This window comes from Bufo bufo, chromosome 3 (assembly GCF_905171765.1).
Source record: "Bufo bufo chromosome 3, aBufBuf1.1, whole genome shotgun sequence".
Lineage (NCBI taxonomy): Eukaryota > Metazoa > Chordata > Amphibia > Anura > Bufonidae > Bufo > Bufo bufo.
The window spans coordinates 382,341,362-382,413,450 of record NC_053391.1 but is presented as its reverse complement, the minus strand read 5'-3'; the positions used below and the strand labels follow the sequence as shown (position 1 = coordinate 382,413,450).

The window sequence follows — 72,089 nt, the reverse complement described above, 5'->3', positions numbered from 1 at the left end:
AGCTCAAAATCCTTCAAATAGCTTTTATTTCCATATACACAAATGCATTGGGAACACTACACATGAAGAAAAATATATCAAATTTGTGTTGTTCCTCTGAAAAAAATTAAGAAAAGTGAATATTAGACTGTCCAAAAAATAGCAGTGTTTGTATTCTTCTTTACAAACTCAAACATTCACCATATAAACTGAAAGATGTTTGAAGATTTTGCTTTCCTTTGAATCACTTTACTAATATTTAGTTGTATAACCAGTGTTTCTGAGAACTGCTGTACATCTGTGTTGCATGGAGTCAGCCAACTTCTGGCACCTGTGAAAGGGTATTCCAGCCCAGGATGATTGGACTACATTCCACAGTTCTTCTCTATTTCTTGGTTTTGCCTCAGAAACTGCATTTTTGATGTCACCCCACAAGTTTTCTATTGGATTAAGATCCGGGGATTGGACTGACCACTCCATAACGTCAAAATGTCTCTTTAGGCCAGTCAATGTGCTCTTTGGCAAATTGTAACATCTTCAGAACATGTCTTTTGTTCAACAGTGGGACTTTGCGGGGGCTTCACATATGCGTCTTCTAATTGTAACAGTACTCGCAGGTAACTTTAGACTTTCTTTGATCTTCCTGGAGCTGATTGTTGGCTGAGTCCTTGCCATTTTGGCTATTCTTCTATCCATTCGAATGGTAGTTTTTCGCTTTCTTCCACGTCTTTTGGTTTTGGTTGACATTTTAAAGCATTTGCGATCATTTTAGCTGAGCAGCCTATCATTTTCTGCACTTCTTTATATGTTTTCCCCTCTCTAGTCAACTTTTTAATCAAGGTACGCTGTTCTTCTGAACAATGTCTGGAATGACCCAATTTCCGAGTGAAATGCACTGTAACTAGCATGTACATTTGTTGCCTTCCTTCCTTAAATAAGGGCAATAATTGCCACCTGTTTTTCAAAGAATATATGACCTCACTCATTGAACTCCACACTGCTATTATTTTGAACATGCCCCTTTCAATAAGTGATTGAATTACACAGAATCAGCAGCATGCATGTCATGACTGTTGGGTCTGTTGGATTTCTATTACTCTACTACACCTGCTAGTAAACTATTTGGCATGTAGAAATATCATTTCTACCAAAAACAGTGATTGATAAGGTTAGTGATGTTTGACTGCTATTATTTTGAACACAACTGTATATAACGGCTGATTTAATTTGCCATTTGGTGGATTCCGTAGGTTTTTCCTAACATATAATGCAAACAAACGCACTGGTCTACAAATGTGACATTATGTTATCATGGTATAGGCAAACAAACAAAAAGGTACCCTTAAGGGGGTATTAGACCCCCCAATGCCACAGACAATTGTCGAGAGAGAAGCATTCCCTCCCGGCAATCGTCAGATAGCTAGCGGAGGAGACCACTGCTATTACATGCAGCGATTTCCTCCGTGGCATGGGGAGGAACGATCGCTATGTCATCGCACCTCCCCATGCAGGGCAGCGGTGTGACGGTCGCAGATTACTATTACACAGCGCGATCTGCTGCCGGCACCATTGTGATTTTTAAGCATGATCACAATTTCCCTGATGAACTAGTGTTTGCTTGTTCATCGGACATTTGGAGGCAGTATTAGACTGCCAGATGATCGTTAACAAGGGTCCATTCACACATCCGTAGTTCAGGGACCACAATCTTGTGGAACAGGTGCCACCCATTCATTTCAATGGAGCCGCAAAAGATGCGGACAGCACACTGTGCGCTGCCTACATCTGTAGTTCCGTTCCGGCCCGTCAAAAAAGATAGATCATGTCCTATTCTTGTCTGCAATCGCGGACAAGAATAGGCATTTCTATCATAGGGCTGGACATGTGCGGTCCGCAAAATGTAGAACGCACACAACTGGTGTACGTGTTTTGCGAATCCACAATTTGCAGACCGCAAAACACTTACTGACGTGTGAATGTACCCTAAGGCGTGCATAGGGAAGTGAAAGAAAACAACAGCTCTAGATCACTGTGCATTAAGTGGGAAGGATTTCACTGCTGTGTGTTTCACTTAAAGTGTCTCTGTACTTTGAAAAAAACTTTTCATAAAGCGACACATCAAAGGTTTTGATCCGGAGGGAATGAGCGCTGAGACCCTCACTGATCGCTAGAATGAGGAGAGAGAAGAGCTCACACAGAGAACTCTCTTTCCTTCATGGAGGAGACAGAATTAAAATGGGCTCATAGACTTTCTATTGAGCCTGCCTCCTGCAGTGAGGAGAAACAACGCTGTATGTGAGCGCTTCCCTCTCCTTGTTCTAGCGACTGGGGGTCTCAGAACTCAGACCACCACGACCAAAACTTTTGATATGTCGCTATGACATATCAGAAGTTTTTTTCAAGTAAGGGGGACACTTTAAGAACGGCAAGTATACATCTCCAGTTGTGTGTAATAATTAAAGAGGGGAAGTTATGAAAGCTAATACAGTATGTAGCTTTACTTAGATATGACCACTTGTGCTAGATCGTAGCTTTTAACAACTCTCTCTCTATGTATATGACAACATAGCTTCATATTTGTAGGCTGTTGGGCTATTGCATTACACATTAGGAGAGAGAGGTACTTCTAACGGAAAGCGTGAAACACAGAGAGGGGAATTTATCATAAGGGAAATATTTGAAGTCAGTTTTGCTTAAAGGGGTTATCCCACTTTGCGTTTTTATACTTACCTGCTGCCACCGCGCGTTCACTTCCTGGATTCTGGCTGGGGGCGGGCTTCATCTTGATTGAACTCATCTCCCGGCCGGGCCGCGCACTGGACTGAACGCGCACGCTGCCGCGCATGCGCAATGTGACTTATTTCTGGCCACATGCGCGCGCATGCGCGTTTGCAGCTCTGTACTATTCTGGCCGGGAAGAAGTCACCGTCGCGCATGCGCGGCAGCGTGCGCGTTCAGGACAGCGAGTGGCCCGGCCGGGAGAAAAGAAGGAGTCTTCTGGGCAAGCGCGACCATCGGGATTTTGCAGAAGAGCGGTGGTCGTAACCAGGGGAGACCGAGTCACAACAATAAGGTAAGTGGGGATGAATTTTATCCTAATCGGTGGGAATTTGTTAATAAAGTATATTTACAAAAATGATCACTGTCAAATCATTAACAGATTTAACAGTGATCATTATGATGGGATAACCCCTTTAAAGGGACTCTGTCACCACTTTCTAACCCCCCCTTTTCAAAGTATTGTTATCTGCATGGCGCCCCTGTGATTATAAATGTGTTGTTAGAAGTTAAATTCGCCGTCTCCTTTTGATAAAAAGAGCTTTTATCTAACCTGTCAATCTTCTTGATAAGGTGCCCAGGGCGTTTCTTTTCGTCTCAATCTGCCGCCCGCCGCCGCCACCGTTGGTGCCCAGCTCCTCCCCTCATGCTTTCAGCGCCGCCTGAATGTAATCAAATACGCCTCCGGCTCTCTCTCAGTGCCCCCTCCTCCTTTTCAAAGATCCCGCGCGTGCGCACAGGGCTGTGCCTGATGCGCCCGTGCGGACATTTACAATCAGCCTCATTGAGCGAAGTGCGCATGCGCGCACTTCGCTCAACCTCCTCATCAGACGAGCACTGCAGCCAGCCGGCTGCAGTGCTCGTCTGATGAGGAGGTTGAGCGAAGTGCGCGCATGCGCACTTCGCTCAATGAGGCTGATTGTAAATGTCCGCACGGGCGCATCAGGCACAGCCCTGTGCGCACGCGCGGGATCTTTGAAAAGGAGGAGGGTGCACTGAGAGAGAGCCGGAGGCGTATTTGATTACATTCAGGCGGCGCTGAAAGCATGAGGGGAGGAGCTGGGCACCAACGGTGGCGGCGGCGGGCGGCAGATTGAGACGAAAAGAAACGCCCTGGGCACCTTATCAAGAAGATTGACAGGTTAGATAAAAGCTCTTTTTATCAAAAGGAGACGGCGAATTTAACTTCTAACAACACATTTATAATCACAGGGGCGCCATGCAGATAACAATACTTTGAAAAGGGGGGGTTAGAAAGTGGTGACAGAGTCCCTTTAAGTCTGCGTTGTTGTACTTTATTCCAGATTTATCAAATGTCTCATGTTGTTTGATAAATTTGTCTTATCCTTAAACCTAACACTTTTGTCTAAAGAAGCTCCTCCATTTTTCCTACTCCACCCTCCTGCTGGAGTGAGATTGAGACTTAAAAATAAATAAATAAAAAAGTCTCAGTAATAAATCTGGGGTGAAACTCATTAACATAGCTAACCACACCCACTTCTCCACCCATACTTCAAAACTGGAGTGAGTGGTATAAAAATACGAAAAGCCCTATTGTGGTGACTTTTTGAAGCCAGAATTCTGGAGTGAAGGAATGATAAATCAGGGCCAGAGTAATGAAATACTGAATTGGACATGTGGTACCATTAGTTAATGTGCTTGATTATTCTCATTTCCCGACTAGGCTATTTAAATCACATGTGATCTATATATTATATGGGAATTTGAAAAAAAGGCTTGTGCTAGAGCCAAAACGCGTCATGTGTCTATATCTATGCAATTTATGGAATAAACCAAGATTAAAGAAGCACTCCCATAGTTATTTTTTTTCTTAACCTAAAGCTATGTCTACAAGTATGTCAAAACAGTTCTTGTTGTTGCTTCATTCCTGCTACAAGTTTCCTTTCTGGTTTTCCTGTGCTGGTCCGCCATTTTTAGCTGCCTTTTGTTCAACTATATTCATTAAAAATGTCTGCTGTTGTTTTAAAATTCCTTCCCATGTTGCTGCAGTCTTGCCTACAAGTCCCAGAATACTGCTGTCCAAAGGGGGAGAGTGTAAATTAGGGTGGGCGTTTGCTCCATAATGTTGTTTCCACCCACTGATCCTTCTCCTGGCAGTCTATATGCCCATCGTCCTGACAGGACCTTATCATGTCACTTAGTCATGTGACCCCTGTTTTCAGACTTGCAAACGTCAAAACACTTATTTGATTAAATTATTATGTTTTATGTCGTAATATAAAGGGGCTTATAGAACACCTAACATAGATCTATGCTTTTGCTGGTTGTTTCATTTATCTGCTAAGTGTAACCCATGTGACTTGATCTGGTCACATGACCAGGGATGTCAAAAGTTCCTAAAACTTAGTGATTCTAAGCATTCTATGCTGGTGTGGAGGAGGTGGGGCTGTAGTGGGAGGAATGAAGAGCTATGGAGGGGCGGAGATACAGCAGAGAGCAATCTGCTTGTAGTTTCCATTTGTACAGGAAGGAGAGAAACTGGCTTCCTGGGGATTGTAAGGCCAGAATGGTTAGTCCTAGCTAAGTCACATGATACAGTAACTGAAAAACTGTAAAATGAAGATGTGAATTTCTGTATAAACTAGGCATCTAAAAATGTAACTTTATTAGTAAAGCAGGTTTAAAGGGGTTGTCTGGGCTTTTAATATTGATGACTAGTGTTGGGCGCAAATATTCGAATCGCAAATATTAATAAGGAATATCGGCACTTCGAGAATTCGCGAATATTTAGAATATAGTGATATAGATTTGTAATTTCGAATATTCTAGATTTTTTTTTTCATCAGTAACCTCCCTTCTTGCTGGTGGGCCAATGAGAAGGCTGCAATGTCTTTGTCTGAGCTTAGCAACATCCCTAGCAACCAATAGAAAAGTTGCCTACCCCTTACTATATACAGTTGCAAGAAAAAGTATGTGAACCCTTTGGAATGATATGGATTTCTGCACAAATTGGTCATAAAATGTGATCTGATCTTCACCTAAGTCACAACAATAGACAATCACAGTCTGCTTAAACTAATAACACACAAATAATTAAATGTTACCATGTTTTTATTGAACACACCATGTAAGACTGTGATTGACTATTGTTGTGACTTAGATGAAGATCAGATCACATTTTATGACCAATTTGTGCAGAAATCCATATCATTCCAAAGGGTTCACATACTTTTTTTTTGCAACTGTAAGAATCTCCCCAGCAGCCATTTTCTACAGTTTTTTTAAGTTCTGAGAGAGACAGCAGTGACATTGCTGTGCTCTGTGCTTTCCACACTACATTAGATAGATAGATAGATAGATAGATAGATAGATAGATAGATAGATAGATAGATAGATAGATAGATAGATAGATAAAAGATAATAGATAGATAGATAATAGGATAGATACATATATAATAGGATAGATACATACATAGATAGATAGATAGATAATAGATAGTTAGCTTATATATATAATACAGATAGTTAGTGGGAGATAGTCAGTGTAGGTTATATCCTGATATAGTGGAGCTGTTGCAGTGCAGTGTGTTAGGTAGAGTGATAGGTTCTGCCGTCCATACATACATGCTACAGACATAGTGCTGTGATGTCACAACAATACATAGTGCACCAATTAGTAATATCTACTCAGACCTGCAAAAATGTGAAGTTTCACGTATTGAGCCAAAATATTCGCATCATAAGTGCCGATTAGCGCAATCGCAAATATATTGGAGCACTCTATCTGCATATAAAGCCATTTTTAATGTTCTGCCTTGCCAACCATTTTCTCCAGTCTCAGGAAACTTCTGGCAGCTTGGAAAATGTAGCAAAAGTGACCCACGCCTGTATTTCACGTGCATTACGTGAATATTAGATTGACAATTTTTTGCAATCAAGAAAATAATCTCGAATTCGCGAATATATGAGAAATATTCGCCCAAATATTTGTGAAATATCGCGAATTTGAATATAGCCCCTGCCGCTCATCTCTATTGATGACCTATCCTCAGGATAGGTCATTAATATCAGATTGGCGCGGCTCTGACACCCAGCACCCCCGCCGATCAGCTGTATGAAGGGAAGGCGCACAAAGTGTGCATGTGCCATCTCAGTTCCTGCTCGCTGCTGCTATGTCTGCGGCAAAGAAGCAGCAGAGTAGGAAGAGAGACGGGAGACGGCATGTGCACACTGTGCATGCCATCTTCTCATACAGCTGGACCCCCGCCAATCTAATATTGAGGATCCTGAAGATAGGTCATCAATACTAAAAGCCCGGATGGCCCCTTTAAAATTAATTTGAAATGCACGTCTGAAAAAAAGAAAACCATGGGAGTAGTCCTTTAAAGGTGTATTAACATCTGAGACACTGCAGAATACAGTGAATGCTGGTCTTTTCTAAGGCTACTTTCACATCTGCGTTTTCCCTTTCCACTATTGAGATCCGTCATAGGATCTCAATAGTGGGGGAAAACGCTTCCATTTTGTCCCCATTCATTGTCAATGGGGACAAAACTGAACTGAACTAAACGGAATGCACCAGAATGCATTCCGTTCCGTTTGGTTGCGTCCCCATCGCGGACGGAATAACTCTGCGAGCAGCGTTTTTCTGTCCGCGATGTGGTGCTGAGCAAGACGGATCTTTCGTGACACACAATGTAAGTCAATGCGGACGGATCCGTTGTTTTTCAATGGAGTTCATGACAGATCCGTCATGGCTACTGAATGCAGACAGTTATATTATCGGGATGGAAGCGTATTTGCTGATCCATGATAGATCCAGCAAAAACGCTGGTGTGAAAGTAGCCTTAGGCCTCTTTCGCACGAACGTTTTTTGTTTCCGTTTTGTGGGCCGTTTTTTGCGTTCTGTATACGGTCCGTATATGGAACCATTCCTTTCAAGGCTTATTAGTAGTCACTAAGGGATTCATGACAGCAGCCTTGACCACCGTAGTCTGTCCTGCTGTAGTGATAGTATAATTTCCATCATGCCCTGCGGTAGGCTGGTCGCTTTATTATGTCTGGACATGCTTTGAGTTGTAGTTTCTAAACATCAGTAGATCTGCATATTGTGTGTCCCTGTATGTAAACGAAACACTTTGGAAAAACATTTTCTCCCTGTCACGTTTCCGTGGTTACAACAACCCTGCTATCCAGCAGTAGTGCACATGCTTGGATAGTATTGTCGAAACGTGCCCCCCTATCATTTGGCTGGGAACACTATAGCTTGGATAAATCAGCTAATTTACCAGTACTGTGCAAGCATGGTCACTGCAGATGGATTTTATGGTTTTATTAACCATGGAGACAAGAACTGTATGACGTAATTTCAAAATGTCGGTAACCAGAATAAGAAGAAATGTATTTAAACAACATACAGTTGTGTTCAAAATATTAGCAGTGTGTTTATAAAAGTGAATAAAGCTCAACATCCTTCTAATAGCTTTTATTTCCATACACACAAATGCATTGGGAACACTACACATTCTATTCCAAATCAAAAGATGAAGAAAAATATCAAATTTGTGTTGTTCCTCTAGAAAAATTGAAGAAAAGTGAATATTAGACTGTTCAAAAAAAATAGCAGCATGTATTCTTCTTTACAAACTCAAACATTCATTATATAAACTGAAAAATGTTTGAAGATTTTGCTTTCCTTTGAATCACTTTACTAATATTTGGTTGTATAACCAGTGTTTCTGAGAACTGCTGTACATCTGTGTTGCATGGAGTCAGCCAACTTCTGGCACCTGTGAGCAGGTATTCCAGCCCAGGATGATTGGACTACATTCCACAGTTCTTCTCTATTTCTTGGTTTTGCCTCAGAAACTGCATTTTTGATGTCACCCCACAAGTTTTCTATTGGATTAAGATCCCGGGATTGGGCTGGCCACTCCATAAAGTCAATCTTGCTGGTCTGGAACCAAGATGTTGCACGTTTACTGGTGTGTTTGGGGTTGTTGTCTTGTTGGAATACCCATTTCAAGGGCATTTCCTCTTCAGCATAAGGCAGCATGACCTCTTCAAGTATTCTGATGTATTCAAACTGATCCATGATCCCTGGTATGCGATAAATAAGCCCAACACCATAGTATAAGAAACATCCCCATATCATGATGCTTGCGCCACCATGCTTTACTGTCTTCACAGTGTACTGTGGCTTGAATTCATTGTTTGGGGGTCGTCTGACAAACTGTCTCCGTCCACTAGACCCAAACAGAACTTTCATCAGTCCACAAAATGTTGCGCCATTTCTCTTTAGGCCAGTCAATGTGCTCTTTGGCAGATTGTAACCTCTTCAGCACATGTCTTTTTTTTCAACACTGGGACTTTGCGGGAGCTTCTTGCAGATAGCTTGGCTCCACATAGGCGTCTTCAAATTGTAACAATACTCACAGGTAACTTTAGACCTTCTTTGATCTTCCTGGAGCTGATTGTTGGCTGAGTCCTTGCCATTTTGGCTATTCTTCTATCTATTCGAATGGTAGCTTTTCGCTTTCTTTCAAGTCTTTCAGGTTTTGGTTGCCATTTTAAAGCATTTGCGATCATTTTAGCTGAGCATCCAATCAACTTTTTAATCAAGGTACACTGTTCTTCTGAACAATGTCTGTAACGACCCACTTTCCTCTGAATTTCAGAGAGAATTTCAGAGAGAAATGCACTGTAACCAGCATGTACAACATTTGCTGCCTTCCTTCCTTAAATAAGGGCAATAATTGCCACCTGTTTTTCAAAGAATGAATGATCTCACTAATTGAACTCCACACTGCTATTATTTTGAACATGCCCCTTTCAATTAGTGATTCAGTTGCACAGAATCAGCAGCATGCATGTCATGACTGATGGGTCTGTTGGATTTCTATTACTCTACTACACCTGCTAGTAAATTATTTGCCATGTAGAAATATAATTTCTACCAAAAACAGTGATTGATCAGGTTAGTGATGTCTGACTGCTATTATTTTGAACACAACTGTATATTATAAATAGTCTTTTATTCATGTCCTCTACATAATAAATGCTAGCTACCAACTTTTGAGCAAAGCCCTTTAAAATCAAATTAATTGATAATAGTGTAGTGTTGTTTTTTTTTTATTCCATGTACAGTTATAATTGTGTATTTATATAATCCGATTGAAAGGTTGTTATGTCATATTTCTACAGTCCAACGTGTGAAGACCCGCTGGCAGTCCTGCCGAGATCAATACCGGCGGGAACGCATGCAGGCAATAGGACATAGTGGCGAGGGTGGGCATCGGAAGAAGCCCTATGTATGCACCCGACAACTCCACTTCTTGAGACCAGTGCTGGATGTGAGGATGTTTTGTATGTTTGTAATTTATACTCTACAAGCAAAATAAAACCTTGCTTCTAGCTTTTATTTAGTAGGTGTCACAGGTTAAGGGGAAGCGAAAACACCAAATACACACCACAACGAATAGACCACAATCTAGGCCTCAAAAGCTAAGGAAGAGGGATGTTGACCTCCTAGTAATCCCTAGGGCAGTGGTGGCGAATCTATGGCACGGGTGCCAGAGGTGGCACTCAGAGCCCTCCCTGTGGGCACCCACGCCCTGGAAAAAGTCTAATATGCCTTAGACTTTTCCTGCCATTCATCAGCGCAGGGCGCACTATGAACAGCACAGGCAGCGCACTGAATGTAGCTATTATAGCTAAGTGATAAAGTACATGGAAGATATACTATATTGGACTGTAGTATTCAGGGTAAATTGCTGTGTTGGCACCTTGTGATAAATAAGTGGGTTTTGGGTTGCAGTTTGGGCACTCGGTCTCTAAAAGGTTCGCCATCACTGCCCTAGGGCTTCCCTAACTCCTGCCAGTATGAGAAGATTCTGATGGTGGAAATACTCATACACCGGATACCCAAAGCCCTGCTAAAACTGACAAGCCCTAGGATAGGTAGCAGGGGATGAGACAGCTGGTTCTTTCCAGAATTAAGGAACCTGCGTCTCCCTAAGGCCTAGAAAAAACACACTCCAGATCATAAGAAACAGCAAAAGCAACAAGAACTTAGCTTAGAGATGAATGGAGAAGCAGGAGATCCAAGACAAACCAGCACTAGCAACTCCAAGCAGAATCTATCAACCGCATGGTCAGCAGTGTGAGGTCTGATAACTGATCACTGATAACGAGCGGCACCTGAGGAGAGGTGAGATCCTGCCAAACAACAACATACATAGAGGAAAACAGAGAGACCTGTCAGATAGCCTCACGTGCAGCAAGTCTATCGGATCTTCTCACCTCTCTCACAGGAGGGACCGTGACAGTAGGATTTAGAACATCATAGAAAGTTATGTATTAAGGCTATGCTTAAAGTTTACCTGGTTTGCACATACCTGGTACACTTTGGTATCTGTAGGTAATATACTGCCCTTGTCCACACCATGCTAGAAGAAGATTTGCATCTACAATTGTTAAGGCTACTTTCACACTGGCATTTTGGCTTTCCGTTTCTGAGATCCATTCAGGGCTCTTACAAGTGGTCGAAAACGGATCAGTTTGGCCCTAATGCATTCTGAATGAAAAAGGATCCGCTCAGAACGCATCAGTTTGCCTCTGTTCCGTCTCCATTCCGCTTTGGAGGCGGACACCAAAACGCTGCTTGCAGCATTTTGGTGTCCGTCTGACGATACTGAGCCAAACGGATCCGTTCTGACACACAACGTAAGTCAATGGGGACACAATAGAAAACGGATCCGTCCTCCATTGACTTTCAATGGTGTTTAAGACAGATCCGTCTTGGCTATGTTAAAGATAATACAAAGGGATCCGTTCTGAACGGATGTAGACGTTTGTATTATCTGAACGGATCCGTCTGTGCAGATCCATGACGGGTCTGCACCAAACGCAAGTGTGAAAGTAGCCTTATACTGACATGACCTGCACAAATGGCTGACATTCGAATCAGGTGAGGAGAGCGCTAAGGAGCATTCATATGTGTAGGTCCCTTTGGCAGGTCGTCAACATTGCTATGAGTAAGTCACTGTCTACCATATTGTTGACAAGGACAGTACATCACTGGCAGTACAGAAACCGACCTTGGCCTCTGTCTTTATACTCCACTAGACATTAACGGGCGCTAGAACAGTAGTGCATAAACATTAGTAGGAACAGTCTAAAATAAATGGCAAGGGGACAGCTGGCACTGAGTGGTGGTGCAGAGACTGCTGACAGCGGCTGCTGTCTGTGGCTGAGAGTGCTGGGAAGGTGTTTTTTAGTATTATACACTTCATATATACACTTTGTTTGTATAACATTCTCTCTCATTCAACAGTATTGATGACAGCCTGGAGCCACAGAGGAAAACTGCCACCACCAGCAGTGATTCGGAACATGCAGCGTCTGGCCAGGACTCCCCTCGTCCTGGGGATCAAAAGGTGGAACCTGTCCAGCAGCTGCCCATCAAGTGAGGGAGGAGTCCTCTGCTCTGGAGGGACCTTCTATACCAAGAGAATCAAGTCCACAGCCCACAAGGAGACAGCCACGCCGGAGAAGTGTGGCACCTCAGAACCCGGATTCTGCCTCATATACTCAAGCCCACATTTAGACTCAGGTGCTTGAGTATTTGAGGCAGAGACATACAGAAGGGAATGAGCAGCGAATGCTTAGTGGCCTTGCTCATCTTATCAAAGAGCTCCCTTTGTACAAGCAAACACTTTTTGTGGATGTCATGACATCAGTGGTGACAATTTTGAAACACAATTAGATCCACATAAGGTGGTGTGTTGTGTGGATAACCTGAAAAATAGAGCATTCAGGTTAAGCACGCAACCACAACCTGGGCCCAGCATGGTCCCTCAACATGCTAGGCCCAGCTGTGCTTCGCAGACCCTTTTTTCTCAGGAGCCAGCATTCACGCCCCACCAAATTTTGCCGGTATCTCCACAGTGACCTACTCACCCCCAAGTCATGTGGCTGACCCTCATCCACAAGGGCAAGGTTCTTTTACCCGGGAACTTTTGGACCTTTAATAATTATATTTTTTTTACATTTGTCTACATATAGGCTGAATATCAAGCCATATTTGTTATTGCTAATTTTTATTCATCATATAAAAGAATACGCCAAATTCAATGTCTCAACTTTTATTAAATCTTTTACTATAATCATAAATGTTATCCTTTCGATGTATTTGATCACATGCATACAGTCCAAATATTGTACAAAGTCTTTATTTGATTATAAACATACATACAACTAGGACTGTGCATATATTTTCTGATAACTATGCTCAACCTGTTGCCCTCCAGCTTTATCAAAACTAATAATCCCGGCATGTCAAAATTTAACTGTAGGATGTGCAGCCATGCTGGACAATGAAGTTTTGCAACAACTGGAGGGCCGCAGGGTGATCATTCCTGCTGTAATACCAACATACTTATGCCTCATGGATTGATAGCCAATTCTTGTATAAAAAAAAGTGCGGCCATCAACTCAAATGGTAGGACCTTGGACAGCGATGTGAAATCATCTGCCTGCGTAAAGAAAGAAAAGATGTGTTACTATTTCACAAACTATTATGGAACGTCTGCAAACTCTACATAGCTATTAAAAAATTACTTATTTTAAGAGGTATTAAAGGGTTATTGTAGTCCCCAAAAAAAAATTGTATATCATCACTAACATTTTAACATTGAACATGATTGACAACATAGATGTTTATTTTTTATGGGGCTACATTTTAACCCCAGCCCACAAGCCCACGTCAAGGGTCCTCTTTGTTTTATGAGTCCCTACACTATCTACATATAACCCCCCCCCCCCCAAAAAAAACAAAACAAAAAAAAAATAGAAAACAACAAATACTAAGATGACCAGAGTCTAGACACTTCATAGTCTGCCATGAACTACGTCCATCTGCCACGGCAATGCACCCTCAGAACTTGAAATATATTGCTCATAGAGGGCCCGAACTGCATGCCCTGCAGTTCCAGGTCGTTCATGAAGAGTCTGGTCCAACCCTCCAGATGAAGAAGAATACCAGGTGCAAATTCATCAACTTCTTACGGAGCATAATGAATCCTGATGAAGTTATGCAGGATTACACATGCTTTAATAACCAGGGTGGCATTGTCCGGCGACATCTGTATGGTTGACAGGAATACTCTCCACTTGTGTTAGAGTATTACAAACGCACATTCAACATACCGACGGGCTCTACTCAGCCGTTAAATATACCTCTGCTGTCATCCAGGTGGCGTCTGGGAAAGGGCCGCATGACATGTGGTGTTAAAGCAAACCCTTCATCAGCCACAATAACAAATGGAGCCGGTGGTCCCGCAGAACCGGGCAGCCTTCTGAGCTCTGGGAGGGCAAGTTGGTTGGCATGAAGTCTCTCACACATTCTAGAAGAACTGAAAATATGCGCATCTGCAGTGCTCCCATAGGCCCCAATATCCACAATTATAAACTTGTAAGTACTGTCGGCCATGGCCATCAGCACGACAGAAAAATACTGTTTATAATTGTAGTACAGGGACCCTGAGTGAGGCGGCTTCTTAACACGAATGTGTTTGCCATCCAGTGCCCCAATGCAGTTTGGAAAATGTGCAATGACATGAAAACCCTCAGCAATTCGGATCCAATCCTCAGCCTTGGGCTCTGGCATCACCGCTTCCTGGAGTCGCTGCCAAATCAAATCACAGATTTGACGAACTATCATAGAAATCGTTGAGACTCCCAGCAGGAACTCATAATGCAGAGATGAAAATGAATTCCCTGTTGCCAAAAATCTGAAAGACACAATCAAAAAAAACTGTAATGCAACACACATATACTGTAACACCCCACATTTTACATTTATCGTTAGATGCACATTATCACATAAATATTTAAATAATGATAAATATACATACCTCACCGTGACGATGAGCCGTTCCTCTGGAGAAATGCAGCGCCTCAGATGTGTGTCCTGCTATGTGAGGCCAGGGCGCACGGACGCTAACAACAAGTCAAAGCTGCTCACAGACATACGACAATACCCATGAAATTTCTCAGGATGCGGTCGCAGATCCATGTACAGCGTGTGGAAATGACCCTTCCTGCGCCGCTGACAGAGAATTTGGTGAACCCAATGCCTCCTTCTTGGTTCCTTGTTCACCATAGTCAGCTGATGTTCATGTTCCTAAGAAATCAGCCAGCACAAGAGAACCATTTCCTCCTCAGCCATGATGCAACAGAAAATTGTAGCCAGAAACCAATGTCTGCCAAACACAGGATTCCAAGTACGCTCTCAATGCTGCAAGTAGCTGCATAAAATGGAGTCACAACGATCACATGACCAAGTTAAATAGGGGGAGTGAAAAAGGGGATGTGTCCAAAATGATGTCAATTTTTTTTAGCTTCCGTTTTGGATCCGTAAAAAACAGATCGTATACGGAAACCATACAGAAAGATCTATATGGGATTTTTATAGGTACTTGCAGCTGCGCCATGCCTTCCGGGCTGACCATGACGGCGGTTTGTTGAGCACGGTACTGCAAAACAAGATTATTGCGTTTATAGAGAAGAGGGATTCCTCCTCTGGAGTTATTTCTCTGCTCTATCAGACACTGCTGGACCTATTTCTGCGAGAAAATCCGATGAATAGTAGGACAAAATGGGAAGCAGAGATGGGGCCATTAGAGGAAACTCAGTGGCAGGAGATATTAGAGAGGATTCCGCAGCTCTCTCTCAGCGAGGCCCATAGGCTGTCGCACCTACAGTCGTGGCCAAAAGTTTTGAGAATGACAAAAATATTAGTTTTCACAAAGTTTGCTGCTAAACTGCTTTTAGATCTTTGTTTCAGTTGTTTCTGTGATGTAGTGAAATATAATTACACGCACTTCATACGTTTCAAAGGCTTTTATCGACAATTACATGACATTTATGCAAAGAGTCAGTATATGCAGTGTTGGCCCTTCTTTTTCGGGACCTCTGCAATTCGACTGGGCATGCTCTCAATCAACTTCTGGGCCAATTCCTGACTGATAGCAACCCATTCTTTCATAATCACTTCTTGGAGTTTGTCAGAATTAGTGGGTTTTTGTTTGTCCACCCGCCTCTTGAGGATTGACCACAAGTTCTCAATGGGATTAAGATCTGGGGAGTTTCCAGGCCATGGACCCAAAATGTCAACGTTTTGGTCCCCGAGCCACTTAGTTATCACTTTTGCCTTATGGCACGGTGCTCCACCGTGCTGGAAAATGCATTGTTCTTCACCAAACTGTTGTTGGATTGTTGGAAGAAGTTGCTGTTGGAGGGTGTTTTGGTACCATTCTTTATTCATGGCTGTGTTTTTGGGCAAAATTGTGAGTGAGCCCACTCCCTTGGATGAGAAGCAACCCCACACATGAATGGTCTCAGGATGCTTTACTGTTGGCATGACACAGGACTGATGGTAGCACTCACCTTTTCTTCTCCGGACAAGCCTTTTTCCAGATGCCCCAAACAATTGGAAAGAGGCTTCATCGGAGAATATGACTTTGCCCCAGTCCTCAGCAGTCCATTCACCATACTTTCTGCAGAAGATCAATCTGTCCCTGATGTTTTTTTTGGAGAGAAGTGGCTTCTTTGCTGCCCTTCTTGACACCAGGCCATCTTCCAAAAGTATTCGCCTCACTGTGCGTGCAGATGCGCTCACACCTGCCTGCTGCCATTCCTGAGCAAGCTCTGCACTGGTGGCACTCCAATCCCGCAGCTGAATCCTCTTTAGGAGACGATCCTGGCACTTGCTGGACTTTCTTGGACGCCCTGAAGCCTTCTTAACAAGAATTTAACCTCTTTCCTTGAAGTTCTTGATCCTATAAATTGTTGATTGAGGTGCCATCTTAGTAGCCACAATATCCTTGCCTTTGAAGCCATTTTTATGCAACGCATTGATGGCTGCACGCGTTTCTTTGCAGGTCACTATGGTTAACAATGGAAGAACAATGATTTCAAGCATCACCCTCCTTTTAACATGTCAAGTCTGCCATTTTAACCCAATCAGCCGGACATAATGATCTCCAGCCTTGTGCTCGTCAACATTCTCACCTGAGTTAACAAGACGATTACTGAAATGATCTCAGCAGGTCCTTTAATGACAGCAATGAAATGCAGTGGAAAGGTTTTTTTGGGATTAAGTTAATTTTCATGGCAAAGAAGGACTATGCAATTCATCTGATCACTCTTCATAACATTCTGGAGTATATGCAAATTGCTATTATAAAAACTTAAGCAGCAACTTTTCCAATTTCCAATATTTATGTAATTCTCAAAACTTTTGGCCATGACTGTACACTTTATCCCCCAACATCACCTCTGCTGTATTACAGAAAACCAGTGACTGTCTGCTGTCTCTAACATCATGTCCCCTATCTAAAACTGAATCATTCAAAAACTCAACTTCTTGTGTTCTCTCCATTTACTAACCTACCCAAACCTGATATCTAAATTCCAATTTCCAATATTTATGTGATTCTCAAAACTTTTGGCCATGACTGTACAGTATATCTAATTCATAGGGTTTATAGAACTCCTCAGTTTCTGTTTAATATTGGACTCCGGTTGGATTCCAAATGCCCGCATTGTGGGGAGGAAGATGCGGGTATGTTGCACATGCTGTGGTCATGCTCGGCACTGGAGGGTTTTTGGCGCACGGTGCTGCATCTCATTGATTCTCTGTATGAATTTACACTGGATGTGACCCCATTTGTCTGTATATTGGGGTATGTGGAGGACTTGCCAATTACTGAGCCCAGGAAGATAGCAGTGGCCAGAATGTTGTATATGGCTCGTAAGCTAATTGCTCAACATTGGCTCGATGAGGGTAGTCCTAGTAAAACCGAATTTATAGCCAAGATTAATTGGTTACTTAATTTGGAACGAGGGGTTTATAGGAAGAGGGGTGCTATGGCCAAATTTGAAAAGCTCTGGACTCCTTTGATTGATGCCCCCGGGCTGGCGTCCAGGGAACTTCAGAGATACCGTCTGGGATTAGTGTGAGGGTACTATTGCTTGCTGTGCATATCTGGCTCCGTGGTTGGCGATTTCTTGCAGGATACATGGAATGTTTCTACACTATGTAATGTAATGTGGGAAAGTTTTGGCTGATAACAAATGTATATTCCTTTATAAGATCGCAGTTCTGCTATCATTGTTCTGTGGGGAATGCTGTAGGGAAAGGGCATGTGCCTTTGTAATTATCATGCGGTTGTGATGGTGTAGCCGAATGATGGAAGTTATGGAAGATGGAGGGCATCATAATGATGGTTTGTGGGGGGAGGGTATGTGGGTGTTGGGGACTTATGTTTGTATTATTAAAATGCTAAAAAAAATTACTTAATATAAAAAAAAAAAACATACAGAAAGGTTTTTGCGGACATACGGAACGGAAACACAACGGAAACAAAAAACGGAACGCAAAACAATAGCCATACGGTAGTGTGAAAGAGGCATAAGGAAGATCAACCAGAGGAGTCCCTACACATTAGGCTGCCATCAGATGCCACTGAAATCTACAGAACCTGCCACTGGTTTTGCCAGTTCAAGAAAGTTGCCAAGATTTACGAGATAGGCGAGTGCAGGACAATGACTCCAGGCTGCATGGTCTGTCCCTCATTATGTACACTAGGTATAATTGTACAACTATATATGAATTAGGCTCTATTCACACTGACTGTGAGGTCCTTCTTATCATGATATATCTGTTTTGTAACAGATCCTGATGGATCCCATTGACTTACAAAAGGTCCATTAAATGCATTTGCGTTTTAGTTTTTTTACCACGAGGTGTACCAGAAACTGAGGGGAACAAAACAGTGACACCAATGGGAATAGTGTGACGATTGTGATAACTTTAGCTCCACCACCTTTAGGCCTCGTTCACATTTCCGTGTCAGTGTCACGTCTGCGAAAAAAAAGCGTACATGTTTCATCTGTAAAGATGTCCGTGAAGGATCCGTGGTTGGTTATGTGTCAGTTTTTACCATCCGTGTGTCATCAGTAATTCACTGAAGTTGCTCAGCTGAAAATAAATTGCAAGAGAATCTCCTATTAGTCTTCAGTGAAAAACTAACGCAACACGGATGCCATCCGTGTTATGTTAGTGATTTTCACCGACTTATAGACTTCAATGGGCATGCTTGGGCCGCATCACGGACCAAAGTAGTGCATGTCCCTGTGCTGTCCGCATCCGTTCCGTGGCCCCCCAAAAATATAACCTGCTCTATTCTTGTCCATTTTGCGGACAAGAAAAGGCAGCTATATTAATGGCAGTCTGCGCCGTTCCGCAAATTGTAAAACGCACACGGACGCCATCCATGTTTTGTGGATCCGCAATTTGCGGACCGCAAAACACACAACGGTCGTGTGCATGAGGCCATAGTCAGTAAATAAATACTGAAATGTGAACAGTCACATCTAAATCAATGGGTATGTGTGTTGTCCCGAGAAAATGCGGACAGCACATGTAAGTGAAAAATGGAAATGTGAACGAGGCCTTAGCCTGGTTTTACACATTCAGCGTTTTTTGCAGACAAATATTAGGAACATTTTCTACTCCAAAACCTGTTCAAAAGCCATTGTCAGTGCATGCTGTAGTTCATACAGAGTGTTTTTTTTTCCATGTGTGGATTGAAATTCCCAAACATGTTCATTCTTGGTGTGGATTTCCATTCAATGTGACGCTTAAAAAACACATTTAACGACATCAAAACTGGAAATTCATGGATTGTCGATATGGATTCTGCTCCTGAATTATTAGCCAGCGTTATAATACAACCATGTGAATACACATGTAGGCTATTTGTACACGTTGCTGATTATGCGTAGTTTTTCAGCAAATCTCATTTACATTTTGCTTTTTTCTTTCGTTCGTAAATTGACCTGCAGTGCGGATTTTGAAATTTGCAGCATGTCACTTTGTGCGGATTTCATACTTTTCAATGCAAGGATGAGATCTGCTACAAAACTGCAAATAACACATGCGGTTTCTGGTGTGGATTTGTTGCAGAAATGCAAAGAAATCCACAGGAAATTTGTGTCAAATTTCTGCAAGACAGCCCGCATCCGTGTTCAGGTAGCCATAGGGTCCGACCACATGGCTATTTAGGACTGCACTGTTTAGTCGGTCTGCATTGTTAAAGGGTTTCTGTCACCTGAAAAATGGGTATTAGGCTGGCTGATATTAGCGATGTGCTAATGTCAGCTGAACATAACTATATTAGCGCCATCTCACTGTCTGCCGCCGTTATTGAGAAAAACAAACTTTTATAATATGCTAATTAGCCTCTAGGAGCAGTTTGCCCACCTCTTTTCACGCCCTTCTTCTCTTGATTGACAGGGCCAGGGCAGCGCTGCTCTCCTCCCGCCGGCCGTGTCTGCAGTGTAAATCTCATGCTGTTCAGTATTCGGCGCAGTGAGGGAAGGGCGCTCGGTGGCTGCTGGCTTGCTCACTGTGCCTGCTCCGAATACTGAACGGTGCGAGATTTACACTGCAGACACGGCCGGAGGTAGGAGACCAACGATGCCTGCCCCTGTCAATCTAGTGTAGCAGGGCATGGCCAGAGGTGGGAGAACGGAGCATATTATAAAAGTTTGTTTTTCTCAATAACGGCGGCACGCAGTGAGATGGCACTAATATAGTTATGTTCAGCTGACATTAGCACATCGCTAATGTCTGCCAGCTTAATACCCATTTTTTAGGTGACAGAAACCCTTTAATGGTCACGCGACCACTTAGGGTACGACCACACGTCACGGCTGTGCTGCGTTTCGAGTACCACGCGGCCTCTAATTAAACTAATGAAGACCGCACTGTTCATTTGATCTGTTTTGTTAAAGAGGTTTTCCCATGACAGACAATGGGAGCATATCGCTAGGATATGCCCCCATTGTCTGATAGGTGTTGGTCCTGCACCTATGCCGAGAACGGAGTCGATAAAAGTGGTGGAGGGCGCACTGCAATGCATTGGTTCGGCTATTTCCGTTGGCCCCATAGAAATGAATAGGGAGAGCGCTTGGAGGTGTCTTTTTTAAAATAATAATAATCTTTATTTATATAGCGCCAACATATTCCGCAGCGCTTTAGCGTTCAGGGGTTCATGTACAAACAGTCATAAATAACATAGCTACAAACAAGTGAAAAATTACAAGAGGAATGAGGACCCTGCTCGCAAGAGCTTACAATCTAAGAGGAGATAGGGGTGACACAGAAGGTAAACGTGCTTGTTTTGTACGATGGTCCAGCCATCTTAGTAAAATAGTAGAGTAGATATAAAGCTGCATGAGCCGGTCACCAGCCGATATATGAAGTGCTTATGGGTGCGGTGGAGAGTTTGGTGAAGGATCAGGTTCAGGAAATGATAAATGGGCTATCTATGGAGGAGGGGTTAGATCAGGGGATGTGATAGGCCAAATGCCTGAAGAAAAACGTTTACTTCAGGCACTAAGTCATTTTGTTTTGATGGTAACGCAAACCAAAGTATCATTTCTGAGTGAATGCCCAATAGATGTGATAGGCCACCCTAAAAAGATGTGTTTTAGGGAGCGCCTAAAACGGTGTACATTGTGATTTACCTTAATTTCTTGGGGTAGTGCATTCCAGAGAACTGGTGCAGTTCGGGAGAAGTCTTGGAGCTGGGAGTGAGAAGTTCGGATTATGGCGGATGTTAGTCTCAAATGATTTATAGAGCATAGAGCACGGATAGGTTGGTAAACATAGATGAGGGAAGAGATGTAGGGGGGTGCAGCACTGTGGAAAGCGTTGTGGGTGAGAACGAGCAGTTTAAAGGGTTTCTACCACCACATTTTGACCTAATTAGCTGTCAGACACTAGCAATCTGCTAGTGTCTGCTCTACCTAACCATGCTATTGTAAGTCCTTTCTGTGCAGCGGTTACCCTAAAAAACGTAGTTTTATTGCTATGCTAATGAGCCTCTAGGTGCTATGGGGGCGTCTTTTCAGCACCTAGAGGCTCTGTCCACTCACTATTTCCACTGCCCAGCCCGCCCCTCTCCTCTAGATTGACAGACTACTTCTCTGCATCTCGGCCGAATTCTCGCGCCTGCAGTCACTACGCCTGCGCCGAATACAGAAGCACACGGCGCAGGCGCGAGTGGGCTGTCAATCTAGAGGAGATGGGCGGGCTGGAGAGCGCTGGGCGGCAGAAATGGTGAGTGGACGGAGCCTCTAGGTGCTGAAAAGACGCCCCCATAGCACCTAAAGGCTCATTAGCATACCAAAAAACTACGTTTTTTAGGGTAACCGCTGCAGAGAAAGGAATTACAATAGCATGGTTAGGTACAGCAGACACTAGCAGATCGTTAGTGTCTGACAGCTAATTAGGTCAAAATGTGGTGGTAGAAACCCTTTAAATTAGATTCTCTACTGTATGGGCAACCAGTGCAATGACTGACACAGGGCGGAGGCATCAGAGTAGCGGTTGGACAGATAGGTGACCCTGGCTGCTGCATTAAGGACAGATTGGAGAAGGGGGAGTCTGGTGAGGGGGCCAATTAATAGTGAGTTACAGTATTACAGGTATAGGGTGTGCTGCCTAAGGGTCCATTCACACGTCCGTGTGTGTTTTGCGGATCCACAAAACACGGACATTGGCGATGTGCGTTCCGCATTTTGCGGACCGCACATCGCTAGCACTTAATAGAAAATGCCTATTCTTGTCCGCAATTGCCGACAAGAATAGGACATGTTCTATTTTTTCGGGATCGGAATTGCGGACCCGGAAGTGCGGATCCGCAATTCCGGATCCGGGCAGCACATCGTGCTGCCCTATAGAAATGAATGAAAAAGAGAAGAAAATCCGTCTCTCTTCGGTGAAAAAATGAAAAACTTTATTCCAGCGAATTAAAATCCATACAGGTGTACATGAAACAGTCAATGCATTTCAGACCTCAAGGAAATGTGGGTCCTTCCTCATGACAAACATGTATATGAAATGGGAGCTCCCTCTTAAGTAACACAAACTAACCCCAGGTTGATAGGTATCACCTGGGAGGTGGAGACCCAAGGGGGTGTTCCCATGCACATGACAGAATAGAAAACCTCTTTAACCAATGGCAGAAACCAGCAGAAGGAAAAACTCACATACAAGTAAATCAAGTCACTAAAACAGCAATCATTAAGCTAAATAAAAATACAAATACAAAGAGAGCAAAAGTGGCAAAGCGTTTGTGTAGTAAGATACACCACATGTTTGGTGTTACAATTGATATAGGATTGGATGTTATATACCCTTTCGTTGTTCATGGACTTAAACGTTTTTCAGTAGTCATGTGGTGGCAACAAATACTTTAAAAATTTATATATATTTATAAATTTTTTGTGACCACACTTAAAATTACCTTTGTGCTGTAACCAGGTGGCTTGTGGTTTTTTGCCCACTGAAAAAAAGCTAGGGCTAATGATATTACCCAGGGTGGGTGCTTTCTTGGCTACACACTTAATTCCGTTGCACACAATATCAGACCACTCGCCGTCAAAATTAAGTACATTAAGATATTTTTTCATAATTTTACATATGGCAGAGAACTCTTGGCTATATTGTGTTACGAAATAAGTTGCTTGCTGGCCATAATTGGAATCCACTGATTGTCTGCGTGCCTGAGACTGTCCAGGAAAAATTAGTGACTGTCTATTAATTTGCGAAACCATTTTTTTTGCATATTGTATATCCCGCTGTAAATAGTCCCTGCGTAGCAGTCTATTAGTTATGTTAGAGGCTTCTGTCTCAAAAGCCCTCTGATCGGAGCAATTCCGACGGGCACGTATAAGTTCACCCCTGGGGATGCTGTGGATAGTATGGGAGGGGTGGCATGACTGGGCCAGAAGTATGGTATTGCCTGCTAATTGTTTTCGGTGGGTAAGTGTATTAACTGTACTGGTGGAGGGATCCCCCCTCAGGCACAGATCCAAAAACTGAATCTCAGTGTTTCACCCTCACCAAACTGAGATTCAGTTTTTGGATCTGTGCCTGAGGGGGGATCCCTCCACCAGTGCAGTTAATACACTTACCCACCGAAAACAATTAGCAGGCAATACCATACTTCTGGCCCAGTCATGCCACCCCTCCCATACTATCCACAGCATCCCCAGGGGTGAACTTATACGTGCCCGTCGGAATTGCTCCGATCAGAGGGCTTTTGAGACAGAAGCCTCTAACATAACTAATAGACTGCTACGCAGGGACTATTTACAGCGGGATATACAATATGCAAAAAAAATGGTTTCGCAAATTAATAGACAGTCACTAATTTTCCCTGGACAGTCTCAGGCACGCAGACAATCAGTGGATTCCAATTATGGCCAGCAAGCAACTTATTTCGTAACACAATATAGCCAAGAGTTCTCTGCCATATGTAAAATTATGAAAAAATATCTTAATGTACTTAATTTTGACGGCGAGTGGTCTGATATTGTGTGCAACGGAATTAAGTGTGTAGCCAAGAAAGCACCCACCCTGGGTAATATCATTAGCCCTAGCTTTTTTTCAGTGGGCAAAAAACCACAAGCCACCTGGTTACAGCACAAAGGTAATTTTAAGTGTGGTCACAAAAAATGTATTTGTTGCCACCACATGACTACTGAAAAACGTTTAAGTCCATGAACAACGAAAGGGTATATAACATCCAATCCTATATCAATTGTAACACCAAACATGTGGTGTATCTTATTACATGTACAATTTGTTCCTTGTTGTATGTGGGCTGCACCACCACTCCTTTAAAAAATCGGATTCGCAGACACATATCCGATGTGCCTCATTATAAGGACCGGAATGTCTCTGCAGTCAGCCTGCATTTTGCAGTTGCACATGCTGGTGATGTATCCCACTTACAGGTTAAGGGCATAGAAAGAGTTTTTCTACCTCCTAGGGGGGGAGATCACAGGAGGAAACTCCTTAACAGGGAGGCCTTCTGGATCTTCCAGCTAGAATCTCGCCAGCCCTGTGGGTTGAATAGACGTCATGATCTCATTCTACAATATTGATGTGTGACCACGTCGTCTTTTCTACTACACAAACGCTTTGCCACCAGTACTTTTGCTCTCTTTGTATTTGTATTTTTATTTAGCTTAATGATTGCTGTTTTAGTGACTTGATTTACTTGTATGTGAGTTTTTCCTTCTGCTGGTTTCTGCCATTGGTTAAAGAGGTTTTCTATTCTGTCATGTGCATGGGAACGCCCCCTTGGGTCTCCACCTCCCAGGTGATACCTATCAACCTGGGGTTAGTTTGTGTTACTTAAGAGGGAGCTCCCATTTCATATACATGTTTGTCATGAGGAAGGACCCACATTTCCTTGAGGTCTGAAATGCATTGACTGTTTCATGTACACCTGTATGGATTTTAATACGCTGGAATAAAGTTTTTCATTTTTTCACCGAAGAGAGACGGATTTTCTTCTCTTTTTCATTGCATATACCGCATCCAGGAGCGGCATCCGTGCACCTCTGGTGATTCTACTATTGCAGGTGAGAGCTGCCTTACGTCTTTTTCTATAGAAATGAATGGGTCCGCAATTCCGTTCCGCAAAATGCAGAACAAAATTGCGGACGTGTGACTGGACCATAATTGTGATGATGGTGTCGCACACTGAGAGGTAGATATCAGGTTTGGGTAGGTTAGTAAATGGAGAGAACACAAGAAGTTCAGTTTTTGAATGATTCAGTTTTAGATAGGGGACATGATGTTAGAGACAGCAGACAGTCACTGGTTTTCTGTAATACAGCAGGGGTGATGTTGGGGGATAAAGTGTACAGTCGTGGCCAAAAGTTTTGAGAATTACATAAATATTGGAAATTGGAAAAGTTGCTGCTTAAGTTTTTATAATAGCAATTTGCATATACTCCAGAATGTTATGAAGAGTGATCAGATGAATTGCATAGTCCTTCTTTGCCATGAAAATTTACTTAATCCCAAAAAAACCTTTCCACTGCATTTCATTGCTGTCATTAAAGGACCTGCTGAGATCATTTCAGTAATCGTTTTGTTAACTCAGGTGAGAATGTTGACGAGCACAAGGCTGGAGATCATTATGTCAGGCTGATTGGGTTAAAATGGCAGACTTGACATGTTAAAAGGAGGGTGATGCTTGAAATCATTATTCTTCCATTCTTAACCATGGTGACCTGCAAAGAAACGCGTGCAGCCATCATTGCGTTGCATAAAAATGGCTTCACAGGGAAGGATATTGTGGCTACTAAGATTGCACCTCAATCAACAATTTATAGGATCATCAAGAACTTCAAGGAAAGAGGTTCAATTCTTGTTAAGAAGGCTTCAGGGCATCCAAGAAAGTCCAGCAAGTGCCAGGATCGTCTCCTAAAGAGGATTCAGCTGCGGGATCGTAGTGCCACCAGTGCAGAGCTTGCTCAGGAATGGCAGCAGGCAGGTGTGAGCGCATCTGCACGCACAGTGAGGCGAAGACTTTTGGAAGATGGCCTGGTGTCAAGAAGGCCAGCAAAGAAGCCACTTCTCTCCAAAAAAAAACACCAGGGACAGATTGAACTTCTGCAAAAAGTATGGTGAATGGACTGCTAAGGACTGGGGCAAAGTCATATTCTCCGATTAAAGCCTCTTTCCGACTGTTTGGGGCATCTGGAAAAAGGCTTGTCCGGAGAAGAAAAGGTGAGCGCTACCATCAGTCCTGTGTCATGCCAACAGTAAAGTATCCTGAGACCATTCATGTGTGGGGTTGCTTCTCAACCAAGGGAGTGGGCTCACTCACAATTTTGCCCAAAAACACAGCCATGAATAAAGAATGGTACCAAAACACCCTCCAACAGCAACTTCTTCCAACAATCCAACAACAGTTTGGTGAAGAACAATGCATTTTCCAGCACGATGGAGCACCGTGCCATAAGGCAAAAGTGATAACTAAGTGGCTTGGGGACCAAAACGTTGACATTTTGGGTCCATGGCCTAGAAACTCCCCAGATCTTAATCCCATTGAGAACTTGTGGTCAATCCTCAAGAGGCGGGTGGACAAACAAAAACCCACTAATTCTGACAAACTCCAAGAAGTGATTATGAAAGAATGGGTTGCTATCAGTCAGGAATTGGCCCAGAAGTTGATTGAAAGCATGCCCAGTCGAATTTCAGAGGTCCTGAAAAAGAAGGGCCAACGCTGCAAATACTGACTCTTTGCATAAATGTCATGTAATTGTCGATAAAAGCCTTTGAAACGTATGAAGTGCGTGTAATTATATTTCACTACATCCCAGAAACAACTGAAACAAAGATCTAAAAGCAGTTTAGCAGCCAGCAAACTTTGTGAAAACTAATATTTGTGTCATTCTCAAAACTTTTGGTCATGACTGTATAGTTGTATGTCATCAGCATAGAGATGGTACTGGAAACCAAATCTGCTGATGGTCTGTCCAATTGGGGTTGTGTAGAGAGAGAAGGGCCTAGGACTGAACCCTGAGGAACCCCAACAGCAAGAGGGAGAGGAGAGGAAGTAGAGCCAGCGAATACATTGAAAGATAGGAAAGAAACCAGGAAAGGGCAGTGTCCTTTAGGCGGATAGATTGGAGCATGGTAAGGAGGAGATGGTGGTCTACAGTATGAAAGGCTGCAGAGATCAAGGTGAATGAGTAGAGAGTAGTCACCATTTATTGCATCTTGCTGTCAGGAGGTCATTTGTCACTTTGGTGAGGGCAGTTTCTGTCTAATGTAGGGTGTGGAAACCAGATTGTAGTGGATGAAGGAGAGAGTGAGCGGAGATAGAGGAACGGAAGAGGATTTGTTTCATAATAAAGCACTCTTGGGGTATGGCACTTTTTTCCTTGAGGCTTCTCTATAGGACTTGAGAAATGGCAGAAAACCCTCCTATACAGATTGACTTCATACTCCACTACAGAGACACCACACGTCCAACTGTGTGAGGTAACATGGGGACATAAATGACACGAGAAGACTATAGAGACCGCCGGGGTCTACTTCACTGGGGGTTGTAGTTTTCTACACAAAGGCGTTTCCCTCTACAAGTGTCACTACAGCAAATCTCTAGAAACTACATCCTCCAGGACGCACTGCGGCGGGAGCCTGCTGTCTCGGCTGGAAAGCTGAGGGCCACCGCCCAGCAGCCCGCAAGCGCCTCTCACAAGCTGTGGAGCCGACGGCTGCCCTTTTACGGCGGCTGACATCAGCCACGGAGGAGAAAGGGCGGGAGAGAGTGACATAACGCCACACTATAGGAGGAGGGAAGGGGGCGGTGCCGGAGCACGCACAGTCAGCGGGGAGTAACCGGCTGGTGGAGGAGAGACCGTTATTCAGCAGCAGCAGCAGCAGCAGCAGCAGCGGAGTGTGCCAGTGTAATACCCAGCCAGCACCAGCAAGGGCGTAGCTCCCGGCGCCACCACCGCCCTGTGTGTCATCTCCGTCTACACCGAGCCCTTGCTGCCACACCGAACCGCTCCGTACAAGATGGTGGACCGCGAGCAGCTGGTGCAGAAAGCCCGACTGGCTGAACAAGCCGAGAGATACGATGACATGGCGGCTGCCATGAAAGCAGTAAGTACCGGCTCAGGACATGTGCTGTCCCGCCACACTGCGGTATAGCCCCGGCTGACGTCACGGCTACCTGTCGGGCTCGCTCCCCCGGGGGTGCCATAGACAGTGTCAGACAAAGCGGTGGTGGGAGGCAGTGCCAGCCCTTCCAGAAGATTCTGCATTTGTCATATTGCAGGGAAGAGGCTGGACTGTCTGGAGGAGGGAGGGGAGGCAGTGGGGACATGCTTTGGGTTGCAGGTGTAATAGCCCATTTCTTTTCCTGTGCACTGCTTTATGTAGCTGATTGGGCACGGGTTTGCCCGCACACATGGCACTGTCCTGCCCATCAGCATCTGATGGTGGTGTTCCACTGGTGCAGCACTTCTTTCGGTATAGGGATGGCATGCAGGCAGATGGATGTCCTTCTCTGCCCTCAGGCAGTGAAATGTTACCTCACTTATTTCCATAGCAACCAGTGATGTCATTTGGAGACGAAATCTGCATTGCGCCCAGGTGGTTGGTACCAGACAGAATGCATGGCCCTTATCCAAGATATTGCTGTGATGAAATGCATGGAAGCTGCCAGTGTTAACATAGGGATTGTTTGACTGCTTGTCCTATGACCTAGGTATTCCAGAGCGATCTTCGCTTCCTCGCTCGCCCTGCCTCTTGGGCACATTTTGCTTCTAGTTAGGACTAGTTTTATCGGAGGCGACTTTACCACAAGTGTGTGTGTTTTTTTTTTTTTTGTTTTTTTTTTGGAATACGGTAGGAAGCCCCCGTGATGATGGGAAGACATGCCCATACCATGTGTTGTAGTGGTCGACTCCAGATCTATGACCTGTGTATAACCATAGATCCACTGATCAGCAACCAACAGGATAGGGGGTAAGCGTCTGATCAGCAGGGGGCCATGTGTATCCTGTTTGAATGGAGCCGGCACACGCCCTGTACTCTTTTCTCCCGCAGGCCCATTAAGCTAAATGGAGTGACAGCCTCTGCTCCATTCAAAGAGGGGAACACAGGGGCCCCAAAGATCAGATGCCTATGATCCATCTCGTGGATTGGGATAAGGGTTGTCATGAGACAGTCTTTCTTTTTTCTTTTTTTTTTTTATCATGAACCTACAACTTAGGAAAGCTTTGGTACATGAGAGCTAATACTTCTTAAAGGGAACCTGTCACTGTGAAATGACATGTTATAGAGCAGGAGGAGCTGAGCAGATTGAGATATAGTTTTATGGGAAAAGGTTCAGAAATGTATATCTCAATAATGGCTTTCTCTCTGTAAATCTATACATAGATAGCTGTTAGTCACTGATAACACCTCCCACATGAACAGTGAACTCCAACAGATTGAACCCTTTCCTGAATCTGCCTTGTTCGGCGGCTGTTAGGTCTTCCAAGATGGGGCTAATGCCTGCGATTGTCGATAACGCAGAACAGACATTCAACCCCTTAGATTCCATGGTCAATTGTGACCATGGCATCGGAAGCGACTTTCCCCGGGAGCGCTGTGCTACCGCGGTCAGAACAACTTCTCTGCGCTGAGATGGGGGAAGCTGTTTCTTGGTAGTGATAGGCCTGGCAACTGCATACAGGCTCCGGCCTATCACAGGTATATTCCAATGTAGAATTCCAGATGGCAGCACTGCATTGAAAAATACAGAATTTCCTGTCCACTAATGGTTTTAAATGACATTAGTGTGTAGGAAAAGCAATCTGATGATGGCATGTTCAGGTCCCCTAGATGGCTAAAAATAAGTGTAAACATTATTATTATTTTTTTTATTCAATGAACCCACAAATACGAAACCCATAAAACAGTTTTCTTTTTTTCTTTCCCCCCCCCCCCCCCCCAATTCCACCCCATTTTGTATTATTATTATTATTATTATTATTATTATTATTATTATTATTTTTTTTTTTCAGTTTCCCACTACATGGTAAGCAATATGAAATTACAACTTGAGTGGAAAAATAAAGTTATGGCTGCGCAAAAAAAATGGAAAGTTGCCATGTCAGGAAGGGGTTAAATTCCTGCTCATTCTGGGTGTTGAAGTGAAGCAGGCGGTCCTGACAGCTATCTGTGTACACAGTCATAGAGGGGAGGCTGTCAGTCACTGATAGGACCATCTCCTGGACTTCAGTCAGTGACTGACAGCTATCTGTGTGTATACAGTCATAGAGGGGAGGCTGTCTGTCACTGATAGGACCGTCTCCTGGACTTCAGTCAGTGACTGACAGCTATCTGTGTACACAGTCATAGAGGGGAGGCTGTCTGTCACTGATAGGACCGTCTCCTGGACTTCAGTCAGTGACTGACAGCTATCTGTGTACACAGTCATAGAGGGGAGGCTGTCAGTCACTGATAGGACCGTCTCCTGGACTTCAGTCAGTGACTGACAGCTATCTGTGTACACAGTCATAGAGGGAAGGCTGTCAGTCACTGATAGGACTGTCTCCTGGACTTCAGTCAGTGACTGACAGCTATCTGTGTACATAGTCATAGAGGGGAGGCTGTCAGTCACTGATAGGACCGTCTCCTGGACTTCAGTCAGTGACTGACAGCTATCTCTGTATACACAGCCATAGAGGGAAGGCTGTCAGTCACTGATAGGACTGTCTCCTGGACTTCAGTCAGTGACTGACAGCTATCTGTGTACACAGTCATAGAGGGGAGGCTGTCACTCACTGATAGGTTCATCTCCTGGACTTCAGTCAGTGACTGACAGCTATCTGTGTACACAGTCATAGAGAGGAGGCTGTCAGTCACTGATAGGACTGTCTCCTGGACTTCAGTCAGTGACTGACAGCTATCTGTATACACAGTCATAGAGGGAAGGCTGTCAGTCACTGATAGGACTGTCTCCTGGACTTCAGTCAGTGACTGACAGCTATCTGTGTACACAGTCATAGAGAGGAGGCTGTCAGTCACTGATAGGACCGTCTCCTGGACTTCAGTCAGTGACTGACAGCTATCTGTGTACACAGTCATAGAGGGAAGGCTGTCAGTCACTGATAGGACTGTCTCCTGGACTTCAGTCAGTGACTGACAGCTATCTGTGTACATAGTCATAGAGGGGAGGCTGTCAGTCACTGATAGGACCGTCTCCTGGACTTCAGTCAGTGACTGACAGCTATCTCTGTATACACAGCCATAGAGGGAAGGCTGTCAGTCACTGATAGGACTGTCTCCTGGACTTCAGTCAGTGACTGACAGCTATCTGTGTACACAGTCATAGAGGGGAGGCTGTCAGTCACTGATAGGACCGTCTCCTGGACTTCAGTCAGTGACTGACAGCTATCTGTGTACACAGTCATAGAGGGAAGGCTGTCAGTCACTGATAGGACTGTCTCCTGGCCTTCAGTCAGTGACTGACAGCTATCTCTGTATTCACAGTCATAGAGGGGAGGCTGTCAGTCACTGATAGGACCGTCTCCTGGACTTCAGTCAGTGGCTGACAGCTATCTCTGTACAGTCATAGAGGGAAGGCCGTCAGTCACTGATAGGACCGTCTCCTGGACTTCAGTCAGTGACTGACAGCTATCTGTATACACAGTCCTAGAGGGGAGGCTGTCAGTCACTGATAGGACTGTCTCCTGGACTTCAAAGACCAGAATGAGCAGGAATATAAATGAATGAAACACAAGTTTTACTGGAACTTTTCCCATAACACTTTATATCAATCTGCTCAGCTCCTCCTGCTCTATAACCTGTTTCAGATTGCACTCTATCTTCACTGAGACAGGTTTGCTGCAGGCCTCATGCATACTACCATATCCATATTTTGGTCTGCAAACCAAGGATGTGCTATCCTCGTTTTTCTCACTCCCATCAATAGAAAGCTGTTCTGGTCTGCATTGTGAACAAGAATAGGACGGGTTCTGTAATTTGTGGAAGGGACGTAAGCATGCGGTCTGCACATGGGTAACATCCGTGTACTGTCCATAGAAATGAATGGGTCTGTGTGCTATGTGCAAAAACGACGCATCGAACACTGAGGTAAAATACTGTTATGTGCATCAGGGCTTACTTTATTAGGAAGTGATGGTCTTTGATTTATAAATCCACAAATTAAAGGGAACCTGTCACCAGGATTTAGTGCCTAGAGCTGGGGACATGGGCTGCTAGATGGCCACTAGCACATCCGCAATACCCAGTCCCCACAGCTCTCTGCGCTTTTATTGTGTTAAAAAAACGTTTTGATCAATATGCAAATGAACCTGATATGAGTCCTGTGTCCGGAGATGAGTCCAGCGGAAAGGAGCCCAGCACCGCCCCGCGTCCTCCGAATCTCCTCCTTGCTGGCTGACGTCACAGAGCTGGAGCGCCGAAATCTCGCGATGCGCGAGCTAGCGCATGCGCAGTTCGTTCCCTGTGCTGATGCCAGCACAGGGAATGAACATGATGCCGACACTGCGCATGCGCTAGCTCGCGCATCGCGAGATTTCGGCGCTCCAGCTCTGTGACGTGAGTCAGCAAGGAGGAGATTCGGAGGACGCGGGGCGGTGCTGGGCTCCTTTCCGCTGGACTCATCTCCGGACACAGGACTCATATCAGGTTCATTTGCATATTGATCAAAACGTTTTTTTAACACAATAAAAGCGCGGAGAGCTATGGGGACTGGGTATTGCAGATGAGCTAGTGGCCATCTAGCAGCCCATGTCCCCAGCTCTATGCACAAAATCCTGGTGACAGGTTCCCTTTAATGAGTATTGGTTCTGAGGCCAGCAGCGGGCACAGGCAGTGGCTGGCGGAGCGATGTCCTGCAGACTGCCAACACGTCCAGAATAGGTTAGGAAACGAGAACTCCTCCTTAGTTTAGTCCTGTCTGGTAGCACACTCATTTGTGATGTTCGCGATCCCACTACAAATGGCTTCTTTCAGCCTGTAACATTTCTCCAACTCGACAAACCTGTCACACGCAGTGTCAGGGGCTGTCGTCAGTGGAGGAGACGTATCCATTACCTCCTTCCCGTATCAGTGACTTGTGAACTGCTGGCTCAGACCTGGGCAACCAGTCTTCCTCTGTACTGTCGGTGGCGATTCTTATTACAGGGAGCGGACGTTACTCTATCACCGCTATCCCCTGAAGGGAGGCTAACTATTTTTGCCTATATAAATGCCATATACAGCTTTATCGTCTCAAAACCGCTAATTGGAAGAAAGGAGCCGAACGTACAGAAGGTTTCAGGGGCATGCAGTGTCAGACTAGGGGAGGCCACACCTGAGGCAACAGTATAACGCCCCCCAAAGCTGCTCCCACCTGTATTTTAGTCTGCAAACATATCCACAAAAGACAGTAACATCAACAGTAAGGGCTATTTTCATCTGCAATACGGACAAGGATAGGACATGTTCTACCATTTGTGGAAAGGCCACATGGATCTGCAAAAAACATGGACATGTGCATGGCCCCATAGAAATAGGGGTTTCAACCATTTAAAGTGTATGAATAGTGTTGAGCAAACTTGTTTTTTAAGTTCGGCGTCTAAAGTTCGGGTTATCGAAGAATCCCGTTATGGATTCTAAATTCCGTTATGGTCCATGGTAGCGGAATCCATAATGGGATTCTTCGATAACCCGAACTTTAGACGCCGAACTTAAAAAAAAACAAGTTCGCTAGACACTATGGGCCAGATTTATCATTACTCTGACAGCTCACTCCACTTTCACATATGGCTAAAGTCAGTTTTAGCCAAGTCAGATTTATGATCGGCCCTTTAAGACTGTAATAAATGTTGTTTGACGGTAGCAGTTTATCCGTCAGTAAGCAGCTTTACAAAAGTCGCAAGTTTTTGCGAAAAAGTCGCATGTTCTATTAAAAAGTCTCATAAGATAAGCATGATCCTCACTGGAGTGAAATTGCGCATTTTTTTGCGACTTTTTAAATAGTCCCAATAGTAAATCTGTCTAGAGATTCATTTACATAAGTAAACACGCCCACTTTCAGAAAACTGGCGAGCATAGTGCAGAGCAGAAAAAAGTCGCAAATTTGTGCGCAGTTTTAGCATTTGCGCATTTTTTTGCAACTTTTTCACTCCATTATTCTGACTTGAGCTAATGATAAATCTGGCCCTATGTATGAACTTTGCCTTAGGCCTCATGCACACAGCAAATCTGTCCATTGCAGCACATTAACACTGTGTGCCTTTATATGTTACCTAAAGGAGAACACCTGCATACTATGGGATGGGATGGATCGTGCCACAATATTCTTTTCATAGCTTTCAGGGTGCTTTCACACGACTGTGCATTTTGTGGTCCGTGTTGTTTTGTTTTTACAGACCCCTTGTAATAGTGCCTATTCTTTACCGCAAAACGTGAAAGAATGGGACATGTTCTATCTTTTTGTGAGGCTCTGGAACGGACATGCAAATGCAGACGGCACCTATTGAATTGCAAATCAAAAAATACGGTTGTGTGAATGGCGCTACATACAGTCAGGTCCATAAATATTGGGACATAGACACAATTCTAACATTTTTGGCTCTATACACCAACACAATGGATTTGAAATGAAATGAACAAGATGCGCTTTAACTGCAGACTGTCAGCTTTAATTTGAGGGTATCTACATCCAAATCAGGTGAACGATGTAGGAATTACAACAGTTTGCATATGCGCCTCCCACTTGTTAAGGGACCAAAAGTAATGGGACAGAATAATAATCATCAATCAAACTTTCACTTTTTAATACTTGGTTGCAAATCCTTTGCAGTCAATTACAGCCTGAAGTCTGGAACGCATAGACATCACCAGACGCTGGGTTTCATCCCTGGTGATGCTCTGCCAGGCCTCTACTGCAACTGTCTTCAGTTCCTGCTTGTTCTCGGGGCATTTTCCCTTCAGTTTTGTCTTCAGCAAGTGAAATGCATGCTCAATCGGATTCAGGTCGGGTGATTGACTTGGCCATTGCATAACATTCCACTTCTTTCCCTTAAAAAACACTTTGGTTGCTTTGGCAGTATGCTTTGGGCCATTGTCCATCTGCACTGTGAAGCGCCGTCCAATGAGTTCTGAAGCATTTGGCTGAATATGAGCAGATAATATTGCCCGAAACACTTCAGAATTCATCCTGCTGCTTTTGTCAGCAGTCACATCATCAATAAATATAAGAGAACCAGTTCCATTGGCAGCCATACATGCCCACGCCATGACACTACCACCACCATGTTTCACTGATGAGGTGGTATGCTTAGGATCATGAGCAGTTCCTTTCCTTCTCCATACTCTTCTCTTCCCATCACTCTGGTACAAGTTGATCTTGGTCTCATCTGTTCATAGGATGTTGTTCCAGAACTGTGAAGGCTTTTTTAGATATCGTTTGGCAAACTCTAATCTGGCCTTCCTGTTTTTGAGGCTCACCAATGGTTTACATCTTGTGGCGAACCCTCTGTATTCACTCTGGTGAAGTCTTCTCTTGATTGTTGACTTTGACACACATACACCTACCTCCTAGAGAGTGTTCTTGATCTGGCCAACTGTTGTGAAGGGTGTTTTCTTCACCAGGGAAATAATTCTTCAGTCATCCACCACAGTTTTCCGTGGTCTTCCGGGTATTTTGGTGTTGCTGAGCTCACCGATGCGTTCCTTCTTAAGAGTGTTCCAAACAGTTGTTTTGGCCACGTCTAATGTTTTTGCTATCTCTCTGATGGGTTTGTTGTGTTTTTTTTCAGCCTAATGATGGCTTGCTTCACTGATAGTGACAGCTCTTTGGATCTTATCTTGAGAGTTGACAGCAACAGATTCCAAATACAAATAGCACACTTGAAATGAACTCTGGACCTTTTATCTGCTCATTGTAATTGTGATAATGAGGGAATAACACACACCTGGCCATGGAACAGCTGAGAAGCCAATTGTCCCATTTCTTTTGGTCCCTTAACAAGTGGGAGGCGCATATGCAAACTGTTGTAATTCCTACACTGTTCACCTGATTTGGATGTAAATACCCTCAAATTAAAGCTGACAGTCTGCAGTTAAAACACATCTTGCTCGTTTCATTTCAAATCCATTGTGGTGGTGTATAGAGCCAAAAATGTTAGAATTGTGTCGATGTCCCAATATTTATGGACCTGAATATGTATGGGGGGGGGGGGGGAGAAAAGTTGAAGGTATAGTGTAGGCCCATTGCACATTATAGGCATTGTAATACAGATAAAAGGCTGTTCCCATCTCCCATCATGGCCCCTCTGTGCCTAGATGTGGCAGCCAGAGGTGGTGGGAACTAAGGAAACAGCCAGCTGGACTGCTACAGTGTCCATAGCTCTAATTGACTTGTATGAGAGCTATGGAAACCACCTATGGCCACTATATTCAAGCGTTCATGGAGCTCTGTTCTAGAGATGAGTGCAAGCAACAGAGGTGCTTCTCTCTTTTCAGTCATTTGTGGCTTATCCTGTAGATTTGCCATCAAGTTTTGAGACTGGAATATCAGTTTAGTACAGTGATATGCAGATGTCACAATAATGCCTCTAAACCTGTTACTGACCCCCATAAAGGCTCCTGAATGTACTGAACTCCATCTTAAGTCCTGAAGTGGTCAAACTGGTGGACTAGTTGTGCTTTCCCTTGGTGTATGTATGTGTGTGTGTGTGTGTGTGTGTGTGTGTGTGTGTGTGTATATATATATATATATAATATATATATATATATAATATTACTCTAATTATGGGAGATAAAACAAAAACCTCAAACTGCACAGGGTGATCTTGGCCTCTTATGCAGTTAAGGCCTCATGCACACTCGAATGGGTCCACAATCCAGAGCTGCAGTGTGGAACAGAGGCGCGGAAGCGCTATGGAGTGCTTCCATGGTGTTTGTCTGTGCCTCCGCACTGCAAAAAAAAAGAACATGTTATATTTTGGGAACCGCAAATTGCGTTCCCCAATGCACTGAACGGCCGTGTGCATGAGGCCTAACTGTTGCACCTATAACCAGTCACAGTATGTGTTTTTATTCGTTTGTTTTGTGCATTTTTTTATTTATTTGAAAAATCATTTTTCCCACAAATGTTTTCTAAATACATCAACAAAAACGTGCATAAACCATGGTATACATACTGCGTTCTGTATGCAACTGACCTGATTCCTTGCAAGATTTGGTTCCGAACCTCCGGCTTAGGATCGGCCCACAACCCGGTTTTCAGCCAGACAAAAAAATATTGCATGCTCAGTTAGGATCCTGTTAGTTATTGGGGTCCGGCAGTGAATGGCACCATCCGGCTAGGCTAGATCCTGTGAACTCTGGCAGGCTGTCCTCTGTCGTGTATAAGTTAGGCTACTTTCACATTAGCGTTTTTGTGGATTCGTCTTGGATCTGCAAAAACGCTTCCGTTACAACAATACAACTGCATGCATCCGTCATAAACAGATCCGGTTGTATTATGTCTTCTATAGCCATTGGATCCGTCTTCAACACCTTTGAAAGTCAATGGGGGACGGATCCGTTTTCTGTTGTGCCAGATTGTGTCAGAGAAAATGGATCCGTCCCCATTGACTCACATTGTGTGTCAGGACGGATCCGTTTGCTGCAGTCAGCGTTTTGGTGTCCGCCTTCAGAGTGGAATGGTGACTGAACGGAGGCAAACTGATGCATTCTGAGCGGATCCTTTTTTGTCATTCAGAATGCATTAGGGCAAAACTAATCCGTTTTGGGCCGCTTGTGAGAGGAGTACAGCGCTCATCTGTTTCCAGCAGCCCCATAGCGAAGAAATGGCGGTGGGGTTAACTTGTCACATCCCCTTTAAGAGACAGAAGCGAGTGACTGCAAGACCTATACGTGGTTGGTTGTCTGCTTTATAGATAAGGAATAGCAACAGTAGGCACAAATGAAAGGGTTATTTTTAATGTATAGTGTAAAACTAAAACCTTTAATGTTTGTTCCCCTATTCGAAGTTTTTTATTTTATTTATTTTTTCTAATTAGTGTAATTTTAAGACCTAAAGTAAATTTCTTTCCAAATTCTTATGACCACACTTAGGCCTGTTTTCAGACAACAGTCCTTTCCGCACTTTTTTCTTTTTCATTTAAAGGGTTTCTGTCAATGGGTATTAAGCTAGCTGACATTAGTGATGTGCTAATGTCAGCTGAACATAACTATATTAGCGCCATCTCACTGTCTGCCGCCGTTATTGAGAAAAACAAACTTTTATTATATGCAAATGACCTCTAGGAGCAGGAGGGGCGTTGCACCTGCTCCTAGAGGCTCCGTTCGCTTACCTATTTCCACGCCCCTTCTACACTTGATTGACAGGGCCGGGCCAGCGTTGGTCTCCTGTCTGCCGGGGAAATCACGCGCCTGCCCTGTCTCGTTCAGTATTCGGCGCAGTGTGGGAAGGAAATTCGCCGACAGCCGGCTTCCTCACTGCGACGAATACTGAACGGGACGGCGCAGGCGTGAGATTTCCCCCGGCAGACAGGGCCGGCAAGAGGAGACCAGCGCTGCCTGGCCCTGTTAATCAAGTGTAGCAGGGCATGGCCAGAGGTGGGAGAACGGAGCCTCTAGGAGCTGGAGCAACGCCCACCCTGCTCCTAGAGGCTAATTAGCATATTATAAAAGTTTATTTTCCTCAATATCGACGGCACACAATGAGATGGCACTAATATAGTTATGTTCAGCTGACATTAGTGATGTAGTAATGTCAGCCAGCTTAAGGCCCCTTTCACACGAGCGAGTATTCCGCGCGGATGCGATGATGAGGTGAACGCATTGCACCCGCACTGAATACCGACCCATTCATTTCTATGGGGCTGTTCACATGAGCGGTGATTTTCACGCATCACTTGTGCGTTGCGTGAAAATCGCAGCATGCTCCTCTTTGTGCGTTTTTCACGTAACGCAGGCCCCATAGAAATGAATGGGGTTGCGTGAAAATCGCAAGCAAGTGCGGATGCGGTGCGATTTTTCACGCACGGTTGCTAGGAGACGATCGGGATGGAGACCCGATCATTATTATTATTTTCCCTTATAACATGGTTATAAGGGAAATCAATAGCATTCTGAATACAGAATGCATAGTAAAACATCGCTGGAGGGGTTAAAAAAATATATAAAAAAATGTAACTCCCCTTAATCCACTTGTTCGCGTAGCCCGGCATCTCCTTCTGGCTTCATCTGATCTCTGTGCAGCAACAGGACCTTTGGTGACATCATTCCGGTCATCACATGATCCATCACCATGGTAAAAGATCATGTGTGGATCATGTGATGACCGGAATGACGTCACCAAAGGTCCTGTTGCTGCACAGAGATCAGATGAAGTCAGAAGGAGATGCCGGGCCGCGAACAAGTGGACTAAGGTGAGTTAAATTTTTTTACTTTTTTTTTTTTTTTAACCCCTCCAGCGCTAGTTTACTATGCATTCTGTATTCAGAATGCTATTATTTTCCCTTATAACCATGTTATAAGGGAAAATAATACAATCTACAGAACACCGATCCCAAGCCCGAACTTCTGTGAAGAAGTTCGGGTTTGGGTACCAAACATGCCGATTTTTCTCACGAGAGTGCAAAACACATTACAATGTTTTGCACTCGCGCGGAAAAATCGCGGGAGTTCCCGCAACGCACCCGCACATTTTCCCGCAACGCCCGTGTGAAAGGGGCCTAATACCCATAGTTCTGCCAGGTTCTGATGACAGAGACCCTTTAAGTAAATGAGTTTGGGGGGAAAAAAATGGAAGCACCCAGATTCCAAATGAACATCCACGTACGTACATAAAGTATTCGGCTCGGGTGTCTGAATCCAGCTTTATAAGTTGTCAGTTTCTGAAAAGAAAGTAGTGCGCAGTTATTGTACATTTGTGTAAAACATACAGAAAAGTTTAATGGAAATTTACTAATTTTGTGCAACATCTTAATGGTGGGGGTAACCGTAGGTAAAGCTAGAATTTCATCATGCCTAAGTCACACCACACATTTGTAACCCACACACACATACTTGAATAAAGTTCCCATTTTACCCTGTCCTGTCCATACTGGATCTTTAGCTTAAAACATTCTGACTGCTTCTCTAGCAATACTTGTTAGGCCTGTTTCACACTTGCTTTGTGGCTGTCCGCATCCATTGCTCCGTTCCGTAGCCCCGCAAAAAAAATAAATAGAACATGTCCTATTCTTGTCAGTTTTGCAGAAATTGCGGCAGGCACACGGGCGGCTTCCGTTTTTTGCAGACCGCAATAAATGGAACTGTCGTGTGCATGTAGTCTTAAACTGATCCGTGTCATTTAACAGATCTGTATACATCCATTTTGGCCGGATCTGGTTTGTTCCGTTTAGATTTAATACAACCGGACCCGGCTAAAACAGATGCATCCAGGTATATTAAATGGCACAGTATGAAAATCAATGTAAGTCGATGGGCACCGGATCCATTTTTTTCGCAAAAAATAAAATCTGGTCCGGCACCATAGACTTTCATTGATTTTTTTTTTTTTTACATTGACCGCAGCTGTTTTGTGTCCGATCAACAAAACGGAATGGAATTCATCCTGATCAGTTTTGTCCCCATTGACAATGAATGGGGACAAAACTGATCCGTATTAGGCTACTTTCACACTAGCGTTCGGGGATCCGCTTGTGAGCTCCGTTTGAAGGGGCTCACAAGCGGCCCCGAACGCATCCGTACTGCCCTAATGCATTCTGAGTGGACGCGGATCCGCTCAGAATGCATCAGTCTGGCAGCGTTCAGCCTCCGCTCAGCAAGCGGACACCTGAACGCGCGGAGGCAAGCGGATCCGTCCAGACTTACAATGTAAGTCAATGGGGACGGATCCGCTTGAAGATGACACTATATGGCTCAATCTTCAAACGGATCCGTCCCCCATTGACTTTCAATGTAAAGTCTGGACGGATCCGTTCAGGCTACTTTCACACTTAGAATTTTTTTTTAACTATAATGCAGACGGATCCGTTCTGAACGGATACAAACGTCTGCATTATAGGAGCGGATCCGTCTGAGCAGACACCAGACGGACCCGCTCTGAACGCTAGTGTGAAAGTAGCCCTAGGCCTCTTTCACACTTGCGTTGTTGGGATCCGGCGTGCACTTCCGTTGCCGGAGGTGCCTGCCGGATCCGGAAAAACACAAGTGTACTGAAAGCATTTGAAGACGGAACAGTCTTCCAAATGCTTTCAGTGTTACTATGGCAGCCATGACGCTTTTTAAGTCCTGGTTGCCATAGTAGGAGCGGGGGAGCGGTATACTTACAGTCCGTGCGGCTCCCGGGGCGCTCCAGAATGACGTCAGAGCGCCCCATGCGCATGGATGACGTGATCCATGCGATCACGTGATCCATGCTCTTGGGGCGCCCTGACGTCACTCTGGAGCACTCGGGGAGCCGCACGGACGGTAAGTATACTGCTCCCCACTACACTTTACCATGGCTGTCAGGACTTTAGCGTCCCGGCAGCCATGGTAACCATTCAGAAAAAGCTAAATGTCGGCTCCGGCAATGCGCCGAAACGACGTTTAGCTTAAGGCCGGATCCGGATCAATGCCTTCCAATGGGCATTAATTCCGGATCCGGCCTTGCGGCAAGTGTTCCGGATTTTTGGCCGGAGCAAAAAGCGCAGCATGCTGCGGTATTTTCTCCGCCCAAAAAACATCCGTTCCGGAACTGAAGGCATCCTGATGCATCCTGAACGGATTTCACTCCATTCAGAATGCATTAGGATAATCCTGATCAGGATTCTTCCGGCATAGAGCCCCGACGACGGAACTCTATGCCGGAAGACAAGAACGCAGGTGTGAAAGAGCCCTTAGCCTGGTTTTGAGATCCTCTGCTGGATCTCAAAACCAGAAAGCCACAACGCAAATGTGAAACATGCTGCAGTAATAATGACTCACTAGAGAGGAATATCTGATATATTTCTGACAGATGGAGAACTTTTCTGTCACTGACTGTCGTCATAAACCAGTATGAGCTCCTACACAGGCCTGCATGGTTCAGGGACTGCACTGAAATAGGAGTAGACTACAGTATATTTACTTGAGACAAAAAATCTACAATAAAAAAGTTACTTTGGGTGGAGTTTTCCAATTTTGATGTGACTGTTTCGGTTAAACTGATTCCTTTAAAAGGGTTTTTCAGGATTTTTATACTACTGATCTATCCTCTGGATAGATAGGCCATGTGACTGATGAACTCACTGGCCTAGGGAAAGCTGTGAGAAGGCCACAGCGCCACTGTGAGCACGGCTGCCTTCTCAAACAACTGATTGGCGGGGGTCCTGGGTTTTGGACCCCCACTAAACAGATACTGATGACCTATCCGCATAAGGGTGCCTTCACATGTCGCAGAATTTTCTGCAACACATTACGCTCCACGAAGACTTCCCCTATATTGGGGCCCATTCAGACGGTTCGTAGTGCTTTGCGGATCCGCAAAACCCGGATAACGGCCGTGTGCGTCCTGCAATTTGCAGACCGGACATGGCCGCAACCATAATAGAAAATGCCTATTCTCGGACAAGAATAGGACATGTTCTATTTTTTTCCCTCTGAGCCACGGAACGGAACCTCGGATGCGGACAGCACACTGTGTGCTGTCTAGGGCTGCAGTAAACGATTATTTTAGTAATCGAGTATTCTACCAATTTTTATTTTTATGATTTAATCGAGTACTCTTCTAAGAAAAAATTTATTAATAGACTGTTTTCCTTTATAAAAAACTTATCAGACCCCCTGCCATCAGTCTCCAACACCCTTCGTTCCCCCCTGTGTGATATGCCCAAGTGCTCCACTATCCCCCAGTGCCATCAGCCTGCCAGTCCGAGTGATTAACCAGGCGGCATCGGTCCAGAGTGCCCCGGACAGGAGGAGGTTAGTCATCCACCCATAGAGCATGACTCGGTGACATACCGTATATTACAAAGAAGTGGTGACCCCCCCCCAACATGTGTCAGTCTTTACTGTAGTTCCGGCATTCTGTTCATAAAGGCACTCTCAGGTTCAGTCGCAATCCCCGCCTGTGATTAGGACTTTACCCCTGAGCACTGATTTATGGGGGGGGCTCCCTATAGTAGTTTCCATTCCTATTATTGCTGAGCCTGCAGCTCACTCCCCGGTGTTTATTACATACTCCCTTCTCCAGACTCTTCAGCTTTTTGCTAATCATCCCATTGACTGCGGAGTGTTAGTGCTGCTTGCTCGCACTCAGGATGCTTTTCATAGATTGTCTGTCCGGGCTCTGGAAGCCCTGAGCTCAGCAGTAATGAAGCTCAAGTGCGCATCGCCTGCAGTCCCCGGCTGCCCGGATCCTCCTTGCCCGCACCATGTCACCCAGTATCCGCCATATTATTCACGCACAATCCACAACTTTGAAAAATACGTACCTGCAGATTCTGTTGCGGAAAATTCTGCAACGTGTGAAGGCACCCGAACACTGAAAATGCAGTGTCCTCTGCAGGCAACATGTTATAGACCAGGGTCTATAAAGAGTCAGTATAATGTGTAGTTCATTATCTCTTCTCAGCTGTGTGGTCTAATGAGTGACCGCCTGTGTGCGCACCTCCATACAGAGAGGTGACAAACATGGAGTTGTCCACAGGACTACTAAACGGCGATTAAGCAATTCTTCAGAAAATTATCACATGCGGTCCGCAGTGCGCACTTCTTTTTCAATGTGAAGGGCTTACTTTTTGGAGGATGTTAACTGTTTAAAAAAAGAAAAGGAAGAAATAACTGATGTGAACAATTTTGATTGGTGGGGGTCTGAGAACCCCACTGATCACTAAAACAAGGAGGCAGAAGCACTGAGCTGGGCTCTGTTGCTCCTCTCTAGCTGAAGATGGGCTCAACAGACAGTCTATAGGGCCTCATGCACATGACCGTAACCGTATTGTTGTCTGCAAACCACAGATCTACAAAATATGGACACGTTCCATGTGCATTCCACATTTTTCTCGCTCTATTCACTAGAATTGACTATTCTCAGGCTGAAATATGGACAAGAATAGGAAATGTTCTATAACGTGTGTAATGGACATACGGATGCAGACAGCACACAGATGGCATCCTTGTGCTGTCCGTTGTTTCTGTTTACCCATAGAAATGAAGAAGTCAGTGTGCAGTCCGCAAAAAATGCGAATTGGTCACGGATGCAAAATACAGTCGTGTGCATGAGCCTTAAGCCTGTTTCCAGCTAGTGAGGGCCAACAGCACCCAGTCAAGAATTTCTGCCTCGTTTTACTGATCTGTGGAGGTTTCAGCACCCGGGGCCCACTGATCAAAACTTCTGACGTAAAGCATTTTTTTGAAACTCCATTTACTCTTTAAAGGTAACCTGTCACCAGGCTTTTGGGTATAGAGCTGAGGATATGGGTTGCTAGATGGCCGCTAGCACATCTGCAATATCCATTCCCCATAGCTCTGTGTGCTTTTATTGTGCCAAGAGAGCTATGGGGAATGGATATTGCAGATGTGCTAGTGGCCATCTAGCAACCCATGTCCTCAGCTCTATACCCAAAATCCAGGTGACAGGTTCCCTTTAAAGTGGTTGTCCGGGCTCTTTCAATACCAGATTGGTGGAAGTCAGACACCCAGCACCGCTACTGATCAGCTATTTGCAGCAGCCGCCAGAAGCACTGTGTAGTGGCCGGTGCCCAGTTGCTGCAGCTCAGTTATGTTTCACATGCAATATATAAGCAAATAAAGGACTGTGTGATCGGGTCTCGTTTTTCCCTGTCGTATGCTAACCTTTTACATTGGCTTTTTTGAACAGGAGTGTATACAGAATGCACACAACTTTAAAGGGGTTGTCTGGTTTTCTCGCATTGATAACCTGTCCCCAGGATAGGTCATCAATAACACATCAGCTGTTTGAGAACGCAATGTGAGAGAACTGGACAACCCATTTAACTATTCTTTTTTTACAATGGGCACTTCACCCCCCACTAAACGAACAGCCAGTTGTCTGGGAGGAATGCTTCCTTCTCGATGATCATGTGCTCCTTTTGGTGTCCCACGATAAGGCAGTATGTTATTCCAATATGACTGCCTTGAGGAACTTTCCAATACTAAGTTGCGTCTTTAAAGTGTAACTGTCATATATTTTTTTATTTTATTTGCTAGTTTATAAAAGCTAGGCATGTATACCTGAGTTAGTCTGTCAATGACTGTCAAAAGATCTGTAATTTCCTTAAAATAACAGCTTTCATTAATGTCCCCTGTCCCTTGCCCTTTAAAAAACCATTGCTATGGCTTTTCTGTCTTCAACTCAGTGTAAGCAGAAGACCGAGGGGCGGTCCTCCCACAATGCATGCCTGTGTGTAGATAGTATCAGACTTCAGAGTCAGGAGGCGTGTCTCTCAGTAATCCAATCTGATTGGCTGGCAGTGAGCTGCTGGCTAGCACAAGTGTGTATATGAAGTGAGGGAAGGCAGTTTTGGCCTCAGAGAACTGGCAGAGGAGCCATCTTAAGATTATCATAATGCAGGCTTCAAAACGGTGGTAACTAAGGGAAAAGCTCAAGGAAAACGGTGGTATGTGACAGAAACTAAAGATTGCTTTGTGCATGATGCTGCAGCAGCAGTAACATACGCGAACATTTTTTTTTTTTTTAATGAAAACATGACAGTTGCACTTTAAACATGGCATCGGTTTACGTGTGCAGCAGGCGCCATAGCTGCCTGGTTTCTGCTTTTTCGAACAGCAGAGACCTGCAGCACATGTACGGGATCAGCCATAAGGCTGATCGCATACATTTCATCCCCCAGATGCCGTGGTCAGTTCTGACCATGGCACCTGAGTGGTCCAGAAGCAGGAACTGTGTGCTCCTGTAACAGAGTTCCCTGGCTGAGATCTGGGAACCTGTTACACTGTACTAATAGATCGAAACCTCAGGCAGGCTTCGCTTGCTATTAGTGAAATATACCAATATTACCGGCACTGTATCGTTACATTGGAAATGAAGTGTTCAATGATGGCTATGTAGCCATCAATTAACAGAATGGGCAATCTAATGATTGCCAGTTTTAGTCACCCAGGGTGACTTAAAAAAAAAAAAGTAAAAAATAAATAAAATGTTTCCATTCACATATCTGTATGAGGGCTTTTTTTACAGTACCATTTACAGTTACATACAATGTAGTGGGAAGCAGGGAACAAAAAAAACACTTCCGCCATAGTTTTATGGGTTTTGTTTTTACAGCCTTTCATATGCATTAAAACTGACCTGTTACTCTTGGGTCAGTATGATTACAACCAGGGCTGAAACTATTACTAGATTGACTCGAGTAATTCGACACAAGCATCCTAGATGCTAATTTTTTGCATCGAGGACTCGTTTGTGGCATGACCACGGAGCGGCAGTGAAGTGAAGCTTGTCACTCACCCCTCCGTGGGCTCCTGACTCAGCACCCTACACATCTGCGCATATACAGTATCAGCCCCACTCCCGGGGGCCAATCACAGCGCTTCTAGCGCAAGAGCAATGCAGATGAGAGCTCTTTTGCTATTGGCGTATGTTTGCAAAGGGTGATTGGCTGGTAACGGATGATAGGCGGGGCTCCGGGCAGCTGGACAGAGCTGTGCGCTGCCTGTATATTTTTGCAGCTTCCAGTAAACACTGTTACGGAACGAATGTAAGTGTAATAAGTTATGTGTACGGCTTTGTGTGTTTGCGGGCTCTGCGTGTCTCTCACGGCTGTCGTTCCCGTGGCCCAGTAGTTGTTTGTAAGGGCAGTGCTGGGCTCCTACTGTGCTGTGGAGGGCTCACAATTCATTGTAGAGTTGGGGAAGTTCTGTCTGGATTTGTGTGCTGTGCTGGTCCTTGTGACCAGATTGTACGGAGGAAGGAAGGGCTGACTACCCTACTGCTTTGTGGCGGGCACAGGCGACAGTGGTCTGTGTGTGAGCAGTGTGGTTTCAGGAAGGCTGGTACCTTAGTGAGTAGAGTTGGTATATCCTGAAGGGCCAGTGGTGTCTATGTGGCAGGGGGTCCGACAGTACATGGCTTTGAGGGGGAAGGGAACCCCTCCATGTTTGGAAAGGCCAGGACATGAGTGGTGTTCATTGGTCTTGTTTGGAATTGAGACACTGGTGGCGGTGGTCTGTGTTGTGGCTGGCAGTAGAGAGAGTGGGGGTGGTCTGCATTGTGGCTGGCAGTAGAGAGAGTACCAGTGGAGTGTGCAGCATATTTTGTCCGGATCCCTATTACACTCAATGTGCATCCAGCTATGACAGATGCAGCCAGTGAACTCCGGCAGTCTATTCCTCCAATGGAACAAACTGCCGGAGTTCACAACATAAGCTTAGATACACATTCTGGTAAAGAACAGCTTGCTGGAGTATACCGCATTGGGTATAGCCGGATACAACCAGCATATGCTCTCAATGACTATAATGTTCCGGCATACATGCTGGGTATTGCATTGTCGGGCCAAAACCCAGCTTGAATGCTGTAACCAGGCCGGACCCCATTACAGTCAATCGCTGCAGCAGCCGGCAGTATCCAGCTATACCCGATATGGTACATTCTGGCTGGCTGTTCTACTGACAGAATGTATATTGCAGCTGTGAAAGAAGCCTTATATGTGTGCAATTATTTGCTAAACCACTGTAAGAAATAAAAATACTGTTTTTATAAAGCAATACATTATTTTAAGAAGGTTTTCCCTATTGGAGTACTCGTTTAAGCGTTAAAATACTCGTTTTCTAAAATAGTTTACTGCAGCCCTAATTACAACAATACCACATGTATCATTTTTATGTTTTAATGCAAAAAAATAAAAATAATTTTTACTTTGCATCCTTGTATTTTTACTCCCATAACTTTTTTTTTATTTGTATGGGTTTATTTTTTTGTGGGGCAATCTATATTTATTTTTTCATCGATACCATGGGTTGTGTATGACTTTTTGATCACTTTTTTTTAATTACATTTGTGGGAGGTGAAGCGGCCAAACGCTTTTTCCCTATTGCTGTATGGGATAAATATTATTTTTATATTAATAGTACAGACATTTTCCCATATATGCTTTCGGTTTTGCTCCCATTTTGCATGAGCTGAACTCAAAGATCTGAAACATTTTTTACATACACAAAAGACCCATTACTCTCCAATATTGTTCACAAATCTGTCTAAGGCCTCATGCACACGACCGTTGTGTGCATCCGTGGCCGTTGTGCTGTTTTTTTTCGCGGACCCATTGACTTTCAATGGGTCCGTGGAAAAATCGGAAAATGCACAGTTTTGCAGCCGAGACCGTGATCCGTGTATCCTGTCCGTCAAAAAAATATGACCTGTCCTATTTTTTTGACGGACAACGGTTCACGGACCCATTCAAGTCAATGGGTCCGTGAAAGAACACGGATGCACACAAGATTGGCATCCGTGTCCGTGATCCGTGGCCATAGGTTACTTTTTATACAGACTGATCCGAGGATCCGTCTGCATAAAAGCTTTTTCATAGCTGAGTTTTCACTTCGTGAAAACTCAGAACCGACAGTATATTCTAACACAGAGGCGTCCCCATGGTGATGGGGACGCTTCAGGTTAGAATATACTAAAAGAACTGTGTACATGACTGCTGCCTGGCAGGCCCCCCCCCCCTGTAGTTAACACATTGGTGGCCACCCCCCCCCCCCTCCCTCCCCTGTAGTTAACTCATTGGTGGCCAGTGGGCCCCCCTCCCTCCCCTGTAGTTAACTCGTTGGTGGCCAGTGGGCCCCCCTCCCTCCCCTGTAGTTAACTCGTTGGTGGCCAGTGGGCCCTCTCCCCTCCTAATTAAAATCTCCCCCCCCCCTATCATTGGTGGCAGCGGAGAGTACCGATCGGAGTCCCAGTTTAATCGCTGGGGCTCCGATCGGTAACCATGGCAACCAGGACGCTACTGCTGTTCCGGTTGCCATGGTTACTTAGCAATTTGTAGAAGCATTATACTTACCTGCGAGCTGCGATGTCTGCGTCCGGCCGGGAGCTCCTCCTACTGGTAAGTGACAGGTCATTTAAGCAATGCGCTGCACCACCAACGACTTAACTACAGGGGAGTGAGGGGGGCCCACTGGCCACCAATGAGTTAACTACAGGGGAGGGAGGGGGGCCCACTGGCCACCAATGAGTTAACTACAGGGGAGGGGGGGCTGCTGCCTGGCAGCACCTGCCAGGCAGCAGGGGGCAGTCATGTACACAGTTCTTTTAGTATATTCTAACCTGAAGCGTCCCCATCACCATGGGAACGCCTCTGTGTTAGAATATACTGTCGGATTTGAGTTTCACGATGTAACTCAAATCCGACGTTATATTCTAACATAGAGGCGTTCCCATGGTGATGGGGACGCTTCAAGTTAAAATATACCATCGGATTGGAGAAAACTCCGATCCTATGGTATATTAACTCCTGACTTTACATTGAAAGTCAATGGGGGACGGATCCGTTTGAAATTGCACCATATTGTGTCAACGTCAAACGGATCCGTCCCAATTGACTTGCATTGTAATTCAGGACCGATCCGTCTGGCTCCGCACGGCCAGGCGAACACCGAAATGGCTTTTTTTTTTTTTTCATGTCCGTGGATCCTCCAAAAATCAAGGAAGACCCACGGACGAAAAAATGGTCACGGATCACGGAAAAACGGAACCCGTTTTTGCGGACCTCAAAAAAATACGGTCGTGTGCATGAGGCCTAAGTCTGTGTTAGTGAGCACTTCTCCTTTACCGAGATAATCCATCCCACCTCACAGGTCTGGCATATCAAGGTGCTGATTAGACAGCATGAATATTGCACAGGTGTGCCTTAGACTGCCCACAATAAAAGCCCACTCTGAAATGTGCAGTTTGATCCTTCTGAATGGATGCGGATCCGCTCAGAATGCATCAGTCTGGCTCCGTTTGTCCTCCGCTCCGCTCAGCAGGCGGACACCTGAACGCAGCTTGCAGCGTTCGGGTGTCCGCCTGGCCGTGCGGAGGCAAACGGATCCGTCCAGACTTACAATGTAAGTCAATGGGGACGGATCCGTTTGAAGTTGACACAATATGGCTCAATTTTCAAACGGATCCGTCCCCCATTGACTTTCAATGTAAAGTAATGCAAACGGATCCGTTCTGAACGGATCTAAGTGTTTGCATTATAGGTGCGGATCCGTCTGTGCAGATACCAGACGGATCCGCACCTACCGCAGGTGTGAAAGTAGCCTTAAACGGGTGTCGCACACTTTGCACCCGTTTTTACTTCAGTTTTTTCTTACCCAAAGGTAGAAGTGGGTCCAGCAGACAGGAGAAGTACAAGTCCTTTTATTTCTCATTCCCTTTCTACTCACTTTTCCTTAAAAAAAAACTGCACTTAAAAGCACGGGAAAGGTAACATATTAATTTTAGCTGTGAAAACCAAACCCAATAAACAATGGTGGAATTATTTTAAATTTTTCCGTTTTCTAAAACATGATATGGTAAATTATATTGTGCCTTTTAAAAAATATATATCTTGTCCTGCAAGAAACAAGGCCTCATAGGGCTGTGTGAACAGAAAAGCAGAAGATTTATGGCCCTTTGAAGTCAAGGAGACAAGAAATTAAAAGTATAATGCCAAGGGTTACACTGCTGATTTGACTATTTACCTATTGATGTTCACGCAGTTTATAATATTTTGGATGTACATTTTAGTGACTAAGCGTTTTTTCTTGTGAATAACTTAACTGAAGGCCACCTAACCAGCATCAACTACTGCAAGATTCCGGCTTATCTGCTCCTTGCCACTCTGATGGCTTGTTTTCTTCCGGCTGGAGCATGGACATGGTCACCTGTGCCACTGCAGCCAATGACTGGCTTCCTTTGCGTCATGTTGCCTGGAGAAAGCTGTAATCTCCCTGCACGGCTGCTGCAATGTAGTTGGCAGGTGAACTTTGAAGAGGACATAGTGCTGGCATGAGCTCTGTGGCCCTTCAAGAGCTGATCAGTGGGAGTACCCAGAATCGCACATCCATTAATCTAATATTGAGAACCTGTCCTGAGGGAATCTGGGGGACTTTTGGTATTGAGGGTGTATGGGTTGTTTAAAGTGTAGGAGTTTGGTAGAATTGTCTTGATGAATTTTCTGTCCTCGTTCTCTGAACTTGCTCAAGATTGTCTACTGAAGCAGACAGCTTGGTCGAGAGTCTTCATCTAGCGCAATTTTTCTTTTTGCAGGAGGCATATTACTACCCAGGTTACTAGGTTGGGAGAATGAAGCAATAAATGATAGAATCTCTTGACACATCCATGTTTAAATGTCTTTAATTTATAAAGGGTAGTTCCCCTTTATGAACTTTCTTTGTACAGAGTTGGCACTGTGCATTTGAGCTTGTCACCCTGAAGTATAGGAGGAAAGGGAGGGCTTTAAAGCGGCTGTGCAGTGTCGTATTGATAACCTATCCTCAGGATAGGTCACCGGTATCGGATTGGTGGGGCTCTTGCTGATCACTTGTTCTGTTGCATCGCTTTTAATCGTTACCTGCACGCCGTCTACTTTGTATTGGTGGTGCAGTGTAATTATAGCTTCTTCTCCCATTTTAAGTTAACGGGAGAGTTAAAGAGGACCTTTCACCGATCCTGACATTGTGAACTAAGTATCATGACATATACAGCGGCGCCCGGGGATCTCACTGCACTTACTATTATCCCTGGGCGCCGCTCCGTTCTCCCGATATGTCCTCCGGTATGTTCGGGGACTTGGTTATAGGAGGCGGAGTCTGCCCTTGTTCTGCGGTCGTCTCCTTCTCCTAGGCTGTAGCGCTGGCCAATCGCAGCGCAGAGCTCACAGCCTGGGAGGTTTTTTTTCTCCCAGGCTGTGAGCTCTGCGATGCGATTGGCCAGCGCTACAGCCTAGGAGAAGGAGACGCCCGCAGAACAAGGGCAGACTCCGCCTACTATAACCAAGTCCCCGAACATACCGGAGGACATAACGGGAGAACGGAGCGGCGCCCAGGGATAATAGTAAGTGCAGTGAGATCCCTGGGCGCCGCTGTATATGTCATGATACTTAGTTCACAATGTCAGGATCGGTGAAAGGTCCTCTTTAAGTGTAATTACACCGCACCACCACTACACTCTAGACCAGGCATCCTCAAACTGCAGCCCTCCAGCTGTTTTAAAACTACAACTCCCACAATGCCCTGCTGTAGGCTGTTCGGGCATGCTGGGAGGTATAGTTTTGCAACAGCTGGAGGGCCGCAGTTTGAGGATGCCTGCTCTAGACTGCGTGCATGTAACCATTGAAGAGGACGCAAACACTGTGACCTCTTCATACAGCTGAATCCCCACCTATTGGGTACTGATGATCTATCCTAGGATAGATCATCAATTGCAAACCTTCTTTAACATATAGAAATCCCCAATTACGAGGCAATGCATAGACCCTCGCAGAACACTTGCAGGGCTAGGATATGCCTTTTTCGCTGTAGATTCAGAGCTTGAGAAAAGATATTTGACTTAAATGGGTAGTCCTACGAAAAATATTCTACAGTTTTCCAACCAGCACCTGGATATGAATTCTTTTTGTAATTGCATGTAATTAAATATTTAGCAAAGCTAGTGAGTTATTCAATAAAATGTATCTGTTTAGCGCCACCTGCTGTTTTGTTTTTTCTTATTTCTTTGTTCTGCTCACTGAGAAGGCCGCACATGCTCAGTTTCATCCTTTTATCTGCACCGTGAGCTGTGATAGGGAGAGCATGGACACGCCTCCTGAGCTGCAGCAGAAAAGACCCTCCCCTTGAGCTGTCAGCTTGATATAAATCTATCAGCGCAATGAATGGGGAGATCTCTTGATCCATGTGAGGTACAGGGCTGGTTCTAGCTTTCTTAGAATGTCATGTACTATAGTTACATTATTAATGGGATAACCCCTTTAAATCATAGTGAGAAAAGAAAGTAAAAATCTTCAGTCCAACCTTATATAGAAGTACAGCTCTGATCAGGGTAACTTTGATGCCCGGCTACACTGCGAAGGTTTGCAATGTGACTGATTTTAACTACAGCGGTATTCCACAAGACTACATTTATTTGGACTGCAGTTGTGGTTCAATAGTTAGTCAGTCACACTACAAAAAGTCGCAGTGTAGCCCTAGCCTGGCTGCAAGATCACGTACACTTCCTCTTAAATGATAGGATGTGACCCAGTGAGCGTGGAGGATGAACTGAAACCATTTAAAAAACGAGCCATGAATGGGAAGAAGAGCACTGTGCAGCTTCTTTTGGCCCTTCTCAATTTGACATGTCTCTTATTACACTTGTCAGTCAAGCCAAGCAGAGTGTGGAGAAGCTGCAGGATGGACTTTCTGTGCCAGTTTTCTCTGAACACTGCAATGCCCATCTGCCTGGAGATCTTCCGGCGCATGCGCCAAGCACTCTGCCACAAGACATAAGGGGCAGGAGTCAGTACATCTTCTCTGCCTGGCCCTGTCAAAGCAGTGGGGCGTGGCTGTGAAGAGAATGAGTAGAGCCTCTGGGTGCAATGGCAACACCTAATTTGCATAAAAAAGGCGCATTCCTCCACATTGGGGGCACAAATAAAGATCTGACCAACAGAATTAGAATGTGGTGGCCAGTGTACATTTCCCATGGCAGATTTATTTCAAGGTACTGGATGATGGATTCCCTTTAAAGATGCTCCAATGTGCAATATTGGATAAATTTGGTGCAAAGTACACCTGAGCAGACTCGAGCAACACAGACTTCAAATATTACCCACATGATAAGTAAACCCTCTGGGGGAAATTTTATTGTAGACTGAGAAAACATTTGGCATTATATAAAATACGTCAAGCATCCTGACCACGTCAATCATAATACTGATGACTTATCCTGGGGATAAGTCATCGGTGTCATGAACCAGGAATACCCCTTTAACTAAAACAAGGCAAGTCGGAAGCATTCACAGGGCTTTTTTAAAGGAGTTATCTGCTTTGGACAACGTCTTTTTTGTTGGAGCAAGCCTCTCCAAAAGAGAATGCATTGCGTAGTTCTTATTGAGGTCGATTCACCATCCATGTAATGTAAGAACATATCTCCAAAGTGCATGGCCCATGTTTACTAAGGCTACTTTCGCACTTGCGGCAGAGTGATCCGGCAAAACGTATGCCAACTGATGGCATTTGTAAGGCTGATCAGGATCCTGATCCATCTTACAAATGCATTGAAATGCCGGATCCGTCTTTCCGGTGTCATCTGGAAAAACCGATCTGGGCATTTATTTCTTTCCCTTTTTTTTTTTTTGCACAGACCTGAAGGAGGGGTCGGCATTCCGGTGTTTTGAATGCTGGATCTGGCACTAATACATTCCTATGGGAAAAAAGGCCTGATAAATTTTTTCCGGTATAGAGCCCCTAGGACGGAACTCAATGCTGGAAAAGAAAAACGCTACTGTGAAAGTACCCTAATGTTGCCTAACATTTAAAAACCGTGTAAACCCTGACGGTGTGAAAACTGCGCCACATCTACGTGTATCAGTGGCTCACACTTTTCTAACTGTGCACCAACTGGGCTCTTCTGACAGAGTGGAAGAATGGAAAATAAAATGGTGATGTGAATGTTCTTATTTTACACCACACTCCCTTTTCTGTAAACCATGCTGCTGCTGTAGCCAGCCACTTTTGGAAAGTGTCAAGCATGTCTAAAACATCTGTTCTTGGCACAAATGCTTGGTAATTGTCTGAAAACAGATGCTCCAGAATTTTGGGAGTTTAATATTGATGGCTTCTCTATAGCACAGTTCATCAATATTGGGATCAGGGTCTGATTCTTGGTATCCCCCACCAGTCAGCTGTTTTCAAAAGCTGCTGTGCACCAGAAAATCACCATTTCTGGTTAGTGCAGTGCTGCTCCTGTTCACTGGAATGGGAGCAATGCTGCAGTGACCAGACACTGCCACTTACAGTGTGCAAAGCTGTGGTGTACAGATGGTTGCCTGGTTCTGGTTCACAACAGCTCCTGAAAACGGCTGACTGGTGGGGGTATCAAGGGTCAGACCCCCATTCATACCGAAATTGATGAACTATGCTATAGAGAAGTCATCAATATGAAACTCCCAAGAGTTGGACCTCTGCTCATCTGATATTGATACTCTTAATATTGTTTTAATATCGTGGTACTGGGATCTTCATTTTGAATGGGTGGTTTACTTCCTAGGAGGGCCCCTAGAAAATTAGCAATCGGCTATATCTGATGGACAAATTGGCTGAAATGTTCAGTTTCCCTGCAGTGCCACCTCCATGAGTGGAAATTAAAGAGGTTATCCGGGTAAATTATATTTATGACATATCCACTGGATAGATCATCAATATTTGGGCAGGGGTCTGACCCCCAGCACCCCGGCCCATCAGCTGTTTAAAGAGGAGGCGGCAACTCCATGCGAGCGCTACTACATCTTCATTACACTGCCTGTTGTCTTGGAAGTGCAGAGTAATTACAAGTACTTGCTCCATTCACTTGAATAGAGCGAAGTACTTGTAATTTATGTTATGCCACCGTGTAGTGTAATGAAGAGGAAGTAACTGTTTGCATGGAGAGCCGCCTCTTCAAACAGCTAATGGCGGGGCGCCGGGTGCTGTATTTATCCACACGACGAGTGCCGTAACGGGAAAAAAAAAATATTAAATGGCTGATTCTTCGGGGTTTTTTTCTGTCACTTTACCACCTGAAGAAAAGAAAAAAAGTAATCAATTCATACACCCTCCAAAATAGTATCAATAAAAATTACAGATGACTCATCAAAAATGAGAACTCACAGCTCCATAGACTTGGGCCTCATGCACACGACCGTTGTGTGCATCTGCGTCCGTTCCGTCATTTTTCACAGTTTAGCGGAGTCCCATTCATTTCTGTGGAGCTGTGAAAAAAACGGATAGTCCTCAGTTTTTTCTCCGCATCCGTAATTCCAGTCCGTCCAAAAAATATAACCTGTCTATTCTTATCAGTGGAAAATGGAGGACTGACCCATTCAAGGCAATGGGTCCGTCAAAAAAAAAACTGATTCACAACTGGTATGTCATCCATGTCCGCGTCCGTTTTTTTTCTACAAGACCTTGGTGCAATAAAATTACACTTTTCATTAACCTTCCTTTTTTCCCCCTGTCAGACAAAAAAAAGGAAAGACACAAGGAAACGCAACTGAAGCAAAATCGGACACGGACCACTGAAGCCAAATCGCTGACAGTGAAAAAACACTGTCGTGTGCATGAGGCCTTAACTAAACACAAGTTATGGGGATCAGAGTATAGCCATGCAAATAATCTTTTTTCCTATTAAAACACAAGGAAAACTATATAAGTGTGGTATCAGTGTAATCGTACTGAGCCGGAGAATGAAAGGTAACAGGACAGTTTTACTGCACAGGGAATGCCGTGAAAACAAAACCCATAAAGCTTTGATGGCATTGCGATATTTAATTTTTTCTTCTCAATTTCACCTCATTTGGAATTTTTTCGGCTTTCCACTACATTGTATGTACCGTAATATAAAACGGTGCCATTAGAACAAAAAACAAGCCCTCAAACAGCTACGTGAACAGAAAATAACGTTTTGGCTCCTTAACCCATAGGAGCCCAGTGCCGTACATCTACGGTGAACTGCTACAAAAGTAGAGGCATACATACAGGCACTTTATATCATTATTTACAAATAGTCTTTTGGACCAATAATTGCCTTATTTTTACATATGCCTCTTGTTTGTTATTGCTAAAATGTAAGTTTTTTTACATAGTATATAAAATGTCTTTTAAGCCCTAATAAATGGGTTTAAAACTCTTAGTTGTGTCGCATTCTTTTCCTCATTAGTTAGATATAATGGCACTGTTATCCTTCACAGTGCTCCTATGTAGCAATGGGCCGTGGCAGGCTGGTTGCTGCACGCTGCTACCAGCCCCCTTATTGTCTCTGTCCCTTGCTACTATAAACCCCTAAACTGGAGTCTGACATCATCTGGTAAGCCGCCCGATCTCCTTGGGCGTACAGTATGCCTTACAAAAGTATTGCATACAGAAGAGTGAAAGGTACTGATAGAATCAGCCTTTTACAGAATCATCAACAACAAAGTGATACTGTAGTATTTGTATCTGTCCATATGATGTACAACATGAGAAAGAAAGAAAAATCTTAAGATGACATTGGCACATTTTGATGACTGATGATGAACTTAAAGGCAATCCCCCAGAACCCAACCATCACATACAGAAGAGGTGTAAACGTAAAGGAAAGTCTAGTGCATAGTCACTTTCAGTGGAATAGAAAGGAGGTGAAGACGACATGGCTGTTCCTTTTAAGGATCATATCCCTGTGGAGACTGAAACTTCTGTAATAGAATGACACCAACAAAAGAGTTCACAAATCCAGTGGATGATAGGAAATACCAAGTTAAACAATATGGGGTCGTCTATGCTAACAAATGTGGCTGCCCCAAATTATATATTGTTAAAACCATACATGAACTAAGACTGATTTCAAAGCCCCTGAGTAGTGTAAACTCAGAAGCTGATACTGCCTTATCCAGGGATCTACACAGTGTACATAAAGGAGACATGAGCAGTCTCAAATTCTGGGGCGTTAGTAGAATTAAGCCTCATTTACACGTCAGTGATTTTGAGCCCAAACCAGGATTGGAGCCTCCACAGACATAAGGGAAAGATCTGCACCTGTTCTGTGCTTAGAGCTGCACCTGGTTTTGGCTCAAAATCACTGATGGAAATCACTGACCGAACACTGACGTGTGAATGAGGCATAAGTCTGGGCCCCAGACAAGGGAATGCAGATAAACTACAACAAGAGAAACCAAATGGATCTACTGTTTAAAATGTTTGTCTCCCTTAGGGCTGAATGTAGGATTCGCCTTCGCCTCATTTCTTTGATGCTGTTGGGATGTACTTCAGAGGAAATGATGGAAGGGGATGATAAAAAGAATGAGATTTTTTTTCTCTAACTATAGGCCTGGACCTATATGGAATGAATAAATAGCAACAGGAGTGGTGACTCCTATCCTCTCCCCCCCCCCCTTCCCAAATGAATTATGCCTGAAAGAAGTGTCATTGTGAAAATAGTATAGAAATAAATGCAATAGTAAAATGGGGTAAGTATAAACAGCTGCAAATATAACCTATTAAAGGGATACTTATACATGATTAACATAACCTTGTACTGGCTATGCTAATCCAATAAAATGTATCGTGCCCCTACTAGGATATGATGGACTAGTGGTCACTAGATTTTGAGTGCTGTGTACAAAGATGATGGTAAAAAATATATGTATATAAAAAAATTAATTGTCCTCTGGCCAGATTGTGAAAACGAAGTTAGCTATGCATTTATAATGCGTAGTAGTTATACACGATTATAAATTCTATGATTTAGTTATGAATCTGTGATTAATTGTTAATTAACAAACTTCTAGATAAGTGTATATACATAATGAAAACAACAATTAAAAACTGGAATAGTGACATTTTAATAAAATTAGTAAAATCATGTAGAGGTTGTCAAACATAATTATGAGGGTTGAGGAAATAGCTCTGACAATTGATCACGGTTTAAAAGATGTTTCAGTAATCATATCACTAGTTTAAAATATTTCCTAGAATAGTAATCATGTATTAATGATGACTTAAAAATATGAACTGCATGATTATAGGGATATTATCTTTATTATGATCGGGTGTATTTTTCGGATTTACCCTCCAATATTTTTGTTGTTTCTTACTACCCTAACAAATAAATAGTGAATTACTATTACTGCTCTCATGAGTAGAGGGACGATATAAGCAAAAATGTTACTAAAATAAAATCAATTAATGTGTGGCTACAAAGTCGCATTGTGGCCCTGGAATGGAAAAAAACATACTACTTTAACATGAAATGAAACAAGTATCCAGACATTCATCGATGGCACTAGCTACGAGTGTGGAGATTAAGCTTTCTGGCATGCGCAACAGACAAGAATGGAGCGATCTTGCTCTAAGTCCTCAGACATGCGCAGTTACTTGAGGGAGACGGACACAGTCTAAGTCTGAAGACATGCGCAGTAAAACTAGGAGACGGACATTTTTCTAAGTCCGAAGACATGCGTACCGCAAAGTTATAGATGGGAGGTACGGAAAGGTGAGTATGTCATCAGCAGAGGGAGGAGGACCAGCAAAATGCACCAATAGATGATCCCATAGTAAACTATGGACTAACATGCGAAAAGTACGCCCAAGGAGAGAGGGCACTTACCCGATGATGTCAGACTCTGAGGCATTAAAAAATCCATCCCGGCCATCTCAATCAATCACTGCCTGTTCCATAACGACGCCAGTGTAACTGGCGGAACATGTCGGGGGCAGAGTTTAAGGGATTTAAAGGGTTGTCTCACTTCAGTAAGGCCCCTTGCAGACGAGCGTTCCTCCCGAAATGATCCGCAATGCAGCTCCCGGCCTGACCTCCAGCCCTGCCGGAGTCACATAGCATTATATTGATTTATGATGCTATGTAACAGTTCTGGAATGTATTGGATAACACTGGCATAATGCTGCCAGTGTTATCCAATACATTCCACAACTGTAAGGGTTGACAAAGCATCATAAATCAATATAATGCTATGTGAATCCCGTCAGTGCTGGGAGGTCAGGCTGGGTGCTGTGAGTGGGACTCGCTGCGGGAGGAAAGCTTGCTCGTCTGCAAGGGGCCTAAGTGGCATTTATCATGTAGAAGAAAGTTAATACAAGCCACTTACTAATGTATTGTGATTATCCATATTGCCTCCTTTGGCTGGCTGGCTTCATTTTGCTATCACATTATACACTGCTCGTTTCCATGGTTACAGACCACACCTGCAATCACAGTGGTGGTCGTGCTTGCACAATATAGGAAAAAGCACTAGACTATTTTCGCTCCCACGGTCCAGGCCACAGAGAGGCTGACGCTTTTTCCTATAGTGTAAGCACGACCACCACTGATGGATTGCAGGGAGGTCTGTAACCATGGAAACGTGTAGTGTGATAGAAAAATTAATCCAGCCAGGAAAGGAGGCAATAGGGATAATCACAATACATTAGTAATTGGCTTGTTTTAACTTTCTCTACATGATAAATGCACTTACTGAAGTGAGACAACCCCTTAAGTACAGAAGGTGTAGCATTCTATAGATTTATAAGCGGTGGCATAACCTTTATAGTAACAAGGGACAGAGACAAATAAGGGGGGCTAGTAGCAGTACTCTGCACCAGCCTGCCAGCCCATTGCTACAATAGGAGCGCTGTAAAGATAACAGTGCCCATTATATCTAACTAATGAGGAAAATGCAACACAACTTAGTTAAACCTATTTATTAGGTCTTAAAAGACATTTTATATACTATGTATTAAAAGTTACGTTTTAGCAATAACAAACCAGGCATATGTAAAAATAAGGCAATTATTGGTCCAAAATACTATTTGTAAATAATGTACATCTACGGTGTTTTCATCAAGTGGGTGCAGGAGCCACTTGATTAGCAATAGGGGTCCAAAGCCTAACACAGGTATCCGGGCTTGCCTCCTACAGAAGCCTATGAGATCCAGCCCCTAGGCTGTAATGCATTGTAGAGGGGATCAGACCCCCAAAAGTTAAAGTCCCACAGTGGGACAAAAATAAAAAGTTTAAGAAAAGTGTTTTTCCTAATTTAAAAAATAAAAGTATCAAGCAAAAAAATCCCCCTTTCCCATAATATAAATAAATATAAAAGTGTAAAAAAAAATAGGAAAAAAAAACCACATTAGGTATCACATGATCCACCTGTCAGGTGAACGCCATAAAAAGGTTAAAGTAAAAACAGCCATTTGTTTTGGTCACCTTGCCTCACAAAAAGTGTAATTGCCAAGCAATTATAAAGTCACATGTACCTCAAATTGTACAACCAAACCGTCACCTCATCCCGCAAAAAAATCAAGCACCTACGATAAGACAGTCTCATAAAAAATGTGGCTTTCTGAAATGGTAACCTAAAAACACAAGATTTTTTTTTTCTTCGCAAAAATGCTTTTACTGTGTTAAACCTTTTACATATTGGGTATTGCTGCTCAAATATCAAATAAATCCAACCTTCAGGTAAATACTGTTAAAAAAAAAAAATAACAGTGCCAAAACAAACAAAAAACTTTTGTTACTTTGCCCCCAAAAGATGGAATATTGAATGATCAAAATATTGACTCAAATTTATGACTATCATGAAGTACAATGTGTCACGAGAAAACTGTCTCCGAATGGCTTGGATAAGTAGAAGCATTCCAGAGTTATTACCACATAAAGTGACACATTTCAGATTTGCAAAAATAATCCTGGGATTCAGGGTTAAAAGTGGCTCATTACTGAAGGGGTTAAAGGAGTAATAAACGAAAATGAAAAAAAAAAATTTAATCTCCATGGCATTAAGGGGTTATTCAGCCTTTGTGTAATTAGCGGCAGTGCCATACTCGCCAGAAGACTGACCATAACAACTGCTATGGGGGGAGGGGGAACCTTAGCTGTAAACCTTTTTTTTTTATTTTTTTTTTATTTTATTTTTTTCTGCTTCTGGACATACAGGTGAAACTCGAAAAATTGAATATCGTGCAAAAGTCCATTTATTTCAGTAATGCAACTTAAAAGGGAATTTGCATTAATGCAGCTTAAAAATTAGAATTTTGGTGAAAAGGTTCAATATTCTAGGCTCAAACAGTGTACACTCTAGTCAGCTAATTAATCCATAACCCCTGAGCAAAGGGTACCTCAAAATTGTGACTTTGGGGTTTCATAAGCTGTAAGCCATAATCATCCAAATTATAGCAAATAAAGGCTTGAAATATCTCGCTTTGCATGTAATGAAATAACGGAACTTTGCACAATATTATAATTTTTCGAGTTTCACCTGTAAATACATGGCATTTTTCCTAGGGGTAGCTCACTGGTTATATAGTTTTTCAGCTTCCATTAATTTCAGTGGTAACTGTATAAACTTCTGCACTGAGCCCCCCCTTGTGGTGGCTGCAGGTAGACCGTTTTATCATCTACAGTGGAAGGGAAGAAACAGATGGCTGTATGGGGGAGATTTATCAATGTACGAAATGTTGCTTGGGTACATGGGCTCTCTATTTTCTGAGTTAGTGTTTAGGTTTTCAAATGATGTTATGAATAGTGAAAAAAGTGTGTAATGTTATGGGGATTAATTGGAAGGGGGCAAATTAATACACGATGAGTTGAGTTGCTATCTTTTACATTGCTCATTATTTTCTCCTTTATACCAGGTAACAGAATTAAATGAACCACTCTCAAATGAAGAAAGAAACTTGCTGTCTGTTGCATACAAGAATGTTGTTGGAGCACGTAGATCTTCCTGGAGAGTAAATCAGCAGTATGAGCAGAAGACCTCTGCAGATGGCAACGAGAAAAAAATTGAGATGGTGCGTGCCTATCGTGAAAAAAATTGAAAAGGAGTTAGAAGCAGTATGCCAAGATGTACTAAGCCTTTTGGATAATTTCCTCATCAAAAATTGCAGTGAAACACAGTGAAAGCAAAGTGTTTTACCTGAAAATGAAAGGAGATTATTATCGATACCTAGCTGAGGTAGCCACAGGGGGAAAAGCGAGCAGCTTGTTGTTGAGTCTGTCAGAGAAGGCATACAGCGAAGCCCATGAGATAAGCAAAGAGCACATGCAACCCACTCATCCATCAGGCTGGGCTTGGCTCTTAACTACTCTGTCTTCTACTATGAGATACACAAATGCACCGAACAGGCCTTGCCATCTGGCCAAGACGGCGTTTGATGATGCCATCGCAGAGTTGGATACCCTCAATGAGGACTCTTACAAGGACTCTACACTTATCATGCAACTCCTGCGTGGACAACCTAACACTCTGGACAAGTGACCAGCAAGATGACGACGGAGGAGAAGGCAACAATTAAGACCTCCCGATAGACTGACAGCCGCACGCTGATGCTACTACCGCAGTCTTTATTTTTTTTCCCACAAGTGGGGGGTTGAGGGTGAGGGATGGGCCTAGGAAGGGACGACCTCCCCAGGGAAAGACCCTACTCACCTGTCTTTGATTGCCTCTTCGACATTTTGCCAAAACACCACGAGTGGAAAGTTAGACTGGCTGTGCTAGTATGGAATGGCAGCCAAACACTGGCACATGGACTGTTCTGTAGTTTAATAAAAGTGGCGCTGTTTTTATTTTAAGTTATCGCTAGACATATTTAGAAAGATTTACGAGTAGGAATACTTGAATGGAATGCCTTTTTTAAATAGTTTTGTGGTTCAGTAAGTTATTTTATATTATATTCTTAGCTGTAAGCACGTCTTGCCCTTCATGCTAACAGTATATGCCATATTTATTTAGACGCTGGTTGTGTCGTTTGTGCTTTACAACCACGCGCCCAGTTCTCTTAGCCACTGCCCTGCCAGTATTCATGCTAGCGAATTCCACAGTTTACCAGGAAAACTTGCCAGGACTTCAGCAGTCAGGTTTTGTTCATCCTTCTCTTTTTGGTAAGTCTATAAAGTAACTGAAAAGGTTAGATGATAAGTGATGTAACTTCTACCACCAAAAATACAATTTCTATGTAACTGACACTACTGCCACCGATAAGTAGCGTCTCGGTGCTGAGCGCTGCCTTGTAACGGTAAGTGTTTCAAACACTTTAATTCCTTTGGACGCGCTAACACTTGTGGGTGTAGTTTAATCACACGTTACGCTGCAAATGTCTGTTTGCAGATGTTTGAAATTGCAAATTCCTCCTAAAAAAGGTCTGCTTAATTTCATTTTCTGGCTGGTTTGATACGTGCAACCAACGTTCTAAACGTTCTAGTTTAGACTATTTAAATGGAACAGTATAGGAAGATTTCTTTTCGGGTTACGATTCTTTTCTAGAAGCCATAGGTAATTACAGGACATGTAACAAAAGGCTGTCGTCATAGTAGAATGTTTATTGCCTTACAATGGCAGTGGTATGTTCATAGCCAAAATCTGAGGCAAATCTGTAGCAGAATTCTATTTAGTTAATGAATTGACAGCAAGTGAAATATTTTTTATTTTTTTTGTTTTTGTTTTTTTGTTTTCCCCGTCCAATTATCAGTGTTATATTTATGTCCAGCATAAAAGTAATTTACTGGAATTACATTAAACTATTTTTTATTTTTTTATTTACTTGGCTGCTTATAAAACCACTGAAGATCCGTAAGAGGGCTCCAACGCAAAGAACGATGAGTAGAATCAAAGCAGCATTTTTTTTATTTTTTATTTTTTAATTGCACTTGCCTATATGAACAGTTTCTCCAATGAAATTACCTACAGCTGCATTATCTCAATACAATATTGTGGCATGCTAGTGTTGTATTTCTATAACGTAGCTTGAAATTAAATTATACAGTAGATGTTATGTATTCCTATGGCAAGCCAACTAGTCTTCAATTTTATTGCCTTTATTTTAAAGAAGCAAAAAACAATGTTCTCCATTGGAAAGTGAGGGTTTAAGGGGTAGACAACTGTCTACAGAGCTGTAATAGTTAACAATGGGTATGTAACTGGATGTTGCTATTGTGACATGCAAATATTTAATTTTTGATCTTAAAACAAAAACTTATGAAAAAAAAAAGAAAAAATGAAAATATATATAAAAATGGGTTAGATGGGGAGTGGAGGGATCATAAACACCAGTTTAGCCTAACCCTCAATGTCTGTGTAAGTCATGGTGAAATTCTAATTATTAATGTGTAAAGAAAATACTGTTTTTGAATAAGCCTTTGTTTGTGCTTCTTTGTCACCGTAATACAGTGAATTATTTAAGGTCTGATCAGTGAATTGTCATTTTTACTTTTTCACTTTGTTTTATAAACAAACTCAGTGTTTCAGTTCAAACATTTTTTCTCCCCATTTTTATTTTTTCTTTCCTTTTTTTGGCTCACGGACCATTTCTAGCAGTTTTTCTCAGTGATGGAATATCATGAATGTGATTCATTATGTAACTGTCGCACTATTGAGCAAATAAACTTACGGATCTGATGTGGGTGCTGCTTAAACGATGTGTGGTGGTGATTTTTTTTCTTTTCTTTCTTTCTTTTTCTTTTTTTTCCCCCCCTGGTTGGTGTTTTTATGTCAAGCTCAAGCGCATCTTTTCATGCAAGTTTGTAATTGGACTTCGGTGGCCAACCATGGTGCCGTCCAGCCCCCCCGAGGAATCCACATTACTGCTTTTTGCCTTTCCACAACTGTACTTGCTATTGTCTCAAATAGCAGCTAAAGGTGTATCCTAGCACTAGGCAGAAATCACGTGCAGCATCTACTGCTGGACCACACCATGAATGGACACACTAGAAGCGTCATTTACTATCCAGAAATATGCCTATATTAGGTGTATTTCTGGCGCAGATTGTAGTGCAAAGGTTATTTGTGCCTCATCTGTGACTTTTACCTGTCACAGCAGGTATAAAATGGCAGGCCCGTCTCATTCATCATTTTCTACGTCTGTTTTAGGCAGCTGGCTTATGTTTAGACTGGCTCTGGATACGTCTAAGTTTTGAGAAGGCCAGGCTCCTCTTCATAACTTTGGCGGATCCAGCTATAGGGGTTATTAAGACCAGTGTGTAAACTGCCAATCTTAATAAATGACCCCTATGGGTTTGCCTAATTGGGAGACGGGTGTGGAGATTTTCTCAAATCATTATCGGCAGATGTATACTGATGTGTGTAGAAATGACCATATCTTTACCGATATACAGTCTTGGGTATGAGGACTCTCCTCGCCTTAGCTGACAGAGGAGAATTATTGAAGAATTTCTTAATTTATAACTTCTAGGAGTGAATCAGAGTTAGAGAATTAGGGTATGGCTACACTGTGTGTACTTGCTAAGGTTGGAGGTTGCAGGCTAGTACCTGTGCTATCTACTGTACAAGCACAGAAGTAAGTATCATATTAACTGGTTAGAACCAAATTGTTCATTAAGTGGTTTTTTTTTGTGGTCACTTGGTTTAGTGGTTTACCGTGGAGACATTAATGAACACAGAATAAACAAATTGGTTCTTACAAGGTGATATGATGCTGCTAGGCATGCCGCCCGTCCAGCCGTACCCTTATAGGTTTGATTGTCTTTTAGACAGTGATGCCATAATTCTTAATTGAAACCAACTGCAGTTGCAGACAGGTTGATATGACATTGACAAAATTTAAGAATGGAATTAGCCAGTACTGCCAAACCACCCAGGCAGGAGCATTGGTTTACAGACCGGTCTTACTACTTATAAATAAAGCTGACACAAAGACATCAGTGTTGGATTGTAACAAAGTAAAAGCTAGTCTATTATTCCACATCTGGGTGCCTAAACAAGGTTAGAATTTCCAAAGGAAACACCTAGGTACTTGGGGAGAGGCGCACAGAGGCCTTGGTCGGATAGGGGAGATTTTATGGGGTTGAAAGAGTGGGGGGGGGGGGGGGGGGGATGTGCTCTCTTGTTCGAACTATTTTTTCATTAACCATACAAACATCAGCCATGATATGACGAACATAACTGATTATTTAATGGCAAGTGCACCTGTCAATTGTTGTGGTTATATTGAGCGCCAAATAATCAGTCCTTGAGTTATCGGAAATGGATAAAATTGTCAAATTAGAATCTGTACGACTTTTACAAGGGCCAAGTTGTGACGTCTATACAAATCGGTAAGAGCGTTTCAAAAATTCCATTGATTTGCGCGGAGAGAAAATCCTAGCCAATCATGGCTGATCCCACAGAAGAGCTAAAGAGGTTGGCCACTGCAATATTTTTTGTTTATTCACAGTATCTCTGTTCCTGCTCCTCTTGCCTTCATTAACATTCATCCATCTTCTTCTGTTTTTTTGGCCAGTACCTGTGCATTGTTTTTGCAGCTCTAGCACTGACATCACTGAAAATGGCTTCATAGGCTCTCCCCATCTTACTGGCATTGTCTGCTCTCATCCTGTTTTCTACTGCACAGGCTCCAATAAGCGTTAGGCAGTAGAATCAGTTTCCTGTCTCCGGTGTCTCAAGCGGCACTGCAGCAGGCCTTGTCAGTGCACACACTAGCTTCTCTGGCCAGTTGCACGCAGAGGCCCCAGCACGCTGTGTTTTTGTCTGGAGGCCAGAATTGATTGTACTGTGCAGACACCTAATGCTTATTAAGGAGTCTATGCAGCAGAAAACAGGATGGGATAGCGCAATGCTGGCAGGACCGGGGAGACTATGGAGCCATTTTCAGTGATGTCATATAAGGCCCCTTTCACAAGACTGAGTCTCGCAGCGTGTGTCAGGGGAGCAACTGTCCTGACCTCCCAGCACTGCCGGGGTCGCATAGCATTATAGTGATTTATGTTGCTATATAACATTTACAGTTCTGGGATGTATTGGAAAACACTGACATAATGCTGTCAGTGTTATCCAATACATTCCAGAACTGTAAGGGTTATACATAGCATCATAAATCAATATAATGCTGTGCGACCCCGTCAGTGCTGAGACGTCAGGACGGGTTCCCTACCTGACACGCTGTGAGTCCGGTGCATTGGACTCGCTCGTGTGAAAGGGGACTAAAAATGCTAGAACTGCAAAAACAATGCACAGGCACTATATAAAGCAGCAGCCAGGTCAAAAACCAACAGAAGAAAAAGAATATGCATGAAAGTTAATGAAGGCAACAGGAGTAGGGACAAAAATAGAGTGCGTAAACTAAGAATATCGCAAAGTGGCCAATCACTTTAAAAATATTATCCCATGAACATGATTAGAAGTATGGGGGATGTTATTTAAACTGGGATACCCCATGTTCCCGAGAAGAAGGGTCCCCAAGTGCCCTCTCTGAACTGAGCGATAGTGTGCATGTCTGCTTCATGCGCTTCTATGGTCTTTAAAATAGACAGGACTTCAGTCTCATAGAAGTGGACTGTTGGACCATCGTGCACTACCGCTTCATTTAGAGCGGGTACTTTGGGAGCCTTCAATCTTGGAACTTGGCATTGATTTGGATGTTACTTTAACATCATGTGTTACTTGATCATGTACCTAAACACTGTTGTAGGCATGGTACCAGTATTAACTAAGTTTGTGACCTCTTTAAGCTAGATATTGCACATATTTGCTACACTTCAAAAATTGCTCTGGACTAGTTTTAGGTACGTGACCGAGTTCAAGGTGATGTCTGGGCCTCCAAATTCCCAAGATTTCATTCCAATCAAGCATCTGTGGGATGTGCTTTAAAAGTATAATTCATGGAGGCACCACCTACAGAATGTAAATGATGGTGCCAGATACTATAGAGCACTTTCAGAGGTCTTCTGGAGTCCAACACAATATTAGGCAGGAGCTTAAATAAAAAAAAACTTTGAAGAAAAATCAAAATTTTCTTTGCATCGCCATTCTCTGACAGCCATAACTTTTTTATATTTCAGTCTACAGAGCTGTATTAGGGCTTATTTTTTGCAGGAAGAAGTGTAGTAAGTGGCACCATTTTGCTGGTACGTGCAACTTTTTGATCACTGTTCATTATTTTATTTTTTTTGGAGGGACAAGGTGACTACAGTGTCCTGTGTAGGAAATTTTTGAACACTGTGATACCCAATGTTTTTTCTTTTAATATAGAGTTATTTTTATATGTAAAATTGGGAAAAGGGTGATTTAAACTTTCTATTTTTCTTACACATTTTTCACAATAACTTTTAGCCTCCTTAGGAAGCTAGAACCTGGGATATTTTGATCCCTTGTCCCATTCACCCTAATAGATCTCTATTAGGGTGAATGGCATTCTGATGAGCTCCCTGCTGAGCTATTCCTAGTGCACAGCTTAGCAGGAAGCTTACTATGGCAGGCCTGGGAAACTCCAAGAGAGTCCAGGCTGTCATGGTAACGGATAGGAGCTCCATGATTTCACTGTGGGGTCTCTGTCTTGGTTCTGTTTTTATTAGTTATTTATGAAAATTACTTTCTTTTACTAAACTGCCCCAGTTGCAATGTATTCCCTTTTCTTCATTATAATCTGTATAGTAGTATGCATGTCCTCATACAGAGCGTCGACACATATGCGCAATTCCCCTCTTTGAATGCCATCATCCGATTCTCCTATGTTGGTTTGTCTTCTACAGAGCAGTGTGTACTCTGAAGAAGACACACAGTAATGGATGGAGAATCATACACTGAGAGAGAAACTCATTATACAGCTCTGAGCTTTTTCCCTCTTCTGATCAGCCTCTCCTCTATGTATACTCTAAGCTCACCTTCCTCAAGCTAGCTAGAGCTGGGCTCTCCCCCTGAAAAGTCATGATGTGGAGTATTTGTGAAGCAAGAGAGGAGGAAAAGGCAGTGATACATAATGATCTGCCTCTGCAAGCTGTATTCGTTAAAGGGAGAAAGCTGCAGTAGAAAGGACAGACACCCCTGAGCTGTGACGAGAAGAGAGCTGCAGCAGGAAAGACCGTGCCCTAAGCTGCCAGCCTGTAGAAAATCTAGCAAGAGTAAACAGAAGCAATGAATTGGAAAATCTCTAGATCCATGTGAAGTACACAACTGGCTCTAGCTTTGTTAGAAAGAGGTCCTGTACTATATTATGTCTAATTTTTCCCTTTCATCCTCCCTGACGGCATACCCTGAGAGAGGACCTGCCTCCAACCAGGTAGGGACAGGAAGAATAAATTTGACCCTCCGGCTCTTCCTCAGTGTCTTCCTGTCCCTCCAGGTGGGAGATGGATCATTCCTCATGGCACTTGCTATGAGCCCGTTTCTGTTCTAAGGCAGGCAGAGGCGGTAAGGAAAAAGGGAATGCCTTGTACACCTGAGGGAAGCAGGCAGCACCCGTGTCCTAGTTGGGTATTGAGGTGCTGGGGAACCCTTCAAGATCCCTACTCCTTACCTCCTGCTCAGCAAATCGGTAAGAGCGTTTCAAAAATTCCATTGATTTGCGCGGAGAGAAAATCCTAGCCAATCATGGCTGATCCCACAGAAGAGCTAAAGAGGTTGGCCACTGCAATATTTTTTGTTTATTCACAGTATCTCTGTTCCTGCTCCTCTTGCCTTCATTAACATTCATCCATCTTCTTCTGTTTTTTTGGCCAGTACCTGTGCATTGTTTTTGCAGCTCTAGCACTGACATCACTGAAAATGGCTTCATAGGCTCTCCCCATCTTACTGGCATTGTCTGCTCTCATCCTGTTTTCTACTGCACAGGCTCCAATAAGCGTTAGGCAGTAGAATCAGTTTCCTGTCTCCGGTGTCTCAAGCGGCACTGCAGCAGGCCTTGTCAGTGCACACACTAGCTTCTCTGGCCAGTTGCACGCAGAGGCCCCAGCACGCTGTGTTTTTGTCTGGAGGCCAGAATTGATTGTACTGTGCAGACACCTAATGCTTATTAAGGAGTCTATGCAGCAGAAAACAGGATGGGATAGCGCAATGCTGGCAGGACCGGGGAGACTATGGAGCCATTTTCAGTGATGTCATATAAGGCCCCTTTCACAAGACTGAGTCTCGCAGCGTGTGTCAGGGGAGCAACTGTCGGCGTGGAGGTCGTGGAGGTCCATGTGCGACCAGACACTCCGGTCCTTTGGTAAGCAACTCATCACGATCCGATTCCTTCGGCACTCACGATGACTCCACTGGAAGTCTTATGCGGCTCACGTGCGTTCCAGGAGGTACTTCTGGTCTGTGGAACGCACGCTGAGGGGAAAGTTCGGCCGATGATCTGAGGTCTGCAGGTAAGAGTATTTAAACGGGATCAGAGATGGTACAGTTAGGCTTCTTTCACACGGGCGAGATTGCCGCGCAGGTGCAATGCGTGAGGTGAACGCATTGCACCCGCACTGAATCTGGACCCATTCATTTCTATGGGGCTGTGCACATGAGCAGTGATTTTTCACGCATCACTTGTGCGTTTTTCACGCAACGCAGGCCCCATAGAAGTGAATGCAAGCGCAAGCAAGTTCGGATGCGGTGCGATTTTCACGCATGGTTGCTAGGAGACGATCGGGATGGGGACCCGATCATTATTATTTTCCCTTATAACATGGTTATAAGGGCAAACAATAGCATTCTTAATTCAGAATGCTAAGTAAAATAGTGATGGAGGGGTTAAAAAACATTTTTTTTTTTAACTCCATGGTGATGGATCATGTGACAGACCATGTGATGAGCGCAGTGACGTCACCACAGGTCCTTTTACTCAAAGAAGAAGAAAGAAGAGAAGCCCGGATGCGCGAACAAGTGGATTAAGTTGAGTAAATTATTTTTTTTTTACCCCTCCATCACTATTTTACTAAGCATTCTGTATTCAGAATGCTATTATTTTCCCTTATAACCATGTTATAAGGGAAAATAATTAAATCTACACAACACCAAACCCGAACTTCTGTGAAACATGCCGATTTTTCTCACGCGCGTGCAAAACGCATTAAAATGTTTTGCACTCTTGCGGAAAAATCGCGCATTTTCCCGTGACGCACCCGCATCTTATCCCGCCCAAATCCGTGACTCCCGTGTGAAAGAGGCCTTAAACATGTCTAAGCCGGGTCCTGGTCAGATGGAGTCCTCTCAGGGACCTACTATTGTAAGTAAGATAGTCTCTGTGAGGGGAATGCTGGTTATGTTACTTAAGCTAACCCCCTTGTACCTCTGTCTCCCTCTCTTCCTGTATGTCTGCAGAGTGATAAAGATGGTACTCAGAAAGCTAAATCTAGTCCAAAAACTAAAAAGTGTGTTATGTTCAGTTAAATTGCCTGATACATATAGCAAAAAACTCTGCAAAAAGTGTACCTCTAATATGGCAAAAGACCTGGTCTCGTCTATTAGAGAGGAACTAAGGGATGTAATTAGGGAAGAAATTAGATCTGCCCTAGCTGAAAATCCTGTAGTTTTTCCAGGGACATCTAGCTCAAAACATAGGG

At 43.7% G+C, this 72,089-nt stretch overlaps 1 protein-coding gene across 1 annotated transcript; it reads left to right on the top strand.

Moving 5' to 3' along the window:
* Positions 1 to 27,926: 27,926 nt before the first annotated feature.
* YWHAG (tyrosine 3-monooxygenase/tryptophan 5-monooxygenase activation protein gamma) lies at positions 27,927 to 65,231 on the top strand. The gene is given in 7 exon segments (XM_040424726.1): positions 27,927 to 28,270; positions 62,456 to 62,629; positions 62,631 to 62,702; positions 62,704 to 62,878; positions 62,881 to 62,927; positions 62,929 to 63,051; positions 63,053 to 65,231. Coding segments are annotated over 7 exon segments (741 nt in total). The 5' UTR covers positions 27,927 to 28,183; the 3' UTR covers positions 63,116 to 65,231.
* Positions 65,232 to 72,089: the final 6,858 nt, after the last annotated feature.